This window comes from Diabrotica undecimpunctata, chromosome 1, assembly GCF_040954645.1.
Source record: "Diabrotica undecimpunctata isolate CICGRU chromosome 1, icDiaUnde3, whole genome shotgun sequence".
Taxonomy (NCBI): Eukaryota; Metazoa; Arthropoda; class Insecta; order Coleoptera; family Chrysomelidae; genus Diabrotica; species Diabrotica undecimpunctata.
Genome location: NC_092803.1, coordinates 71,201,992 through 71,274,080, shown reverse-complemented (window position 1 = coordinate 71,274,080; position 72,089 = coordinate 71,201,992). Strand labels below are relative to the sequence as shown.

The following is a 72,089-nucleotide window of genomic DNA, read 5'->3' as shown; positions in this document are numbered from 1 at the left end:
AATTAATAACAATATTGAATCATATGTATAAATTTTTAATACAATTTTTATTTTAAAATAATTTTATATAAATACAATTATTATTTTTATTATTAAGATCTTATTTAGTTTATATAATAATTAAATTAACTATCAAATGAAATTTATTTACATTTTATTATTCATTTTATATTTCGTCTGAATTTGAGAGGTCTGTCAGAAGTACGCAACGTATGCTGTGTTACTACGTTGGCAGGTGGCGTTAGGAACAAACATAATAATTTATTGAATTATTTTATTATATAATAATTTAATCATAAATATTAATATAATAATAAAATTGCTTTATTCAATTTTAAAAATTAAATGCTGTCTGACGCGAATTGTGCCGTCTTTTACTCAGACGACACAATATTAATGAATGGAAATAAAATACCTTGAAATTATATTGTGCAGATATGGAGATTCAAACAAAGAAGTGAGAGATCAAGTACAAAAAGCAAATAAAGCAGGATGCCTTAATAACACTCTATAGTGAACCAGACACATTAACACTGAGATGAAGTAAATAATTTTAAAGTCAGTGTGATATCAATAATGCTTTGGAAACAAGACCCCACAAAGATACAACAAAGGCTACTGAAACGTCAGAGATAAGAGTACTGAGAAGAATTACAGAAAATACGCTAAGATCGAAATCTAAATTAGAAAAAAAGGTACAATGTAAAAACCAATGCACACTAAATAGAAAAAAAGAATGAAATAACCATAAGCAGAATAAAGAGACACGTGTAGTCAAAATAGCAAAAGATAAATCATCAATCGGCAGAAGAAGTATAGGACGACCGCGCAAAATATGGAGTGAAAACCATCCACAGAGGTATTAATCCGCCAATCAACAGGCAGAATTACGTATAAAGAGAAAGAAAAAGAAGAAGAATTTTTAAAATAATATTTAAATTTTAAAAATAGTATGTATCTTCTTCTTCCTCTTTATAAGCAATTCTGCTTGTTCATTGGCGGATTAACACCTCTATGGAAGGTTCTCACTCCACTTCTTCTTTACTTCTTCTGCCAGTTGGTGAATTATCTGTTGCTCTTTTGACGACACGGATCTCCTCCATTCTATTTATGTGATTATTTCATTCTTTTTTTATATTTTGTGTCCATTCATTTATACACTGCACGTTACATTTTCTTCTAATATCTTCATTTTCCTTTCGATTTTACACTGGCTTTATAAATTCTTGACTTCATCTAAGTGTTAAAGTGTCTGTTTCGCCATATAGTTTTATTAAGGCATCCAGCCAGTCTATTTGCTTTTTGTACTACTTTTTGTACTTGATCTCTCACTTCTTTGTCCAGGTCACCATAGCTAGGCAGTGTAATTCTGATGCCATCAATTTCTATTTTACAGCTGGTTAGTTCTATACTGACTACTATTGTTTTAGTTTTCTGAGATGAGATTGTCATATTAAATTATTTTGCTCTTATGTCAAATCTGTGGACCACTCTTTGCAGACTATATTCATCTTAGGCTATTAGTATTGTGTTGTCTGCGTAACAGAGTATTTTTATTTCTTTGTTATTCTCTTCCTTTCTTAACGCTTAACATTTCTTCACGTTTGTATTTATCCTCTTCCTTTCTAAACGCTTTTAATGTTATCATCCATGATCAAATTAAAGAGCATGGAGCTCAATGAACCCCCTTGTCTTATACCGCTGCCTATTTAGATAGGTTCTGTAAGTTGTCCATCTATTCTGACTTCCATTTTGTTATTTTGGTAGATGTTTTTGACAGGTTTTATAATATTTAGGGGATCTTCTCTAATATACAGAAGATGGATTATATCTTTGAGTAATACTCTTTCAAAATCTTTCTTTAGGTAAACTAGACACAGAAATGCTGGTCTATTATACTCTAATGACTTCTCAGTAATTTGCTTTATAACGAATATTGCTTATGTACACGATCTTCCTCTACGAAAACAGTGTTTATCTGCTGAACTTATCCTCTGATGTAAGGATGTTATAAAGATGTAATATCCTCTGATAGTGTAAAATTTTAGTTGTAAGTTTTACCATAGTATTTAACAAGTTTATATCTCTGTGGGATTCATGATACTAAGGCACCTAAGAGAGAAAATTATAAATTTCAAGCCAATATGCGAAAGGATGGCCTATGTTAGAGTCAACAGCAAACCATTTAATATATCAGTCTTGAATTTATACGCCCCCACAGAAACAAGCAATGCAGACGAAAAAGAAATCTTTTATGATAGGGTCGAAGAGGAGATAGAAAAAATACCCAAAGAAGATGTCATATTTGTACTAGGAGACCTCAACGCCCAGATTGGAAAAGAGGACTTTTTACAACAAATTGCAGGAAAGCATACAATACACGAAAACACGAATGACAATGGGCAAAGACTATGTAACCTAGCAACAAGAACAAATTTGTTAATAAGCTCAACAAAATTTAAACACCCTAAAATACATAAGGTAACATGGAGGTCACCAGATCAGAAAACATATAGTCAAATTGATCACATAATGATTAATAAACGAAAGCAATCGTCAATAAAAGATGTAAGAACGTTCAGAGGTGCGTGTGCAGATTCAGACCACTACATGGTCACAGCCACTATGAGACAAAAAGTTAAAATTGAAACAAAACAAAAAAACCAACATAAAAAGTGGAATGTCAATAAAATGAGTAATGAAGAAGTAAGAAAAAAATATGAAGAGGCAGTAACAGTTCAAATAAAAGAGAAATATAAAGCAGAAGATATAAACACAGAATGGGAGACGATCAAAAAATCAATAGAAGAAGGTGCAAATATGCAGATAGGTAAAAGTCAGGCTAAAACAAAAAACGAATGGTATAACCAAGAATGTAGAGAAATAACAGGAAAAAAAGTGCAAGCCAGAAATAAATGGCTAAGAACAGATAAAGAGGAAGACAGAGAAGAATATGAAAAATTAAGAAGGAATGCTAAGAAAGTGATAAGGCAAAATAAAAGAAGATGGGTAGACAAAAAAATGCAGGAAATAGAGCAGGAAAGAACAAACAGAAATACGAAAAGTTTTTACAAAAAATTTAAAGAACAAAACAAAAAATACAAGGGCAAAACAAACAGAATAAAAAATAGAGAGGGAATAGTAATAATAGAGGACCAAGAATACAAACAAGTATGGAGAGATTACTACAGAGAGCTCTTGACGGAGGAAACAACAGAAGAAGAAATGCATAATGAGGAGGAAACGGTGCACGAAGAAGAAGCTGATGAAGTAGATATCGAAATTTCAAAAGAACCAACATTAGAGGAATTGGATGAAGTAATACAGAGAAGCAAAAATGGAAAAGCCCCTGGTAAAGATGGCATTAATATGGAACTAATAAAATACGGGGGAAGGGAACTAAGAGGAAAAATACTGGCACTATTGAAAAATATATGGAAAGATGAGAAAATGCCAGCGGACTGGGAGGTAGGGCAGATCATAACAGTACATAAAAAGGGAGACCAACAAATCTGTGAAAATTATAGAGGAATAACGTTACTAAATACAACATATAAAATATTGACATCAATAATAAAAAAGAGGTTATCAAAGATCACAAAGAAGACAGTAGGACAGTACCAATGTGGATTCACAGAAGGAAGATCTACAATAGATGCAATACACACAATAAAACAAATAATGGAAAAAGCAAACGAGTATAAATTAGAATTGGAAATGTTATTCATAGACTTCAAACAGGCATTTGATTCAATTAAAAGGAACGGATTAATGATAGCACTTAAAAAATTAAAAATCCCACATAAACTCAGAAAATTAATAGAAATGACAATGAGAACTACAAAAATAAGCATAAAGACACAAAGAGGAGAGACAGAGGAATTCATTATAAATAAAGGGATGAAACAAGGAGATGCCTTATCAACAACGCTATTTAATCTAGCATTAGAATATGTACTACGAAATATAAATAAAGGAAATCTCAGAACAAGAGGTGGTCAAATAATTGCATATGCAGACGATATTGCTATTATTGCAAAGAACAGAAAAATAATGAAAGAAATGCTAGAAGAAATAAGAGAGAAAGGGGAGGTAATGGGGCTAAGATTAAATCAAGAAAAGACAAAAATATTAAGATTAGGTAAAAAACCAATGAAAGAAAAAATCAAAATAGGAAGTTCTGAGTTTGAAGAAGTAGAATACTTCAAATACCTAGGAGTTACAATAAGTAAATCCGGAGAAAGGAAATCCGAAATAAAAGAAAAAATATTAGCAGCGAATAAAGCTTATTTTGCAAACAAAACATTACTTAAAAGCAAAACACTGACTAAAAAAAGTAAGATGAGCATTTATAACACCATAATTAGGCCAATATTATTATATGCAGGAGAAACAATGACGATGGTTAAAAAAGATGAAGAAGACTTAAGAATAGCAGAGAGAAAGATTATGAGAACCATACTAGGACCAATCAGAACAGAGCAAAATGAATATAGAAGCAGAACAAATGCAGAAATTAAGGAAGAACTTAAGGAAGACATCGTAACTAAAATAAAGCAATGCAGAGTTAGATGGTTAGGTCACATTTGGCGAGCAGGCGATGAGGCAGTGACATACGCAATGATGGAATGGAATCCAGGAGGAAAAAAGAGAAGGGGAAGACCGAGATCAAAGTGGCTGCAAGAAGTTGAAGAAGACCTCCAAAGGGCAGGAGTCAGAGAATGGAGAGAAAGAACTAGAGACAGGAAAAAATGGAGAGATATTGTCAAGAAGATAAGATAAACAAAAAAGACTGATCCACTTAAGAAATCGGATCTAGAAAGCATTTGCGGTTTAACCCCACACTGGGGTGTATAGCCATTATATATATATATATATATATATATATATATATATATATATATATATATATATATATATATATATATATATATATATATATATATATATCTGTAGTTTTTTGGCTGTTTTTATCTCCTTTTTTGAATAGTAGAATTAATTGGCTCGTTCTTGATTCTTCCGGTATTTTATAGTCTTTTATAATTGTATTAATTAATATTGTTAAATTGTTCTGTCATTACTGCTCCACAATATTTCAGTAATTCGTTTGGTATCCCGTCTTTACCTGCTGCTTTTCTGTTCATCAAGTTTTCGAGTATTTTCAAACTTCCTGTACATTTATACTAAGTTCTTGATTTGTGATAATTTCTGTTGTTTCGAGTTCTAGCATCGTTTGTTCTTCCTCTGCATAGAGCTTTTTTTAGATAGTCAATCCACGTACCCTTTTTTATCTGTTTTGGTTCCATTAATTCCTTTACATCCGTTCTTTAACCTCTTATGAACCGCCATATTTTCTTTTGCAGACCGTAAAAATCATGTTCCATTTTTTTCTAACAGAGTTTCCAGTGATCATTTTTTATTTTTCTTAAGTGCATGTGTTTCGTTTCTAATTATCTTGTAATTATGGTATGTCTTGGTTGACATGTATTTCAGGTAAGCTTTTTTCCTTTCTTTACATTTTTTCTTCACTTTTGTACAAAACCATGGAGTGCTTCGTCTTGGGAAGGATATATTTTGATTTATATTTCTTTCACATAGAACTTCCTTCGCCGAGGCTAAGATATTAGACCTAACTTTTTACCAGCTTTCTTCGACGTCATCACTTTCTGTGATATATTATGTGTTTCTGCTTTTTTCGGTTATTGTTTTTTGGAATAGGTATCTTATGGAGTCATCCTGTAAGCTTTCGACTTTTATCTTTTTGGTGTATCCTGGTTTTTTGTTATCACATATATGTGTTTTCATTCAGATTTTGCACAATACCAATGGCATGTGTAGTATGGTTAATAGAAAGCATAAGTAGTATATGTATAAGTTTCGCGCTAGTCTACTGTACCGCCTACTGTACCATCTTTTTTTTTTTCCTTTTTCTGCCATTTTCATTATATTTTCCCGTTCTACTATCTGTTTTATCGTCTTACCCTTGGTACTCTTCTCTACTTTGTTATTTACCTATGTCATTCCTCTTTTCACCCTCTTTAAGTTTCAAGATAAGCTGAATGATTTTTTTTATTTAATTTAATATTATCTGTTATTTTAAATCTCGTCTAGATATTTTTAGTATTTTAAATCTCTTTCAAATATCTCAAAATCGTTTTGTTTTTTATAAAACCTTGCATCTAATTACAGTGTTTTAATAATGGTTTTATCATTGCTTTATGTTGATGTTTTGTTTTGTCCTGTCTGTATCTCTTAAACCTCGGTTCACAAGAAATAAGTTATTGATATCAACCGACAATAGAAAATATAAATAAATATATAAATGCATTTTCATTTTTCTTGAAATTTATCTGTTAAAATGGATTTATTTTTTAACGTTCTTTTCAGTTGAAGTTTTATGTCATTTTGTTCTTAAGCCTAATAATGTTTACAATACTTTCCACTTAGTTTTTTACGAATTTGTTCTTTATTGTTCCTCTTTTCTTCTTTTGCGACATTTTTATAGGTTCTTCTCAGATGTTCTGATTATGCGCAGGAGAATTTTACATAACAATCTCTTAGCAATAAACGAACATACCTATCAACTGCATCTTCAAATAAACACTCTAGGTGTAAAAAAACACTTCATTTTTTATTCTTTTTAAATTAAGGTCCGCTTGACATTATAATAAGTTCAATACTGGTTTCAGTACTAAAAATATTAGTTAGTTGTGCCAGTCGATTTAGTATGAAAAATGTGTGTTTTTATTTGCAACTATCTTAATTTTAATTAGCTTGTAGGCATGCGCTCTACCGATTTTGTATTGATAACCTAAAAATGAAGTTTGATATATGATTAGAGTAAACAAAACACACAGGTAAATAATAACTGTGAAAAAGAAGCTGCAATGATGTGCAGTATCTTTAATTATGATAATGATGCTAACAATAAAGAAAAAAATCATACGCTTCTTAAAAAAAGGTATATGGAGAAAAAATTGATCGAGAACAGAAGGTTAGGCAAAGGAATATTAAATATGTTGAATGAAAAATTATTAGTAGAAAACTCTAGTAAAATAGCATATAAAAACCTTTTACAAATGAATAATACTATTTTATTTAAAAAATTGTTACGAATAGTTATGAATAGCATCTTCTTCTTCTTAAAGTGCCTATCCGTTCCGGATGTTGGCGATCATCACGGCTATCTTTACTTTATTTATTGCAGCGCGGAACAGTTCAGTGCTAGTCGTGTTATACCACTTTCGTAAATTTTGAAGCCAGGAAATGCGTCTTCTTTCCGGTCCTCTCTTACCATTTACTTTCCCTTGGAGAATCAGCTGGAGAAGGCCGTAACGTTCTGGATTTCTCATTACATGTCCTAGATATTCCAACTTTTTAGTTTTGAGGGTCATGAGAATTTCACATTCCTTCCCCATTCTACGCAGGACCTCCACATTAGTAACTCTGTCAACCCAGGATATACGTAAGATGCGCCTATAACACCACATTTCGAAAGCTTCGAGCCGATTCATAGATGCAACAGTCAGTGTCCATGCTTCCATTCCGTAGAGCAGAACTGTGAATATGTAACAGTTCAATAGACGGCATTTTGTTTTTAATGATATGTCTCGACTGTTGAAAATGGTTCTCATTCTAACGAATGCTGCTTTTGCTTTTATTTCCTGGAGTGGTCCCATTGGCTATTTAAATTGGTGCCTAGATATGTATATTGCTCCACTCTTTCGATATTCTGTTGGTTGATTGTAAGTTGAGCGTTTAGTATTGGTTTTTTACTAATTGTCATAAATTTGGTTTTCTTTATGTTAAGAGCTAGTCCGTATCTGTTGCTGACTTCTGTTATGCGATATCTGTAAGTCATTCAGATTATCGGCAAAAACTATAGTGTCATCTGCATATCTAATGTTATTCAACCATTCACCGTTTATTAGTATTCCTTTCGCACAACCGTCTAAAGCTACCTTAAATACCCATTCAGAATAAATGTTGAACAACAATGGAGACAAAATACAGCCCTGTCGTACTCCACGTTCTATTGCAATTTTATCAGTTAACTGGTCTTTTATTTTGATTTTGGCCGTTTGATTGTAGTAAATGTTTCTGATAATTCTAATCTTTGTTGTCAATTCCAATTTCTTGCATTAGAGTCATTAATTTGTCATGTTTTACTCTGTCAAATGCCTTCTGGTAATCTATAAAGCATACGTATATGTCACAATTCACATCCCTGCATCTCTGAAATAGCACCTGTACAGCAAAAAGGGCCTCCCGTGTTCCCAGAGCATCACGAAATCCGAATTGTGTTCCTGTTAGTTGTTCCTCACATTTTGTATATATTCTTTTGTAAATGACCTTTAGAAATGTTTTAAGTAAATGGCTCATAAGGCTTATAATTCTGTAGTCTTCGCACTGAATAACATAACAATAATAACATCACTTCTAGTTAATATTTCATTATTTTTAGTACAAGAAATTAGAACACGCTCTAATTTGTATCTAATTGATTGTATCTATTGTAATCTAGAGCCTGGCTCCAAAATTTACGAAAGTGGTATAACACGACTACCACTGAACTGTTCCGCGCTGCAATAAATAAAGTAAAGATAGCCGTGATGATCGCCAACATCCGGAACGGATAGGCACTTTAAGAAGAAGATTGTAATCTAATTTGTAGATACCATATTTTTAGTAATAAATTCAGTACTGAATTTAGCATAATGGCAAGCAGACCTATTTTCCTACAGAACAGCTACACACATCGGTATTTAGTTTGCTTATTTTCTCTTTTAATATTATCCAACCTTCCATACGGTAAAGACGTTATTTATTTGTTAATTTTTTTGTGCGCTTTATTTTAATTTAGCATTAATATATAATATTCTTTTTCAATAGGCCGCATCTCAAACTGAACATCAAAAAGTAGGACGAATGATCGAAGCCTGCCAAAAAGAATTGGGTTCAACTGTAAATGAAATCAAAAACATTAACCTTGGGATTATAAATCCTGATACCGGTAAGCAAGTTCTTTGTGTTCATCGTAAACTGGAAACACTGAATCAGAATGGAGACGTTATTCCAGATAAGTTTAAGCAACACATTGAAGCTATTACTGACGACGTAAATCATCGGAAAAAATTTCAAGACAGATGTGGTAAAACTCAAGGAGGCAATCCCGAAGTTAAAGCTATTAATTTTGATAAATGTATACAATCCGTCATAGCAGAAATCCATGTCTGATTTATCTAAAAATGTATAAAAATGTAAGGAATTTATAAATACATAAAATAAATTATAATAATAAAATATAATGTTCTCGTTTAAATATTTATTTGTTATCGAATTTGGCGTCTCATACAAAAACATCATCATCATCATCCAGCCTTCTGGGTCCAAAGTTAAACAAAAGCATAAGCTAATTTATTCCAGTTCTTTGGTCTTAAGATTCCTGCAGTCAATTCCCTGCGATTCTTTTGACGTCGTTCCACGTTACACTTTAGTTATGCTATGTACTCTATGACTTCTGCGACGCCTGCAATTTTCATTTCCATATTCATAACCCTGTCTTTGAGAGCCAAGTAAGGACCGTTCCATTCTTCAATGGGTCACTCTAAGTTTCTAAGAATAATAGAGATAGGCAAAATCATACAAAAAACATAAATCTAAAGATACAACATTCAAAAGCAAAAAAAACATGATTTTTTTTATTCCACGCCGTATATTGTTTTTGAATAATTTGTTTTATTATCTGTTAAAATATAATTGATTGAAATCTCTAAGGCAAACAGTTTTCGGGAAAAACGCATTTTTAATATAATAGTAATAACCCTTGAGAATCTAAGAGGTGATAGAGGTATCAAATACTGATCTTTCTGACCATACGTAGGTAATTATATTTTATATGTATCTGATCCGCTTTTAACTCGTCAGTATTCACATAATTTTGTTGTCGGTTTCTTATTTTGGTATTGGTAACCAGGTATTTTGGTATTATATGAGTATTTGGTGGAAAATAAATGTTACAGATGTTAATGATTTAAAGAGTTTTTATGGTTACCGCTACTGCTTCAAGGTTGGTTTATAAAAGTATTTGTCTAGATTCCAATTAACATAAATAGAAACCCCTCCACTGGCTTTTTGAAAATCACGTCTGTTTTTATGATAACCTGTAAACGCCTTTAATTTTGCTAATTTTTGATCAGTAAAATTCGTTTCTTGAAGACATATTATTGAAGGCGAGTGTTTAGTAATCAATAATTAAAACATTTCTAGTTGTGTATAATAACCGTTTATGTTCCACTGAAGAATTGACATTTTTGTTCTATATGTTAATTTTTATTCTTGTACTTGATCACTGTCTAATTCAGAGGAGGAATTTGTATCCAGCAATTTGGATATTTTGCGCTTAATCTTTGTGCAACGTGTTTTCATTATTTTTTCATTGAACAGAGGGTAGATGTTGTCTAAATATTTTAGTAACCCCTCAATATCTTTTGTAAAAGTTTGAGCAACACTCAATGGGTCGGGTGAACCATACGCGTCTTCAAAAAAGTGTATCGTTTCTTGGTCATTAAGAACACTTTCGTTTGTGTCGTGTTCAAAAAATACTATTGTTGGCTGCATCTATTTCTGTATATCAATAGGATCTATTGTTGGGATAGTTCTCTTCTTTTTTGAACGTGTATCATTAGCAGGTCGTATAAAGCATTCAGGAGTTTTAGGTGCTGTAACTGTTTCGGAGAAAGCTCTTTTACTCTGTGTTTGCAGTGTAAGTTTTGTGCTTATTTGTTGAAGTGATTAATGATTCATTAGTTACTGATCCTGTTTCATTAACGTTTATACCTTCATTTGTAACCGGATTATCGTTTTTTGGTCTTGGTTTATTTACATCTAAATCTTTGCTTTTGTATTGTTTAGATTGAGTGTCTTGTAGCAAATAATTTGGTTTTGAATGGATTTCTGCTGAGTGTTGTGTTACGTCGGGTATAATGTCTGCTGTAGTCACTGTGTTATTTATTATTGAACTGAAGTTATTATTTTTTTTTTTTTTTGAGGACAGTTTGAGGCGATATAGTCAATCTTTTTACAAATATAATAGGAGTGTTGATCTACAGACATAAAAATTCTATAGTTTGTATTGTCATGACAAATTAACAAGGATTCAGGAAGTACTAGGTCCACGTATGGTGAATATTGGATAATATTTGTCGTTCACTAGGAGTACTTAATCTTCTTCCTTGAATTATTTGATTGTTTACTATGATTTTATCTTGATGAACATTGATAAATTTGTCAAATAATTCTTCCTTAGATAAATAAATACAAATCCTGTTGTTAGCTATACGTGAAGAAAACAATATATGTTTTGAAGAAATAACTGATTCTAGTGATACAAGGTAATCTTTTAATTTTATATTTTCTAATGAACTAAATACAATAGCTTGCTGTCTGGATGGAAAAGTAAGAGTACTGGTTACTGATAAGTACGATTTTTTAAGTGTTGGTGGTGAAATACAGCTCATTTTCTGATCTAATTCGGAATTATTATCATCCATTTAAATAAACTTTGAAACTAGTAATTAGATCTGAATTCGGGCCTGTATCAAAACTGTAACAAGGCAATTAAGCCGGTGTAAAAACAAAAGTCTCTAATGTTATTCCTACTCAGGAACTTCACCAACGCACCCTGGCAATTTTTCAACGGGTATATTTAACTTAAAATTCACTTAAGAGCCGATATTTTCCTACTACATATACTAGTTAACTTCCAGGTCAGGATCTATATATTTTTATTGCTAAATATTTCTTTCAGTATTACTAACCAAACCCTGTTACATTATACCTATTGACTTTCTTTTTTTTTTCTGGCTGTTTATTTAATGACTATTTGGACATGTTTGTGAATTAAGGTTTTGTTAAACTCCCTGTTTTTAATGTGTGATTCTTGCTCATTTATTCTAAAACTTCTAAATCATATTTCAGTATGTTAATTGTCTTAAATGTTAGTTTGGTTTATTTAACCTCTAATAATTTAAATTTTTAAAGCCTTTTACGTATGGCACTATTATCATTTTTGGTGTTTTGTTGCTTTCCTTAATAAATTTTGTGGTATTTCTTGTTTAGAAATAACAATGAATAATCATTTTTTGGTAAAATCTTTGTTAGCAGGTTTCTTTCTCCCTTGAATACATTTTCTTCTTATTTATATATTTTTTCTCAATAGATATTAAAAAACGGGTAGCAACGTCAAAGTCTATTGCCTATTATCTATTTTAATCGTATTTTTTAACAAAACTAGTTATGTGTAATATGGCATCCTGCTCGTCATCAAGATTTTTTTTTATCTAGATCTCCCATATTTTGTTTTATTTAAATATCTGTTAATTTGGATTAGTTTCTTGTAGAGTTTTGTTTCATATCCTATTTTGGTTAAGTTGTTGTTTAGCTTTTCCAGGGTGAATTTAATAGATTGTACAGTAAATGTCCATTAAAAATTAATTTAGTGTTTCTGTTTAATTTGGTCAAATAGAGTACATACCAGTTCGGCCCTGATAGCGATCAAATCTACAACGTTATCAGCTGTCCCGAAATATAGTCATTTTAAATGGTAAAAACAAATCATAATTTAATATTTTATACCTCTACGACAAATTTAAGTGCATTAGTTAGTGCTGACAATATTATCTCAAGTGAGTAGCACTTCTTTTCGTATTATTTTTGTAACAATAACAAAATAACCTTTAAATAATACCTACGTAAAGAGATAACAAAAATTCCAGTTGGGTCTTGACCAGTTTTTTGGACCGGCTCAACTTCTGATCAAGAAAATTAATTAAAATGACTTCATACAACAATAATACTACACACAACTCCGTTAAACGCAATTACTCAGATGTCGTAAATTATTTTAAACATCCAACAAAACAACAAGCAATAGTCATTTCCAGCATTGAAGGCACAAAAATCCATGACTACGTCGTAGCTGTTGGATCACTGGTGGGTCCAATTAATGTACTTTTTGCCTCAAGAATTGCTAACAATAGGATATGCATATATCTCTCTTCAAAAAACACTGTTGATGCTCTTCTTCATTCTCATAAATATATCGAAATAAATGGATGTCAAGTCGAAGTAAGAAGATTAATTTCTCCAGCCCAGAGACTTCTAATATCTAATGCATGTCCTACAATCCCGAACGAAATAATTGAAGAAGAATTACAAAAACTTGGTATTCACACTGTATCTAAAATGACTTTTCTTCGAGTAGGTATGTCTGAAAGTGAGTACAGTCATGTTCTGAGCTTTAGAAGGCAATCATTCATTACACCCCTGGAAAATATGTCTATTCCTGACTCTTTTACCATAACTCATGATAATACTTCCTACCGAGTATTTCTCTTCATAGACGGATTCAGTTGCTCCAAATGTAAAACCATTGGTCATCAAGAATCAGAATGCGCTAACATTTCAAACCAAACTAATTCAACTACCCTCTTAGATTCAACTCAAACCACATCAACATTATCTAAACATCATCAACCTAATGATACCCTTTCAACTCCCCTCTCAAATTCAACTCTAATCACATCGTCATTATCTAATCCTAATGAACCTAATGATAAAATATCTCAATCTATGGAAACCGACCTCATCCAAAACATATCTAAAGATAATCCAAACACTTCGTCTTCTTCTTCCAAAACAACATCACCAGCTGTAAATAGCACTGAAAATACTACGGAAACCGACATCATCCAAAACATATCTAAAGATAATTCAAACACGTCGTCTTCTTCTTCCAAAACAACAGCACCAGCTGTAAATAACACTGAAAATACTACGACACCAGAAACATCAATAACCTTAATGCAGTCAATTCTAAACAGCTAAAAAGACATAGCATATCATCTCCTGAAATTAACGATGACAACCCAAAAACCGACTCATCCGTTTTTAATACCCCTAAACAAAATAAACCAAAAAAGAAACCCAAAACTTCTTCCAAAACCCCCCGCGAAGATGTCATTCACTCCTTAGAATCCATCAAAGACAAAATCGAAAATAGATCACCTCCATTTATACTAAATTTTAATGAAATATGTGATTTTATGGAAAATGTTTTAAACTCTCATAACCCTGAATTAACTTCTAAAGATTACTCCAATGAACCAGAGGAACTAATTCAAATCCTTAATTTTGTTTATTGTTACACCCAAAATTCTAGGTTAAGAAATAATATCACCCGACTAAAGAAAAAAATAAACCCTAACCCTTCTTCAGCTGACGAAACTGACGAATCGTCACTAGTTGAAAAATAATTAACGGATGACTAATTCATTTATAGTGCAATGGAACATAAATGGGTTTTATACCCATTATGAACAGTTAAAACTACTAATCGGCGAGCTTTCCCCTTTAATTCTTTGTCTTCAAGAAACCCACTTTAAACAAAATAACATAAATTTAAAAAATTTTCAATGTTTTAAAAAAAATCGAATATCTCAACAAGCTAGTGGTGGAGTAGCTATTTTCACCAGAACTGATTTGGAAGCTAAACCGATCGCGCTAAGTACTAATCTTGAAGCTGTAGCAGTCTCTATTACCTATCATAAAAAGATTAACATATGTAACATTTATTTACCACACCCTAGTAATCTAGATATGCACGAATTAAATAATCTTATAGACCAAATTCCACATCCTAAATTAATTTTAGGCGATATGAACTGCCACCACCCGGCATGGGGAAGTCACAAAACTGATAAATACGGTAACTTATTGAAAAACCTAATTGATTGTTCTGATTTATTGCTACTTAATACAGGGAATCCAACTAGATTTAATTCTTATAACGGTTCATTTTCCGCCATTGATATATCCTTATGCAGTCAATCACTCTCAACTACATTGTCATGGAACACTTTGAACTCATTATATAATAGTGACCACTTTCCAATTTCTATAACATCAGATCACATTCATCCCCTTGATTTCCCAATATATCAATCCTGGAAATTAAAAAATGCAAATTGGGCATCCTATCAATCCTATATCAATAATAAACTTGAAAACTTCCATTTAACCAATGATATAAACTATGATATCACCTCTTTAAATAATATTATTATAGAAGCAGCTTTAGAAAATATAGGAAAGACAAAACCCTGTAAAAGGCAACCCGTACCTTGGTGGAATAGTGAAATTGCAAAAGCACTCTCATCTTGTAAACATGCCTTTAATAAACTTAAAAAACATAATACAGACGAAAACTTACTTAATTTTAAAAAACTCAGAGCTGAATCAAGATATCTTATGAAAAAAAGCAAAAAAGATACTTGGAAAGAATACGTATCGTCCATAAATTCATCAACACCTTCACAGGTTATTTGGTCTAAAATTCGGAAACTTAAAGGTACCAACTCCTTTAGGCATATCAATGCACTAACATATAATAATGAGATCATCACCTGTAAAAAAGCTATTGGTGAAACTTTAGCCGAAGTTTACCAAGAAAATTCTAGCGACCAAAATATAACGCCGGAATTCTTATTACATAAGCAAAATATAAAATCATTCGAAATCGTTGATAAGGAATCTGGTGATCCATTAAATGCTACCATAACTCTTCAAGAACTAGAATACTCTATTGTAAACTCCAAAAACACATCCCCAGGACATGATGATATTCCACCAATATTCATAAAACACCTACCTTTCAGAGCAAAAATAATATTGTTAGATTTATTCAATACCTGTTTTTTAAATCATAAATTTCCAAAACTCTGGTCTCAGTCAATAACTATTCCCATTATTAAACCCAATAAACCCAAAGATATACCCTCATCGTACCGTCCTATTTCTCTCACATGCAGCATGTGCAAAATACTGGAAAAAATTCTAAATCTCCGTCTAACATGGTATTTAGAAACAAAAGATCTCCTTACCCCATTTCAGAGTGGTTTTCGCAAGGGACGGTCTACATTAGATAATCATATTTCACTGCAAACCTCAATTAATGAAGCCTTTGCAAACAATCAGAAGTTGATTGCAATATTTTTTGACATAACCCAGGCTTTTGATAGGACATGGAAACACTCTATATTAGCAACACTTAATAATTATGGAATTCAAGGTAACATGCTTGCTTTTATAAAAAATTTTTTAAGTAATCGTTCTATACAAGTTAGAATAAATGGAATCATAAGTTCTTCAAAAATGCTAGATAATGGAATCCCTCAAGGATCCATTTTAAGTCCAACCCTATTTTTAGTGGCTTTTAATAGCATCATAAATGTAATCAGAGCTCCTATTAAAGCTAGCATTTACGCGGATGATATTGTTATTTACACCAAATCTAATAACCTAGTTTCAGCAACAAATATATTACAACTTATGTTAAATCGACTTCAAAATTGGGCATTACAAACCGGATTCAATTTTTCTGCAGAAAAAACTCAATACGTAATTTTTAGTAAAAATAACACTCACCGTACAATTAATTTAAGATTAAATGATTTACCTATAAAACAGTCAACAGAAGTAAGTTTTTTAGGCCTAACTTTCAATAAAAAATTAAATTGGAATGTGCATATTAATAAATTACAACAAGCATGCCAAAACCGGTTAAACATACTTAAAATGTTATCTAATAAATTTTGGGGTGCCGACTGTAAAACATTAATTAACCTTTACAAATCACTTATTAGAAGTAAATTAGATTACGGTTGCATATCTTACGGTGCTGCAAGCAAAACTGCTTTAAAAAAACTAAATAGCATACAATCTACAGCTTTGAGATTAGCACTGGGTGCCTTCAGAACTAGTCCTATTAGTAGCTTACAAGTTTTAGCGAGAGAACCACCTCTATATATTAGACGCCAACAACTATCCCTAAACTATATAGGGAAAATATCAGCACAGAAACAACATCCAGTATTCTCCCAAATTTGCCATCCGAATAGTGGTTCTACAAAACCAACTAAAAATAGTACTCCCCTTATAGAACGAATAAAATCTTCTAACTTTGATATGGATAAGCTAAATCGATCTCTACAAGTCAGTGTAAATTTTCCTCCATGGATAATCCAACCACTTACCATTGATTTAACCCTCACAAAATATCCCAAATCAACTACAAATCCGATTTTCATTAAACACTTGTACTCCGAAGTGATATCTCATTATCCTAATCATCTCCAAATTTTCAGTGATGCCTCTAAAGCTCATGACGGACATGCTGCTGCATACTACTGTAAATACACTACTCACACTATATCCATACCTACAAATTGCTGCATCCTCACAGGCGAGACCACAGCCATTTTGGAAGCCTTAATTTTCTTCAAAACGCGTAGTGAGAATAAATGTGTCATTATCACTGACTCATTAAATGCTCTATTAGGTGTAAAACAAATATACCCTACAAATCCAATATTTCGGGCTATAAAAAATGAGATCAATGTAATCCAATCAACTCAAAAAGAAGTAGCATTTATCTGGGTACCGTCGCATGTAGGAATAGCTGGAAATGAGAAAGTGGACAACCTAGCAAACACAAGTCGAATAAACTCACAATACACAACCAAATCAAGAAATTACCCATACTCCGATCTTAAAAGCCTAATTAAAGACCACTGTATGAACATATGGCAAGACTACTGGAAAGATTCAGGAACCAAACTATATGAGATTTATCCCCTTGTGAAGACCATCTTGAATAATCCATCCAATAGAAGGGATCAAGTAATAATTAACCGACTAAGAATTGGACACACTGCACTGACCCATAGATTCTTAATCAACAAAGAACCTTCTCCAACCTGCAGAAACTGTTCTCTCCCATTGACGGTGAAGCATATTCTGACTGACTGCCAGTACCACGAAGAAATAAGAAGACAATATGGAATCTCAGATGACATCAAAACCACCTTAACCATAAACACTGACCATGTAATAAATTATTTAAAAGATTTACGTTTATATACATCTATTTAATGTAAATAAAATGAACTTTTGTGTACGTTACTCCACTAATAACCCTTCGTGGTTGATGTGGATTATATGTTTTTTCTAAATAAAAAAAAAAGAGTACATATCATCTACATAATATCTTCACCATTATAGTGAATTTTCGTTTATGCTTTTGCACAGCATATTTCGCACTTTATCTTGGTTTTATGATGTTATTTGGTTATGTTTGCATAAGTTGCCAAATGGGTCCATAAAATAACATTACTTCTACTATTCATCTTCTACTATCATTACTACTCGATTTTATGCGTATCCCTTTGAACTAAGTTTTTCTCGGCAACCGATGGTCCTAGCAAATTTCAAGTTATACTTTTCTTAACTAAAAAAGACGGAAAGATAATTCTTTTTCTAGTCAAAACTAATATACAGGGTGGAACAAATTAAAATAAAATATATAAATACATTAATAAAAACATTAATAATTTTTTTTTATCTATGTTTTAAGTTCTCAGAAGAAAAGTAAAAAATGGCAAAAAAGAAATAATGAAATTTGAGAATGAAGATAAAAATATTATCACCAATCGAGATAAATTACTAAGGGTAGTAGAAGATTTCTATACAGAATTATACAGAAGTTAACAAAAATATGATGAGCTACTAACAAAAATAATAGAAAACTGATGAAAAAAATTAATAAACCAAGGATCGGAATTTATGCCTGATATATCAACAAACGAAATAAGGAACACCCTGAAGAAAATAAAAGCACCGGGAGAAGATAACATCGTTATAAAAGCCGTAAAAATTGGACGAGACAGACTTATACAGAAGAAAAAGAAATTTTTCAACTTGTCTATACCAAAGTGAAACACTGACAAGATGACACAGAGCACCATTTTATTCCACAAAACGAACAGTGTAACAGACCTCCAGAATTACTGACCCATAATCCTGTTAAACCATTTCTACACGTTATTCATAAAAATAATAACAAATATACTGGAAAAAATTAGATTTTTACTATCCTAGGGAAAACGAACGTTTTAAGAAAAACTTTGGCACCAACGACCACCTTCACTGCATAAAAGGGACTATGCGGCAAACCCTTTGGTAACAGTTTTGGATGAGGGCTGGTTTTAAACTAGAGCACAGCGGGTCTACTTGCATCATCCCAACTGTGTAATGACTGAATTAATTTGTAAAGATGGATGATGAGAGTTGACACGCAAGTAACGCATGAGTATGTTTTCGATAAACAAAATGATGAAAACCTTTTGATTGGTTTTTCTTTAACCTCTCGCCGAAAATGCGTCATCCTTCATAAAAAATTCTCTTTATTTTATCGAACTTTTTAAACAATACCCCATCTCACCGTCAGACATTCCGGTAAGTTTCGATATCGTTTTACTCCTTACAAACATTCCTATAGACGAAACTCTAAACATACTGAAAACTAAATACAATATGCAGCAAAACTACTTATCTCTTATTAAACATTGTCTGTTTAACACTTATTTCATCTTCTAAAATTAATTCTGCAGACAAATAAATGGTGCCCCAATGAGCTCTCCACTATCTCTAGTAATTGTCAATATCTTTATGGACTTTATGGATCTTTAAGACTTCGATATCCAAGCACTATCTAAATCAATGCTCAAATACACATTGGCTACGATATGTTGACGATACCACCGTTAATTGGCCCCATAGCAGGAATGCCTTAATATTTTTTTAAACCCATTATATCCTAGTATCCCACAATAGAGGTGGAAACTAAATTATCCCACCTTTTCTCAACGTTTTCATTAAGAAAAACCAATTCCAAGGCTTTCATCGCTCTGTTTAAAAAACCCACCCATACCATTTGTTCCTTTAATGCCAACTCTCATCATCCACCTTCACAAATTAATTCAATTACTAATACCCTTGTCCCCAAACCAATATGTCTTCGGGATGACGCAAGTAGACTCGCTGAGCTATTTAGTTTTAAACAAGCCCTCATCCAAAACGAAATCGTATCAATATGAGCATCCACAGACACTAATCTCCCACTAAACCTCAACCCAAGAACACAGACCGTCATCATATACAAGCTTTTCTATTCCTAGGTCAAAGGTGTCATTGACAAAATCGACAAAATTATTAAATCAAGATTAATAAAGAAAATATTTACTCCTCAACAAAAATGTTCATCTCTTGTCCGATCAATCAAAGAAAACATTCAAAATAAATAACACGAAGTTTATGAAGTTCATTGTGCAGACTGCTCCCGATATTATATAGGCCAAACAAATCGTAGAATTAAAAAAAAAGGATTTATGAACATTTCATTTCTGTTCGCAATTCCAACTCACTTTCGGCTCTAGGTCCAACACCATCTTCATACAGGTCACAAAATTGATTTTGAAAACTCCAGAACCATAGCCCCTATCCGGGAGACATAGAACCATATATATATATATATATATATATATATATATATATATATATATATATATATATATATATATATATATATATATATATACAGTCCTCATTAATTTTATTAGACTCACCATAAAAATGTCAGTTTTTTTTTATTTCAATCGCACTGAAAGTATATTCACTTAGATACTAAGGTACTGAATGGGTTGCATAACTATTGGGTACATAGTTACGTAGTAAATGGTATAAATTTTTCTTACTTTTCTTAGAATTGTCAAAAATTTACAGATGGCAGTAGAATGTGCTCAAAGTGTGGAGTAAGTAGTTGATTAATATTTTTAGTTATTTACTTAAACAACAGATTTATGGCCAGTTTATTTAAAATTTGCACTAGTAAGTATTGAGATTAATACATAATAGTGTTACTTTTGATTTTGGTTAATTCTTCATCATAAAATGAGACGGTTAATCTTGGATTGGAATTTTTAGATGGATAAATCTAAAGATCCTTGTGTTGAGAAAATCTCGTCCATTACTGCACTATTAGAGAATATATCACTTAGTCAGAGAGAGATAGCATGAAAATGTGGTGTATCCCAGTCGTCAGTGAGAAGATTGAGTCAAAAACCCAAAGAGATTTAAAAAATAAATTGTTAGAAGCAGGATGCTTAGTGTCGGTGGCCACCGTACTCCGAGATTTGTATGGCATGGGCTTCAAATGTCGCAGGTCTGTTAAGAAGCCAAAACTATCACCAAAAATGCTCAAAAAACGCTTAACTTGGCCCAAGATCCAGAAAGGTGCATCCATCAATAGATCCACTGGTCTATAGATGATTGGGGTAAGTTAAATTATTACAAAGCATTTTATTTTCGCACTTTATAATTGTTATTCACATTCACGGGTTTGCTTCAGCCAGGAAGCCACATTTCAAATTATGGATAACCATTCCCAGTTTGTCCGAAGACGTCCAGTGGAAAAATATGAAAAGGGGTGTGTAATTAATATAATTAAACATCCCACCTCAGTAATGATATGGTCGGTGATTAGTGGCAAAGGTATGGGACGTTTGTATGTCGTAGAAGGAAAAATGCGAGAAGACCAGTATAAAAGGGTTTTGCAGACAAGATTGGTTCCACAAGTGAACTAATGGTTTGGTAACAGCCATAAGATATTTATGCAGGATGAAGCACCTTGCCATATAGCTAAAAGTATTAAAATTTTTTGGTTAGAACAAGAAATTCCGCTCTTACCATGGCCGGTATCTCATCAGACATAAACTTCATTGAAAATGTTTGGGTGTGCCTAAAAAGAGAGAGAGTTAGCCAAGGAAATAATTACCAATAGGGTTCTTCCCACTTCCTGTGATTCGAGCATAGCGGTGCCACCTTTTCTGATGGCGAAGAACTTAAGAATTAAATAAAAAAAAATATTTTTCTGTCCTCTGGAATTTGTTCTCGTTCTTCATTTACTGTAATTATTCCTCCGTGTTGATTTATAAACTCATCGACTAAATAGTTTTAATAGTACAAAGTATAAATAAATGTGATTATTGGAAATTTTTGTGCAGAATGAGATGTTCGTTGGATTGACAATATTTTCACTAGCTCAAAAATATTCTTTAAGTTTGATACCATTTAAGAAATTAAAAACTATACTTTGCTCCTTTGATAGAAAACGTGTGGACCCTTATTGATTACGTGTAAGGTTTATTGTTAGTATAACTGTTGATTTAAGACCGTATTATTTATACTATTTGTTGATTTGGAACTTTTTAATTTAAAATGTTGTTAAGTCGGACCTGCCTTTTAGAGAGATTCAAGTAATAAGCTACTTCATAACTCCTAAGTATACACTTTATATTGGATTTTTTTTATCAACAAAAATACAAAATAAAATTATATAAAAAACTTTTGTAGCTTTACTTTTCCAGGCATGAATGATTACTTATTGCACTTTTGCTAACCACTGATTTAATAAACATGCTTTTAATTAACAAAATATTAAAACTTTGTTTGGAGCTGAATTATACATTATGCTTATCACAGTGTAAGCAGAATTGTCCTTCCATGTTTAATTTTATAAAGTTGTACGTGTTTTTAGGTTAAAACTTTTCGTTTATTAGGTTTTTTGATGTCGAATGCCTTATTGTAGCCTGCCAAATAGACATCAAGGTTTTGATTATTATCTAGGCTTATTTAATAACACTATTAAAAACAAATAGTGCTCCTCCTACGTCCACATCTTTAGAAGCCCACTGTCGTGTTACTAATGTCTAAAACAGAAATAGTTTATTTAATTTTAAAAATTGTAGGTTGATGTATTCCAATCTGGAGAACGAAACGTCAAATAAATAATTTGTATCAATTTGAGTTTTTATATGTTATATTTAAATATTGCGTAATCTACAAAATCTTGTGAGCATTAGTAGCACAAAGGAACCTAAATATATTTTTGCATGCACTTAACAAAATTAAGCGCAGCCTCTTTGGCACTATTTCCATTTCGTGTTCCACAATCGCTGATTATGTCTTTCGCTTTAGGATTTCCCAGGCGCCTTTCTAACTTAGGCCGTAAGTTATCAGTAAGGATATCACCGTTTTCGTTCATAACACCGGCTTTAAGGTTCATGCAAAGGGCAATCTGGCCAGCTTTTTCCACATCGAGCTTCTCACCACTTCTGATCTTCTTTACTAGGTTTGCTGGCCCGTCAGTACCTTGACATTCTTGGACTATACTATCAGCCTTAAGATGTTGAGCTACATCAGCTAAAACCTGAAAATATATTATGTGTTAAAATAATATTTAAGTGCTTGATTTAAATAACAAATATTGAAATGGTCACTGGAGTCAACAAGAACTAAAAAAGAAGAAACGCGATTAGACACAAGAAACTATCGTAAAGAAATATAATTTAGCGCCTTCAATTTCTTTATAACTTCGTTGGCCTGATCTGTATTTTTAGGTTTATGTTCAATACGTTTTTGTTAATTACCACTAGATGTTTTTAAAATACCTGTATTCTCCATAATGAACTAGACTATCAACTTTATATTTATATTTTATCCTAAAATTAAGTTTAATTTTTATGAAAGAAAATTACTGATAGAAATTCATTGTTGACATGTGTGTTACAATAACAACGCAACTTTAAATTAACTATAATTGTCAATTGCTTCTTTTGTGGTGTCACATTCTACTAGTATGGCAGTGTCATCTGTAAAGTGCATTTACAGCCCTAAAAATATTATGAGAAGGTACAAAGATCAACTTGTAATAAAAGAAATGCATTATATTTGTAAATAGTTCCTTTTTCAATTGAACATGAAATTATCAATGAAACAAAGTAAATTCTAAACAAAAAAAACTTAAAGCTTCTAACAAATATCCAAACGAAACAGAAATACTATATTAACTAAAAACAATAATAAATTAATTAAATGCTCCGAGTGATAATTTAATCCTAGTAGGAAATCACATACATAAATATGTAGATGAATAAATCCATAGAAGGAACACCAAAGAACCTTACAGAAACCGTAAACGTAACGAAGACATTTGCTGAACTTTTATTTTTTTGGTTAGGAACATATTTACTCAACCATAATTAAACCATTATAGAAAATAAAATACCCTCTACAAGTAGCACTACATTATACCCCGAAATAAACAGTACTGAAACTAAAACATAGGTTTTGTTCGGCTCACGATTAGTTTACCGTGAGATATATTTGCTATAAAATACTATTTTATCAAATTAAAATAATATACGACGACAATTTTAATAGAACTTTTATTGACGAAGCTAAATGTGTGTACAGAACTGAGTTTGGAATGATGCTCTTAAAAATACATTACAAAACGTCTAAAAGAAGCCCCTAGTGGAGGGGAGGGCGTTTCTAAAAACTATAAAATTTTATCTTGGAAAAGCACGAAATGTCCTTCTCAGAAATACATAAATACGTAGCGTGCACGAGAACAATGAACCGCTTGATTCGATTAACTGTAAATGTTAAAACTACCTAATTTCTAAAGACGGGGATTATTATCTAGAAATTTTCCTTAGAAATATGTGAAACTGATAAACACTTTACTCTTTGAATAGATTTCTTTAAGCTAATTTACCCAAACTTTAAGAATTACCGATATCAATCTAAAATAATAAAGTAAAATCGAAAAACAACATGAAGTAAATTATAATGGGACGGAACAGGTGTCTCTTTATCCGGGCTGTTATACCCAAATAAACTAGTATATACTTGTCAAGTAATCCTTAAGCAATTAATTAGTATTGCCTAATTGTTAAAAATGGTGTTAAGTACAGAGGAGAAAGTGTTTCTGGTGGAGCATTATTTTCGTTCACAAGGAATCGGCCGACGTAATGGTGCAAGTCTGCGATACGTGTTTAATCAATTCACATAATACGGGTAATGTATTGTACCAACGAATAGGAAACTCGGGGAGTCCCAGGACAGTTAATAACAACAATATCCATGAACAGGTTTTTGAGCGAATCTTGGAAAATCCGAAGGCAGCAATTGGACAGCGTTGCATCTTGGCTTAAAAAGCAGTTCCTTGCAAAGAATACTAACGGAGCTGGATGCATTTTTGTATGTGATTCAGGTAGATGGTACATCAACAATAACATCCTAGAGATTATCGCAGTAGAGTGGAATATTGCGCCAGAATTCTTACGTTACAATAAGAAAATCCTGAATTTTTGAAAAATGTATGGTTTTCAGACGAAGCACATTTTTATTTGTCGGGCCATGTAAATCGTCGCACAAATAGATTTCTGGGCTTTGCCAAACCAGATAAAGTTTAAGAACTTTCGTTACATAGTACAAAAGTGAGGATCTGGTGCAGTTTCGGGACACGGAATCATTGATTTCTACTTTATCGAAGAAAATGGTAGGCAAGTCGCACTTAATCAACAGAGATACATACAAATTTTTACACTCTTTATCCCTAATCTACGTCGATTCCCTCGTGTACGTAATTTGACATTTCGAGACCAATTTTTCCATCAGGACGGGGCAACTTGCCAGACTGCTGTCGCAATTCGTGTCAATTTCTTCAGGGGCAATTGCTACTGACTTCCCTTATTCTTCACATTCTCCAGACCTCACATCTCCAAACGCATATATTTGACCATGGATAAAACTGCCGTTTTTAAACGAGCACCACAAACCATCGATAATATAAATGATCGCGTTATAGCCTTCTTCGCAGACCTGAGACAACCCTTATTCGATAACAACACGATAAACTTGTAACATCAGTATAAAGTTTGTCTTGAGCGAAGAGGAGCACATTTAGAACATGTAATAAAGTGTCAATAATATGTATTTCTTAAAACAATAAAATAATTATACGTTCAGTACTGTTTATTTTGGGCTAGACTGTGCTTTGGTTTATAAGTATCTAGTTAATCTATGACGTTAATATAAAGTTTAGCAATTGCTGACAGACTCGCCTAGATAAATCGCCACCCCTTCACACCGAACAAATTTTATGATACAAACACAAATACGTGAAGTCTTTTTCTAGAAGGATTCATAGAGAAAAAAAGAAAAGATTGAAGACAAATGATATCTTACTTGCTGAAAATGTGGGAAATCTAAAAACAAATGGTAGCTAGAAGAAAACTCAGAAAGGATAGGTCAAAAGATAAATATGAAAAAACTTATAATAATTTTAGATGAAAATAGATGATAATAAATATATAATACATTACATTTATTTAGGCCAAAAGTAAACAATATGGGAAGAAAATACATGTATTGAAATAGACAGGGCAGTAAAACTGGATTAAACAGACTTTGATCAAATAAAATACAACCTAAAAAATGATAAAATTTCCCAACATTTGAGAATAAAATTTTTCAATGCAATTGTCAAAAAACAAGTAGTCAACAAAATAGAGGTTGCCCAAAGATCAGTAATAAGAAAAATGCTAAAAGTTATTCTGAGAAATATAATTAGAAATTATCAATTTAAAGAAATAACAAAAGTTATTTCGCACAAACCTAAAATGGGACTACGCAGGACATATTGCCAGAAAAAAAAAGACATATATATTTTTATAGAGAATTGTCATTATTTTGTATGCAAAATCACTCCCTAAAAGTTGTTGCACTTATTTACTAACACCCTGTGTATGGTAACACTTTTGGTTCACTAATCAGGTACTGTCAGGCCTATCGAAAATGCCTGGAATTTTTTTTAACTTCAAAATAAATTAACACAATCATATAAAATTTCAAGCTTACAGCAACAAGTTTTTTTTTCAAATTGTATCTACACTTTCAAAAATATAGGGGTTAATGACGCGCAGGGCTAATACATACCAGGCGATGGTTACCGTACTTAGCATGTTATGAGTCATCACTATAAAAATTTCTAGCCTTACAAACCTTTCTAGCCCTAGCCTTTCTAGCCTTACAGACATACCGTTACTCGAAAGATGCATTAGCTTTCCTACTACATATACCTATGTTAAAACACTTTTTAACTCTTATTGATTAAACTAGTATGAAATATTAAATATTGTGTATTATTCGGAATCTATATTCAGAAAAGCATTAAACAAGGTTTATTAAACGGAACCAGCATAGAACATCAGGTACGCTGATGATACCGTCCTAATATTAAGCAACACACAAGAACTACAAAATATAATAAATATGGTAGTTCGTCGTAGCGAAATGTTTGGTTTACATCTAAACGTTTCCAAAACTAAAACTTTAGTATTTTCAAAGACACCAATAAACGTACATGTGTATGCCAAGGGTCAAATAATAGAACAGGTAAATTCCATAAAATATTTGGGAGCAAATATCAATAGACAGTGAAACCCAAAAAAAGAAATCCTATCAGAAATCGAACAAGCGAGGAAAACACTCATGAAAGTGAAAACTTCTTTACAAGATCAGACCTTAGTCTAGAGCTCAGAATTCGAACGATCAGATATAACGTTTTCTGTTTTGCTGTATGGCTGTGAAAGTTGGACAATGGACTCTGAAACCGAAAAAAGAATAGATGCCTTTGAAATGTACATATAAAGACAGATGCTGAGAATTCCACGGATACAAAAAGTTACCAATGGTGAGGTACTTCGGCGCATGAGTAAACAAGAAGAATTACTTAGCACAATCAAAGAGAGAAAAATACTAAACTTGGGTCATGTGTTGAGAGGTGAAAGATGTGAATTACTCCAATTCATATTGGAAGGTAAAGTGCAGGGCAAAAGAGCAGTTGGAACTCGTGGCTGAAAGACCTAAGGAAACGGTTTAATAGAAATCTTTCGTGCAGCAGTTTCCAAAGCTACAATTGCCATTTGGCTCGCCAACCTTCAAAAGAAGACGGCGCAATAAGAAGAAAATGTTAAAGAGAATATAGCCGTCAAAGTTGTTAAAGTCTTTTCAAAATTGACCGTTGTCCTACTTGGTTGCGGTGTGGTAGGCAACAGTCGTGCTTTCTGGCTAAAAAGATCTTATTGTAGATTTTGTGCCCTAGAAAACAAAAACTTCTGATTATTTTGTAGGTTTTTGCATTATTTGTATGTGCTTTATGTGTTTGTGTGTGTGTGTGTGTGTGTGTGTGTGTGTGTGTGTGTGTGTGTGTGTGTGTGTGTGTGTGTGTGTGTGTGTGTGTGTGTGTGTGTGTGTGTGTGTGTATTGTATTTGTGTATTTTGTGTTGCATATGTATTGTGTACGATGTGCCTCAGATTTTTTAATCTGGTATTGTTGGTATATTCTTGTTGTTGATTTCGTATAATATTGAAATTAAAAACCTGCTACATTCTGCTGATGCGTTTGATGGCTTCATATTTTTCTTTGTTAAGTAGGATAAGGACTGCTTTTGATTTTTTTTTTTTCATGTCTGTTTCTTTCATGACTATTGATGCATATTTCCTTTATGAAAAAGAGAACAATCAGACAAGCAGCAATTATCCTATTCAATCAATAAAGATATGTACACACACACACACATACACACAAATGCATAAAGCACACATCAACTAGCAGAAACATATAAAATAGTCAAAATTTGAGGTACTCTAGGGCACAAAATCCACCCTCAGATCTTTTCAGCCAAAAAAACATGGCTGTTGTCTGCAAAACCGCGGCCAAGTAGGTCAACCGTCAATTTTGAAAAGACATAACCCCTTCAACAACTTTGGTGGCTATACTCTTTTTAACATTATTCTTGAATAATCTTTTATGAAAACATTTTCGGAGTGGAAATAGTAACGTCAAATTTTTGGTTAAAAAGGTAATTTTCATTACAATCAAATGTGGCTTAGTTCCATATAAACACAATATTTAACTTGGACATGCCACAAGAAAACAATTTAAAGAAGACGAAAAGTTATTAGATATATGCACCAATTATTACACTTCTTCTTATCAACCCCCAAAACAGGAAATTACCAAAACAAAGGACGTTATTCTAATACATATGGAACCAAATTCAAACAAAGAAATGCATCTTTGTATAGACCACTACTACAATAGTGACTTACTAACTAACCAACTTCTACGATTTAAAACTCACCTAACAAATACCTACTCTTAGAAAGGATAGAAAAATAACTCTTGTTGTATTAACAAAATTTATCCAACCTATCTACTTAATCAAACTAAAGAAAAGGAGACAATGTTTTGTGAAGACAAGGTAAATTTTACGTTTATAAAGGGAGGAATAACTATAAAGTTTTAACAATTACTGTTGCTTACTATCCTAAACGAACATAATGTAGAAACAGAAGGAACAAAATAAAAATTAAACCGATATAGTTCGCGGAATAAATTAGGACATATCGTGAATAAATAGAATTTTTTTGGCAGAACGAAGAACATAATTTTCTGATATAAAAAGTTTAGTTTTCTCTACTAGATACAGCTGTCTGGAACGCAAAGTTTATTTGTAATAATAATTTAGTAGTCCTGGTAAATCAGTATTTATTTTATATAGCATGAACCGTTCTCTCAAAAAAAATGCTTGAAGCGACCGTCGATTTTGCATGTCAGTAACACCCGCGAAATCAATGTTCAATAAAGATTTGTATGAGCGGGACGGTAAAAATTCAATATCTTTTGATCCAAATGTTCTATCGACAAAAATCAAGATGCGCCTTAAAGGCAAAGAATGTAGCTTTCGTAGGCAGTTCTTGTATTATGCCTAGAGTAAACTCAGTTTTTATAAAAACCGTTAAATAAATTAACGTGCCGATTTTTGTCATTTTTTACGATTCTCGTGAGATCAATAAAATTGATTACTTTCATTGACCAGTTGTAGTAAAATTTTAATTTTTATAGATCAATCTTTAAAACCTATGCCATGAAATTTCAAGTTTGAGTTGTGATAACACATGAGGCATTTGGAATATGAATAAAAAACACAGAATTTAAAGCTTTACATTACAAACGATCACACGTCACGGGAACTGCTTTTAAAAAGACTGTTTTAGACCTAGTTAATTTCAGATTTTGTTATTTTGAAAAACATATTATTTTAGTTGAGTTTAAAATGTTTTAAATGTTTTAGATCGTTTGTTTCAAATGCCTCACATTTGTTGCCAAAACTCAAAACTAAAATTTCATGCTATAAGTTTTAAAGGTTAGGCTCTACCAATCAAAATTTTATAGTAGCCAGTCAATGAAAGAAAAAGATTGTGTTGATCTCGTAAGAATCATAAAAAATGACAAAAACCGCGCCACGTTTATTTATTTAACACCTGTATAAAATCTGACATTATTTGTTGCAAAATACAAAAACTGCATACGAAATCCGAACTCTTTACCTTTAAAACGCCTAAAAAATTTTGTCAATAGGTTAATTGAATCAAACGATATCGAATTTTTACCGTCGAGCTGATACAAATTTTATTGAACATTGATGTCGCGCGCGTATCTTACATGTAAATTCTACGGTCGCTACAAGCGTTGTTTTTAAAAGAACGGTTCATTCTACACAAAAAATGTTTAAATATATATATATATATATATATATATATATATATATATATATATATAGTTATATAGTATTTTAAACTACTGTGGATCATTATTTTCAAATTGTAAACTCATTTTTATATACGTAATCTCAAACATAAGAAATTCCGAATTTATATCTACATTATATAAACATATAGATACACGTATTATATAATTACATTATAATAATTTAATATTTAGTTAGTTACTAAGCAAAATTTATACTCACAGTTGACAGAATGCAAGCAATAACGACGAAAAAAATTGTTCCCTTCATGATTGCACAAGTCTCGAAACTCTAGTGGTATTGAAAAGAATACAAACACCTTATCATTTGTTTATGCAACGTTACGTTGCGATTAAAAAGGTCAAAATTGTGGATTAGACGGTCAAACATTAGTGACAAAGACGTCTACATTTTATTGTTAAACAATGACTACAACATACACAGTTTAATGAGAGATAATTTCATCTTACATTAAAGAATTTCTCAGAATCATAATAAAAGTATTTTATCGCAAATTGTTTTATCTAATTGAAATGTGTATTAGAAGAACGAAAATAAGTGATTTAATATTAAATTATAGGGGTATAAACTTGCACCCCACTTACACGAAGGTATAAACAAAAATAGTGCAAGTTAAATTATTAGAGATAAATCGCGAAACCTAAGAAAAAATAGTTCTACAACAGAGGCAGTTTGTAATTAGACAACTTTAAAATCTAATAAAACAACATGCTGTTTGCCTGAATTATATACATAACAAAGGCATTTGACAAAGTTCAATTAAAAGAGATTAATATATTATATACTATAATAGAAAAGGGAATATCTACTGCTTAAACTCCCTCCACAATATAACAATAAACATAAACAATCTCTCTACCAGAATTTCCACCACTCACTTTTCTATTTAATTCTAATGTTGATTCAATTTTGTCAATATTATACGAGATATGTCAAATAATATGAATTTTGCTTAAGAGCTGTGCTAAAACATAACTGTCATATCCAAACAACTTTTCTTAATAACCATTTTCGATATCGTGAAATATAAAGGTACTTTACTCTTGAGCAAAATTCATATTTTTTTACATACCTCGTATAATATTGATAAAATTGGGTATCTGATGATTGCATTACGAATTATAGTTCTATTCACAGCTGTCCTATTGAACCAGTTGGACGATCTCGTATTCAGATCTCCAATCATGGTGGTGGGCTCCTCTGTCATTGCCCATGTCCTCATTTAGGATTGGATAATACGGTCTGACGTATGCTGAAACAATTTTCAGCGTATCATCTCCCGTTTTGATCTTTACTATAGTAGCTTCCATAATAACTAGTCCATCCGGTGGAGGAATTGCTTGATGTTCTATTTCTTTTTTTTTTTACCAGTATGGCCGTACCTCTTAATAGTACCCTGTGATTATTTGGAAATTTAGTTTTTGTTTTTCCCATTATTTTTGTATGTTGTAAAGCTATTATATCTAGTTTGAGTTCGTTGGTAAGCTAGTCCAGAGAGTTAATTTCTTTTTTCAGCCCTCCTTAAATTTATGGCCTATTCTAAGATTATCCGCCTGGCCCACCCTGGACATCACTGTTGACTAAAACTTCCCAATGAATTTATGATACCTGTCATTTTTTCGAACCTTTACATAAAGATTTTCGTGCTAGATATTTCTTTTAGATTTGGTGCCTTTTTGGTCATCTGTACGTAGTTTACAAAATTATTTGTTATTGTGCTTTGTACGTTTCTATTTCTGGTTGGTTGTGGAGCAGATGATTTTCTTCTGAGAACTTTGGAGCATCCTTTTTCAAGTAATTTGAAGTGTGGGCCTGGTCACAGATTAAGTACTTCAAATAGGTTCCCATGTCCTTTGTGCATACGTTAATTAGATGCTCTTCGCTGTACTTGACACATTTTGAAGCATAGTGACAAGCTTTGGACCTGTAGAAGAATACTTGGCAGTTATAACACTAAATAACTTCTTTCTTGTTCTTTACTTTCTCCTCAACGTAGGTTTTCATATGACAGAGGTTTGTTGAGCCTCTTAGTTTTTCCGTGTCTTCTTTTACAGTGACTAATAATACTCTGACTAATCATATATATAAAATCATACTGAGAGCCTGGAATAAGGAACAAATCCCAGAAGAGTGGTGTATATACATATACACCATACATCATACAAAATATTTTCGAGTATTTTATATGGTCGCCTGAGTGCATATTCAGAGGAGCTTCTTGGCGAATATCAAAGTGGTTTTAGACCTGGTCGATCAACAACAAACTAGCAACAACAGATCAACAACACGTTTGTGCTAAGGCAAATACTGGAAAAAACCAATGAAGTCAATATCGACACATGCCATCTTTTCATAAATTTTAAATCGGCCTATGATAGTGTCCTAAGAAATAAATTGTATAAAGCCATGGATGAATTGCACATCCCCGATAAACTGATAAGATTTGTTAAGGCTACAATGCGTAAAGTTTTTTGCAAACTCGAAATACAGGGCGAACAATCACAGGCATTTGAAACGCATGTTAAGCTGCGACAGGGAGATGCGCTGGCGTATCTCCTTTTCAACATAGCTCTGGAAAAGGCGGTCAGGGATGCCCAAGTAGACAACAGAGGAAACATTTTTAATAAATCATCCCAAATTTTGGCATATGCAGATGATGTTGACCTAGTTGCCCGCACAACACGCAAGATATAAGAAATATATACCACTTTGTCAAACGCCTCAAAAAATATGGGCCTGCAAGTAAATGAGGAGAAAACTAAGATAATGGCTCAACACCCAACAATAGAGCCAGAAATAATAGAGCCACCAATTCACGGTTGATATCTCTACCTTTGAAGTGGTAAACAAATTCACATACTTAGGTTCCCTGATTACCAAGGAAAACGTCATGACGGAAGAAATCAAGCGAAGAATAATCCTAGCAAACAAAAGCTATTTTGGACTGAGTAGACATATGAGAAGCAGAAACTTAAATCAAAAAACAAAAGTAACCATATACAAAACCCTTATACAACCAGTGTTGACATATGGGTCGGAGACATGGACCATTTCCAATGCAGATGAAAATCTCCTGCTTATATTTGAACGAAGGATCCTGAGAAGAATATTCGGTGGCATCTGTGAAAATGATGTTTGGAGAAGAAGGTACAACTACGAGATATATCACAGATAAAAACATATGTTTGGTGGTAAAGACGTAGTATCCTTTATAAAAATAGGAAGACTAAGATGGGCAGGACATCTGGCAAGATCACAGCAGAACAACCCTCCTAGAATAATCCTTATGTCACAACCTGTGGGAAGTAGAAGTAGGGGTAGGCCAAAACTCAGATGGAGGGATGGTGTAGATGAGGATGGTAGACAAATAGGCGCAGCAAACTGGCAACAGTTGGCAATGGATAGAACTGACTGGCGTAATAGACTTGGGAAGGTCGAGGCTCTTTTATAGGGCTGTAGCACCAATGGTGATGATGAACAATACAGTGGCAGCAATTTTTTGTCTTCCTTTTGAAAGATTATGTTAGCAACTTTGGTCGCCTAAATGCCTCTTTCGTTCAGTTCTTGTTGGATTTTGTTGACTTCTGTAGTCTGGTGTAATCCTCTGATTACCAGCGGTGTGAATCTTTCTTGCTCTATTAGATGTGCTATGTTTTCAATAGGGCATTTTTTGCTGTATTCTTAAAGTACCTTGATCATTGCAAGGTAATCGTCTCTCTTGTTCTTCTGGATGTCGATTGTCGATCCTATTCCTTTTCAGCGGCTTTTTGTAGGATTTCTTGGCTTTGCCTACGGATTTTAGTATTATGGCTTGTAGTTTGGGCAATGTCTTATTTGTAGGTTATTCCGTTTTGTTTTTTACTGTTTTGTTTGTTGCTTCTGCTATCTCTATGTTTACCGTTTTTTTCTTTTGCTTGTTTTCATTTTGTCTTGCAGAAATTTGTGTTTACTTTTGAGAAACACTAATTGTCTTGGGTTTTTCGTTAATTTTTTCAGCTTGTTTTTAAGCAACTTTTTCAGCTTGTTTAGCAGTGAACTTTACTTAATTTTCTATTTTATTTGTCTTTTTTTCTGCTAAATTTTCCAACCGGTATAGTCGTTTTCAGTTTCCATTTTTTCATAAACTTTTTGGCTGCAGCCATGGGTTGGGGGTCACTGTAGTTTGCACTGATCATCTGCTTAGATAGTATTATTACGTAGTTTACTAGTCTTTGATTTTTTATTTCTTTTTATGTTACTATCGGCGTTTGTTTCCTGCCTCCATCCTTCTTATTTGCTCGACCAACGTATCTATTGATCGGACTATTTCCTTACTTCCTTTTCCTTGATTTATTTGAATTATTATCGTTTAGGTCATTACGTTTATCATTTATCTTAATTAAATCATTATTAACATTATCATTATTTATTAAATCATTTTTAATATTAACATATAACTAAGAACCCTTAGTAATAATTGTACTTGATCGTCTGGAGATTCTACGCTGATGTCACTATAGGCCTAAAAGGCCTTCGCTGAGCTGGTATTGTCTGCTATACCCCAATTTTGTTCGTCACGCATAAACAGAAACAGTTCGCCATCGATGAATTAAGCCTCACTACAGGCTGCATTTTACTTCCTTCTACAAGGTCTATACCACACTCCATGACGCTAGTAAATATGAAAGAAGTAGAAATGACACAAAGAGAATTGCAACGTAGTGCTTCGAATATCAATAATAAAACGGAGAAAAAAAATCAGGCACGTCGTAGAGAAGGAAAATGATAAAATATATTGCAGTTGTATATTATCAAAAAAATACAAATTGTAAAGATTTCTTGTTAAGAAATAAAAATAATTTAAATTTGTTACGTTTCTTTGTCTTTCTCCTCATTCATAACTCTTTCATAAACACAAATAACATGTGATTTAAAGTTATATACTTATGGAGGATTAGGAGATCCAACAAAATATTTTTAGTCACAAGGTTATTACCACTTAACAGTTAATTCATAGACGTTTTGTGAAATATTTGACATAGTAAAAATTCAATCTGCCCATAGCACAATCTTCTTCAGCGCGGAGACAGATGTTCTTATCTGGGATAAACTGACGTATCTTGATTGGTTCACTCAATGATTCAAACATTCTTAGAAAAATAAATATTTAAGCATGCCACTTTGCTCCTAAATTTCTGGTTCTGGTTATATTTTGCCAGAATTGCATTTAGTATCAAGGTGGTACGATTATCTAACTTTTTTCCAAGATGCTGCTATATATATATATATATATATATATATATATATATATATATATATATATATATATATATATATACATATATATAATATATATATATATATATATATATATATATATATATATATATATAATATATATATATACATATATATATATATATATATATATATATATATATATATATTAAAAAATGCTCTGGCTTTAATATAAGACTACAAAATTTCAGTTAGTTTATCCTTTTTCATTTCAAAATTTTTTAATTGCTGAACAACTCAGATATAAATTGATTCCTCAGTCTTCCGCTTTAGTTTATTAAAAATATTAATTCTATGTCTTTCATAAATAGATCATAAATATTTATTTACCTTAGAAATTATTATTTAATTTATATACCAGTTTTTTTATTATAAGTCATACTTTGTAAAGATTATAAGAAATACTGGAATTATTTAATAATAGGGAAAAAAACTGTGACTGCAATAAATAAAAATTCAAAAATACAATATTTCTTATTTATATCATTTTGTATCATAAATCTAAATAAAAATCCTTTTTTATTAATAAATCTTGTGTTTCTGAATAAAAAGTGTATCAACTCCATTATTTGACCTTCTCTAGTATCTTAAAGTTATCATAAGGTCAACTAGTAATTCAAAGAATCGAGAAAATGTACAATCAATGTTTGCAGTTGATTATTTAATTTTTAAAAACTTACTCTATGGTAAAAACTTCTTTAGTAGAAAGGTATAAAATGTATTAAAATTTTTAAAAATTATCCAAAATAGATTTATAAAGTTTTAGAATATTTTTAAACATATCGGACAATCCTCAGTAAAAACGTCGATATAGTACTTGAAACAAGCAATTAAAGTAATAAATATTATAATTATTGTGACACTAGGTTGATGATAAAGGATTACATTTTTAAGAGAACATACAAATTCACAGCTCGAAAAATGGACCTATTCCAACGAGTGGTAACAACCAAGTTAGTCATTGTACACTGTATTTTTACTATATTTTTAAACCAGTGCTGCCTGCACCTTTTAAAAACCGTACAGAACTTGTCTATTTGTCAGGGTCTCTAAAAAACAATACCTTAAGACCATTAAATGTTAGAATAAGTGAACATTAATCTTACATTAAAAATAGATAATTGGATAGACCTCAAATATGTAAACATGCATGAGAAAATTAACACAGAATTCAATGGAACGGTTCGTATGGATTCCTGAAAGAAACAGATGGTTAAACAAATCAAAATCAAACAAGCTGCTTTTATAATATTAAATAAAACCAATTGCGATACTAATTCCGCAACAGAAAGCAATAAGATCTGGTCAATAGCAAAAGAAGAAATCAATTAAAAGGAAATATCGCTATGTGTAAGTCAATAACACATCAATGGTACACCATTTATCACATAATACATATCAAATTAGGATTTGATGTGTATTTTTTTTATTGCCGTGACCAGAATTCGAACCTGGGTTACCACGGCCACAAACGTGGGATCCGAACAACTAGTCCACTAGACGATCACGGCTAATTAAGCGATGTGTATTACGATTCTAGTTCGAATATTTTAAAACTCTAACCTAAGATTCCATTAAAACAAATTTAGGTCAGTTGTTTACAAAAGAAACAGTGTACTTTACCATTTTATGTAAATAAGTACGCTAATAATTAAAAATAAAGTAATCAATCAGCGGAAGTAATAACAAATAAATGTTTCTTATTCTAAAAATGCTAAGATATTAAATAAATAATATTCATCAATATTTAAAAATGACAATAGGTATACATAACTTACTTACCCATATGTTTAATTTACCATGATAACAATATTAATAAAAAAAATATTGTTTGGTGATACAACTGTCAAATTATCTGACATTGACAAATACAATATTTAATTATTGTTTGTTGTATATACAAGTACACATTTGAACTTTCTTGAGATATTTACAAGATTTAATTTATAATTTAAAATGCCTAACGAGGCTTGTTACTCCCGGGCAAATTTCCAAAGTCGAACGCGCGTATAGAAGTATAATTTCAAAATTGACAGTTCTCGGTCATACAGTGATTTATTGAGATTATTATTTTGAAATACAAAAGACTAAAATAATTATGAACATTTAATAAATAATACGAAACATATCACATAAATAATAATATTAATAAATATTATATATATATATATATATATATATATATATATATATATATAAATATATATATATATATTATATATATATATATATATATATATATATATATATATATATATATATATATATAATATTAAATATATATACAAAAGGAACATTTTTATTCTCGAGAGAGAAAATATATCTTGTGTCTCTCTCTTAGTCATTATCTTACATATGTAATGATTTCACGGATGAAAAAGTGATATTTTTACAAAAAGAAAAAAAATAATCTTATGTTTTTCTTGTTATTACTGGTATTAAACCAATTAATTAGTTAAATCTAAAATTAGCTTCAAAGTTAGTACTTAAATTTAAAAAAATACAGTGTCGTGTATAGAAAAAAAAATATCTTTCACATCATGTGCCAGTCGACTACTTCGTCTCCCTCCTAATACAAATTTATGTGTTTTTTTAATTTTTTAAGAAACTCTTGGTTTCTGAGGGAGTCAAATTTTCGTTGGAACACACTGTATCTCTTTTTGGTTATTAAAGTTTAATTCCATTTCGTTGTACTTGTTTTTGGGTTTCCATAGTTCAGCAAATCTTCTACTTTGAGCATAATTAATGAACGCACATAATTATACACGAATGAAATAACGAATCTATAGAATTCAGAAATTTTAATATTTGGGTCACATAGTTAAAAGACGAAACATGTATTACTTAGGTTATTCATATAACAGGTTATAAAAGGAAGGAAAGCTTCAGGAAGATGTAGAAGTGCGGCTAATAGAGGTGAAACATCTGTCATGATTTCCATCTATGATTAGAGGTGTAAATCTGAAGAAACTGGAAGGACTACATACCACAATTTTTACCTATATAAATTTAACTCAATAGTTATATTACATAAATAATATTGCTTCTGTACAATATGTAAATATTCTGTTCAATAATAAAGTAATTCTAAACAAAAATTAAAAATTATTTCTGCCTGTTTTGGTATGTACAATATCAAATTACGGTAATTTTTATGTTCCGGTGTTGATATTAAGTAATATCCAATTAATCCAGTTAAAAACTTTTTCTGATTTAAAAGTATTTATATGAAGGCCAGCTAACCAATTTCTATATAATATAAAGGTTAACCAACATTTTTTTTTGCTTTTTATGGTTCAGACATGAAGTGTTTTGTTATCTTAGTTATGATTTGTGCTAAAGCATGGGTAAGTAACAGAAATATCCAAAAATGCAATAATTTATTATTTTAATACCTTTTAATAAAAAATTAATTTGAATTGATTAACTCTTAAAGTAATCACTATTTAAATGGGAATAAGCCACAATGAAAGGTTAAAGTTCGTTTATTGACGTTTCAATTTCCACTTCGCAAATCCGAAGTGGAAATTGAAACGTCAAGAAAATACGCGGATTATACGACAAGAAAGATTATAGCGGTTTACGAGCAGTTGTCACTTTATTATAAGAGGCTGCTAAAAACAGCAGAAATGGGAAAACTAAGAAGAATTACAGGAAACACGCTAAGAGATAAAATAAGGAGTTATGAGATTAAAACAAAATGTAATGAACAGGGTATAAATGATGTATAAATGTACAGGATACTAAGCAGAAAAAAAATAATCACATAAGTAGAATGGCTGATACAAGAGTTTTTAAAATGCAAGGGACAAATAACCAAGTGGTAGAAGAAATTTTGGTAGCACTGGTACTACCACGCAAGTGATGATAATCTTACATAGAGGCAACGTACAAGTAAAATTACCCATATAAAGGAGGAAAAAGAAGAAGGGTACAATCTTATGAAGAAAACACAAATCTGCTTCAAATAATGTAGTAACGAGATATTAGGTATTAAAAGTATATCAACATGTGTGTATTAATTACTGTTGTCTAATGAAACTAATTGTGTAAACGCATATCCTCAAAAATTTATTTTGAACGCTCTCGATACTGTTGATTAACATGTTTACAATTTGTACTAAAAACTGATTACCATTTTTAAGAATAAATTTCAAATATCTTAATGATTTAGTTTAAGCTTTAATAATTAATTAATTATACTTGATAGTTAATTTATAATCAAAATTTATAACCAAATCTTTAATATTCTTACGTTTCTCTAAAGGTACATCGTTTGTATTATAACAATAATTACACTCCCTTAATTTATTTCCCTTGACCTACCAAAAGGAATTTTAAAACAGTTTTTTATATTTAAGTATATCCATTGTTTAAAACGGAATATGGTATAGCATATTTAGCTACCTCACACCAACTGACTAAACATTTAAAATCATTTTGCAACAAGGCGGCTGTTATTAACTACTCGAAATAATTTAAAGTTGTCAGCAAATATTAAAATATTACTACTTTTAATGACAGATAATATATCATTAACAAATATCATTAACAAATAAGAAATAAGTCCAATATGAAACCCCTGAGGATCTTCTAAGGTTACAGATACTCGCTGAGATAAACAATTTCCATATTTTACATACTGGGATTTAAGTAATATTAAACAACACTGTAACGAATAGAAAAATTAAATAATAGAATTATATAAAGATGACCAAAGAATCTACCATAAAATAACATTAAATCAAGATACAGCCCACCGATTCTAATATCAGAAGTTCACATGGCCATGGACCAAGCGAAATGAAGCAAGGCTTCTAGTCCTGACGAAATACCTACAGAACTGTTACAACTATTATATAATGAGAGTTTTTATCTCCTACTTCTTTAACAAGATATACAGCAGCGCAAAATTACCAGAGAACTAGTTAGAATTAATATTTAGAACTATTCTTAAGAAAAGGAATGCCGGACAGTGTAGCGAATATCGACTTATCAGTTTAATGAGTCACGCAAATTTTTTATGAAAATATTGCATTGTCGCATATACAGTGTTTTTCAGATAAAACTATCTACCTTAAATAACTTTTGACTTATAATTTTTAGGAAAAGGGCAAAAATACGTCCATTACTATTTGAAGGGGGAGACATTATGTCATATTTTCCCCAAATCGTCCCCTAGTTTTTTTCTTAAATTACTTTCACCTTTTTTTATTTGATATTCGGATTCTTCTCTTGGTATTGATTTAAAAAATGTATAACACATAAAGTTTAAAGTGATTAGTTTATGACAAAAATAAATATAAAATCAAGAAAACTGGATGGAAAAAAGAATATTTTTTAACAACTTTATTACAAACATTTATAACAAACATTTCTCCACCAAAAATATTTACAATAACTGTTAAATCCGATGACCTAGGTGGCCAATCCATCATTTTTGTCCTCTTCTACCTATCTAATGGGCGGAAAAAGTTTCGTTTAAAAGTTGTCGCACAGGTAGAGCAAAGTGTGGAGGAGCTTCACCACGTTGAAATACAACCAAATCTTCAGAAAAGGTATTATCATTTTCTACTATTTTCAACCACTTGCCTAAGTAACTCAAGAACCGATGCACCTTTTAAATTTCCAATGATAAAAAGGGGTCCGATAATGTGATCCCCTAAGATATCTCACCATAAGCTTAATCTTTGAGGATGCTGTGTAAAATTCACGCACAATATATGAATCACTCTCAGCTCTGTATCGAAAATTATGTCTGTTCTCCAATGCATTTAATGAAAATGAGCATTCATCGGAAAAGCAAATATTGCTTAACGCAATCCTCAAAAACAATTGTTTGGCACAACAATTTTATGGAAGTTTCGGAAGGATGTAGAAGGTGGAACACTTATTGCTCTGCTTATTGTTAACAGTGACTGTGATTGATCAGTCCTTAAAGGCTACTTTAATTGCATCATTATTTACGAATTTACGAAAAAACGTTATGTTTTTATTGTAAACTGGCCCTGTTGCTCTAAATTTCTGCATAAGTTTAATCACTCTGAATTTTTTGTCGATTGTGGAGTTTCATTAAAAATTCTAGCAGCATCTCTTGCACAATTATTATTTTTGTAGTTTTAACCTTCAATTTCGATTCTTCCTTGCGAAGTGTAAACCATAAAAAGTTGTTTATGTCATAAACTAATCACTTTAAGCCGAATGTATTGTACATTTTTAATATCAGTACAAAAATTAGAATCAAAATATAAAATAAAAAAGTGTGATTTTAATAAAAAAAAAATAAAAGGGGTGATACGGGGGTGAGGGGGTGCCTTTCTCAGCCACAATAAATATGACATAATGTCTATTCTTTAAATATTAATTTACATGTTTTTGCGCTTTTCCTGAAGTTCAAAAGTTTTTACTGAAAAGCACATACTTTGTACTGTACTATACTGGTAAAGAGCAGTTTGTGAAGAGACCGAATATATATATATATATATATATATATATATATATATATATATATATATATATAAATATATATATATATATATACATATATATAAATACGTTGGAATTATCGTATAAAGTGGTCTCTAATAAAAATCTTTCATTTTTCTAAGATACATAATATTTCGCTATTTATTTGATAGCTTCATCAGGAGTAAACTGTAAAACAATTTGAACATTACAAAAAAATGGCATACAAATGTATTTAAAAACACTCACAGAAATTAAAAGATTTCACAAATAAAAACTGACATTGAAGTATTTGAAATATTGAATGTCAAGATTAAATTGTCTTAAGCACGTTCGTTATAGCAATACGATAAAAAAATTAAAATTACTTCAAATGTATAAATAAAAATAACAATAAAAGAAACATTAGAAGAAATCCTACTTAAAAGTTTTAAGCCAACATACATACCCCAGTCCCAAAAAAGCAATCGTTTTCTCTTCAAAGGATGGATTACGCCTACAGGACTACCTCATACCACTAGGAGCACTTATACAGCCCAAAAACATCTTATTTCCTTCAAGGCTGTCCAATAATCGAGTATGCATGTATCTAGCGAGCAAAAAAATTGTGGATAACTTTATGCAGGTACATGATAGTGTAATACTATTCAATGATGACCAGTTCAAGCTAGAAAATATATTAATCCAGCGGGTAGGTTAGTTCTATCAAATGTATGCCCCTTAATTCCCCATGATATTCTTATTCACGAATTAGAAAACCTAGGTCTCAAGCTAATGTCATTAATGACCTTTCTTCGTATTAGCTCTACCTTACCGGAATTCAGTCATATTTACAGTTTTAGAAGACAAGTTTTTATCAAATCTGTTATAAATCCTTTACCAGAATCTTTTTTAATTAATTACGATAACAAATCCTATCGAATTTTCTTATTCCAAGATAATCAGTTATGCAAACTGCAAACAGCAAGGACATAATGCTAATAATTGTAAAGTAAAAATCCCACAAACTCTCAACAATCACCCACACCTCCAACTATTTCATCATCGTTAAACACTCCTTCACAAATAGACACCATAGAAAAAATGATACTTCCTTTACAAATACTACAAATCCTGAACATGTCGAACCAAAAGAATCCTCAGTTACCAACACCATTACACCTCCAAAAAATAACAGCGCTATATCACTAGATATTACTCAACAGACAAGCCGTAAACGTGACGTAGATGAAATTCTATCACCTTCACCAACATATACACCAGCTTTGTCAGAAAAAGACAAACAAACGGAAATTAATTTTAGGAAACCTACACAAAAACCCAACAAAAACTCAAGAACAGTTCTGATGCTGACCTAAAAACAATAATAAATGAACATTCACCACCATATATAATTAATCACGACCAATTTATAGATCTGTTAGAAAACGCACCAGGTTCTCCAAATATTATCACCACTATAACTAATTATACACATGATTTTACTAGATTACTAGCAATGATTAGTAACTTAGAAAAAAAATCACAAAACGCCTAAATGACGAACTCTCTTCTACCGAAGACGACACAGACCCAGAGTCTTAATAAAATTAAAACTTTTTTAGAACTAAAAAGTAAAAATAGCGTCGTTTAATTCAATTATTCAGTGGAATATAAACGGATACTATAGTAACTTACCGATGTTAAAAATTCTATAATCAGAGTATCTACCAGATATTATTTGTCTACCTAACAGGTGATTTTAATGCTTACAACAGTATTTAAGGTTCTACATATGATAGATGACAAAGGACTTTGATGAAGAATTCATAGATTAGTATAACTTATCACTGTTGAACGATGGTCGCCCTACAAGATTCAATATACAAACATGCGAATCAACGCCCTTGGACTTAACGATAACGGATAATAACTTCTCTGCATTAATGACATGAGAAAGATTAGACTACACTTATAACAGCGATCATTGCCCAATAATAATCACTAATAACTTGTTCAAGCATAAAAATGGAAAGCACACCTCTAAGTGGAAAACGACGGAAGCAAATTGGACATTATTTGAAGATATCATACAAAAACATGTTACAAACTGTAAAATATCCAACAATATTGACACAGACATTGAAACCTTCTTTAGCATCATCTTAGATGTAGCGGAGGTAACCATTAAAAAAACTGCACTTGTTACAAAACATAAACCAGTTCCTTGGTGGAACGAACAATGAACAAGGCATCTATCGAAGCTTCCAAAACAGCCTTTAACAAATACAAAAGACATAAAACACTTAACAATAAAATAGAATTTTAAAAACTTAAAGCTAAAGCTCAGTTAACAATAAAAACTTCAAAAAAAACTTCGTGGGCTCAATTTGTGTCCAGTATAAACAGTAGGACCCCTATGTCTGAAATGTGAAAGAATGTTAAAAAAATATCTGGAATACCAGCTTATAACAAAATCACTCAACTAAAGAGAGATAATAGAATAATCACAGATGACCTAGAAATAGGAGAAGAATTTGCTAATACGTATAAAAATAGATCTAATACAAGCAATTATAATAATAATTTTATCAACTTTAAACAGAACGAAGAATGCAATGTAATTATACTATTTGAAGATGACACATATGCTTTAAACTCCAAATTTAATATAAATGAATACAAAGATGCATTAAACTCATTTAAAGTTAAAGACTAGTGAGGGTCCAGATAATATCCTAATGGTTTTTCTTAAGCATTTACCTGGGAATGCACACAATCATCTTCTTAACATATTTAATATTATTTGGACAGAACAGAAATTTCCAACAGCGTGGAGATATTCTATTATAATACCAATATTAAAACCAAAATGTCCCAAAAGAGATCCTGAGTCTTATAGACCAACTGCACTAACAGTACTGCATGGAAACTGTTAGAAAAAATGGTCAACCGTCGTCTCCTCTGGACACTTGAAGATAGAAATATTATTATTTCAAAACAAAGTGGTTTCCGACACAATAGATCAACTCTAAACAATATTATAGACCTAGAAAGCAGTGTACATAAAGCCTTCTTCCGTATTGGAATATTGATACATTGAAATCAGTACTTAAAAAGCTCGACACTATTCACAACACAACGCAAATGAATTGTCGTTAAATGATAGAAGAGCTTACCTTAGTCTAACATATGCAACAAAAATTAGGGATAATGTAATTTTCCAATTTGCCAAACTTCAATGCAAATCACCGTTCTGTTAGACCTTTCTATAAAAGAATAAAAGACCGCTTGCATCTGTTTGATATTGTCATACCTGAATGTCTTCCATACACATATGACCATACTCCATCTTGGATTCAAAACATACCATCATATAACTTTAAACTTACGTCATTTCCCATTTAAAAAAAATACTTAGTCGTTACAAAAATCATACCCAGATATACAGTAATGGCTCAAAATCATCTGCAGGTGTGGAAGCGTCTGTAGTAACTCCAGAAAAGGTCCTTAAATTCAAACTATCTAATGTTAGTACTATGTATACAGCTGAACTGTATGCTCTTTATCGCGCCATAGAACTAATCAATCTGACAACAAACTGAAAATATATTATCTTAACAGACTCACTTAGTGCCATACAGAGCATCCGACAACTGTATCCAAAAAACCCGCTTTTAAAAAAAAAATTAAAACGGTCCTTCTTCAGGCTTATATCAATCATAATGAGATAAATTTCATCTGGATCCCATCCCATATAGGAATAAAAGGCAACGAAACTGCTGACCATAGTGCGAAAGACGCGATAGTGAGTGACGTTTCCGAAATCTTAAACACATCGGTATCAACGGATATAAAAGCTTATATAAAAAAATCAATCATAGGTGCGTGGAAAAATAAATGGAATGTGTCGAACTCAAAATTAAAACAAGTGAAACCCAGATTATAGACATGAAATGTGTTACCTACATCACGAAGCCAAGAAATAATAGTAACGCGCCTCAGACTCGGACATACTAGGTTAAAAAAAAACTGTGGAATATTGTTAAAAATTTGACAGGTAAAGAAACCGAAAAAAATATTAAAGAAATAGTTACGCAAGAAGGAACTACTGTAACAGATGGTGAAACTATCTCCAATTCGTTTGCTCGTTATTTTACAGAAATTGGAGAAACTTATGCCAAGAATATAACACCACAATACAACAGCGTGATGCATTCTATGTATTTAAGACCGGTCTCTGAAAGTGAAATTGAGGGAATTATTAAAACACTTAAGAAGAAAAAAATTACCCGGTATTGACAACATTAGAGCAGAAACAATAAAAATTATAGATAAACAAATCATCAAACCGTTGGTGGAACTAATAAATTTATTATTTAAATCTGGTCAATGTCCAGACAAATTTAAGGAAACAGTTGTAATTCCTATATACAAGAAAGGAGATAAACTAAGTTTGTCAAACTACAGACCAATCTCACTATTCACCACTTTAACAAAAATCTTTGAAAAATGTCTTAAAATCATATTAACATCTTTCTTTGATAAACACAGCATATTATCGTCTTCACAGTTTGGATTCCGTGAAGGTTTATCGACAAATGATGCAATAATAAAAATCACCAATGAAATATACAATCGAATCGACAATAGCCAACCTACTGCTTGTGTGTTTCTAGACCTGGCAAAAGCATTTGATACTGTAAGCCATCCAAAACTACTAGAAGCACTAGAAAATAATGGAATACGAGGCACTGCTCATAATTTACTGAAGTCTTACTTGGACAACAGACAACAAGTTGTTAGGATAAATAATATATACAGCAAAAAACTTCACAGTATTAGGACCACTACTATTCAATATCCATGTCAAAGATCTATATAATCTCAATACTGAGGGGAAGATAGTAAGTTTTGCCGATCATACCGCAATTTTATATAGCGCAGACAATTGGGAACATTTAAAGAATAAAATTAAGCTAGATATGCTCAAACTAATAAAATGGTTTAGTTATAAGGGTTTAACCATGAATTATGAAAAAACGTTTTTTGTTCCGTTTTGCTGTTACAAAGTAACACTACCTTCTTATACTTCTATAATAATTAGCAACACGAAGGAAAACGTGATTATAAAATCAAGTAACACTATAAAATATCTTGGAATAAAAATCGACTCTCATTTAAGATGGGATGTCCAGATAGATGAAATAACAAAGTGTTTAAGAGCTTTAGTTCCAAACTTTAAATTTCTCAAATCTAAAATAGATTTCAAATTTAAAAATATTATATTATGCACTAGTTGAGTCTAGAAGTAGATATGGAATTCTTGGGTGGGGCGGTGTACAAAAGACTTAATTAAAGAAAGTCGACATATTACAAAAAAAAAATATTGAAAATAATAATTAATAAAAAAATTACATACTCCTCTCATTTATTATTCTGTGATACTAACGTAATGGATACGAGGCAACTTTATATGTATTCCCTGCTACTGTACACCTACAATCATAAGCATATTCTGCGTACCTTACCCCCTCACTACGAGACACACTAAAACCAATCAACGTGTTCAATTGGGAAATATCAAAAAATCAATAGGACAGAGATCTGCTATGTATCTTGCTCCAAAAATATTTAATCACTTTCCCAACATGTATAAAATATATATTAATACTCTTAATTCAATAAATATGGTAAAATCTATATTTAAAAAGTATGTGTTAAGTCTAGATCGTATGTTTGTGCGTACACTTTTCAATCTGACTAATATCTGAGAATATTTGCAATAGAATGATTTTTTATATTGTTTCGTATAAATATAAAAAAATTAAATACATGTAATATACATACTACACAATGTTTGTAGATTATTATACAAATAAATAAATATAATTAAATGTCGTCACACACTATTCTCGTGTTCGACAAATAGGTTTTAACGGGTAATGAGTAAATGTTTTTTTGATTTTTAAGTGACAAATGTAAATTTAATATGTATGTAAAAAAAACTACTAATTATACTTTTTTTTTGTATATTGAAATCAATAAACATCCAGATTTAGCCATACGGCTCACACTCCCTCTAAGGGGAAAATTCACTCATCCCAGATACCTACAATATCAAAAGGATTGAGCTCTGGTGGGACTCTTTCCGTGTTATCGAGCCCTAGGTGACTTAGTTTGCTGGAATATCTCCCAAAAATTTTCGTACACATTTGGACGTCGCGAGGAGTACAGCTTTCTGCATGGCCTTATAAAGATGTTCATTTAGACCCAGCTGTTTGATGTTCGCTAGGAGATTTTTGGGAATAACACCAGTAGTAGATAGAATAATAGGTACTGTCTGGACACTTTCCATTCTCCATTGTCTCCTGATTTTTACTTCTAAATCTCTATACTTGGCGATCTTTTCGTTGAATTTAACACGCAAATTATTGGTGTTAGGTATCGCCACATCAATAAGTGTTGTTTGCCTGGTAAATTTATTAACTAGTATGAGATCCGGTCTATTATGTGCCACTGGTTGGTCTGTGAGCACAGTGCGGTCCCAGTATAGCTTGTAGTTGTCATTTTTAAGCATTCTGTCAGCTAGTTTTTGGTGGATAATCTTTCCTACTGAGTCATGGCGTTCTTTATAGTTATATCAGTTCCGACAAACGCCTGGCAGCCCCCGGTAAGATGTTGGATGGTTTCTTGGGCTTGGTATCCATATCGGCATTTGTCATTTTGGACTTGAGGATCTTTAACAATATATTTCAGGTAATTTTTAGTTGGAATAACCTAAACCTGAATGGCAAGTAGAAAGCCCTCAGTCTCGGGAAACATCTTTCCTGATGTCAACCAATAGTTCGACGCTGTATTGTCGACATATTCTTGGCTGATCTCATTGAGATGTCACCCATGCAGAGGTTTACTCATCCAGGTGCGCATTTTTTCTTGCTTAGTCAGATGGTTTATGCGCATTTCTTGTTCCCTCAGTTTTAGTGGCGTTGTATCATCTACTGAGCAAATTGCTCGATGTAAGGTAGATGTCTCAGCCTGCACCTGAAAATAAGTTCTTAAATTAGCAACCTGTTTATCCAATTGCTCACCTATGTCCATAAGTCCTCTTCCCCCTTGATATCGCGGTAATGTTGTTCTCTCTACTGCACTGCATGGATGGTGTTTTTGCGCCTTTGTGAGAAGTGTTCTTACTTTCTGCTGAAGACTCTCTATATCCGTTTTTGACCACTTTATAATACCAAATGAGTAGCTCAGCGCGGAATAGGCGTATGTATTTAATGCCTTAAACAAATTTTTACTATTAAGATATGACCGATTTAGTTGTCTTACTCTTCGTACAAACTCGGAAGTTAGTTCGGTTTTCATTAGCTTATGGTCAATTTTTCACGCTTGCTGTACTCCGAGATATTTGTACATATCATTTTTACCCATTGCCTCGATGTTTTGGCCATCTTGCATATCGAAACCTCCGGGATGAACCTTTCCTCTCACTATATTTAGTATACGGCACTTGTCTAGTCCAATGTGCATACTAATATCATTTGAGAAAGTTTCCACAGTTTTTAGCATCTGATCTAGGTGGTTTCGAGTGGAAGCCATTAATTTCAAATCATCCATATACAATAGATGATTAAGCTCCGCCACAACAGTGTTGTTATTTTTGATGCCAAATCCTGCGTCACTGGAGTTCAGCAGCTAAGATAGTGGGTTCATTGCTAGGCAGAACCAAAGTGAACTTAACGAGTCTCCCTGGAAAAGGCTTCGGTTAATAGGGATATCTTCAGTTTCGATATTGGTTTCATCAGGTATTTGAAGGTGAATTTTAGTCTTCCACTCTGCCATTGTATGCTTCAAAAAGGTCACGAGATTATCATCGACTTTATATATTTTCAATATATCTATAAGCCATTCATGCGGTACTGAATCAAAAGCCTTCTTGTAGTCAACAATAAACATTATTATTATTATTATTATCCAGATTTAGCCATACGGCTCACACTCCCTATAAGGGGAACATTCACTCATCCCAGATACCTACGGTATGAAAAGGATTGAGCTCTGGTGAGACTCTTTCCATGTTAGCGAGTCCTAGGTGACTTGGTACGTCGGTTTATCTCCCAAAAATTTTCGCACACATCTGGACGTCGAAAGTAGCACAGCTTTCTGCATGATCTTATATACATGTTCATTTAGACCCAGCTATTTTATGTTTTCTAGGAGGTTCTTCGGGATGACTCCAGTGGTATAAAGAATAATAGATATCGTCTGGGTACTTTCCATTCTCCATTGTCTCCTTATTTGTATTTCCAGATTTCTGTACTTGGCGATAATTTCGTTATACTTAACACGCAGATTATTGTTGTTAGGTATCGCCACATCGATTAGTGTTTTTTGTCTTGTTAGTTTATTAACTAGCACGAGATCTGGTCTATTATGTGCTACAGTTTGGTCTGTGAGCACAGTGCGATCCCAATATAGCTTGTAGTTGTCATTCTCAAGCATACTTTCAGGAACGTATTGATAATGTGGGAGATGGTTTGTTTGTAGAAGTCCCAGTTTAAAAGCTATCTCTTGATGGAGGATCTTCCCTACTGAGTCATGCCGTTCCTTATATTCAGTTGCAGCAAATGTCTAGCAGATCCCGGTAAGATGTTGGATAGTTTCTTGGGCTTGACATCCATATCGGCATTTGTCGTTTTGGACCTGAGGGTGTTTGACGATATATTTCAGGTAATTTTTGGTTGGTATAACCTGATCCTGAATGGCGAGTAATGAACCTTCTGTTTCAGGGAACATCTTTCCTGATGTCAGCCAATAGTTCGACGCTATATTGTCGACATAGTCTTGACTGACTTCATTCGGATGTCGCCCGTGCAGAGGTTTACCCATCCAGATGCGCATTTTTTCGTTCTTAGTAAGATGGTATATGCGCATTTCTTGTTCCCTCAGTTTGATCGGTGTTGTGTCATCTACTGCACAAATCGCGCGATGAAGAGTAGATGTCTCCGCCTGCACCTGAAAATGAGTTCGTAAATTGCAGGAAACCCTTGCCTTTGTCAAGATTCTAAAATGTACAAGATAAGGAACAAACAGTTATTGTAAAATATGTATATATATATATATATTGTTATGGATCAGTTTATCGATCAGAAATAGAATAAAGAGTTTTTTTATTATTTTAATATACCGCGGGCATATAAGTTAAAATACAACCCTGTACTTATTTGTAATAGTTAGAATAAGAGAAAACATTGTTCCGTGACGGGAACCTGACGAGTTTTTCCGTGAAAGACTGAGTGAATAGTGAAAGGACAATAGAACCCGTATAATTATAGATTTAGGAATAAACTTGTAATTGTATTTTGCGGTGGGCATTTTTCGAAAGTAAATAAGAATTAGATTTAGATATGAGATAACAAGATTTTGGAAACTTATTTCTGTTGAAAAAGGCAAAATTGTTGTGGGAATGAGAGAGTTGAGAAGGTTGTCTGGGAGAGATTGAAAGAATTAATATGTTACCGGCAGACCAGAAGAGAAGACGTGTTTTCGTGTAGTCAATCTGAGTACCAGTGTTTTCGTTTGTTAGTGAAAAAGGTGGAAGCTGAGAGCAGATCAAAATCGAGAAGATTAATACCTCTTTTGAGTCTGCATAGTCCTCGAGATATAATTGAGAATGAAAGGAGAATTTGTGAATAAAGAGTACCGGTCAAAAGAGGCTTGGGCTTGTGTTTTCGGAGGAGTAGTTTGCTGGTATGCAGTTTGGATCGATGCTGAGAACGGGAAAGATTTGATGGTAGCCGGACATAATCAATCAAGGAAGGAACTGTGGTTTGATCGAGAGGAGACATCATTGGTGTAAAAAAAAATAAAGGTCAGTCAAATAATTTGAATGAAAGAAAATTTTAAGATATTCTAAAGATAAAATCAAATATAAGCATATGAACTAAGATTCCAAGTTTCAAAGAGTTATTTTTTTTTTTGAATAAATTATATTTTTATGTGGTCATTTTTTTTAGTAGATATTATTATAAAACAGATCAATAGATAGTTTGTAATTAAAATTAAATTTAGAGTATAGGAGTTTTGTTGGGAAAGATAATTGCCCACAAAAGTTATTTATTAATATTCATCGTATTGCTTATTGAAAATAAATAATAATTTGTGTGCATATTTATGTTGTTTTAATGTTAGTTCCGTTTCCTGTTCTATCCCGATTATGAGCAACTAGGAGATACTGAACCCACTAGAAGAGATATATAAAGTAAACTGATTAAAGTAAAATTAAAAAGGCACCCTGAGAATTTTTAATAGTAATTTATTTGTATGACTCTGCATAAATTAGTGAATTAATTAATTAAATAATTGGATTAATTAAATTAGTGTTAATTAATAATAAAACATCATAAAGCAGATCACAACAATGTATATATATATATATATATATATATATATATATATATATATATATATATATATATACTAACAACACAGTTTATTAGGGTTGCAGTCAGAAAATTGTCCGGGATGTTAATGAAACACTCTTATGACTTTTTGTCTAGCTTTCGGAATGGTTTTATTCCTTTTTCAAGACACTGTAATAAGAAAAAGTGTAAATATTTATAAAATATCACAAATCTTCAGTGCAAATTACTAGTCGTTGAGATTATTTATAAAAGCATAGACACTCCATAGACACGCATAAACTTAAGAACAGTCCGGTGTGCACCCTCCAACAAAAAGGCAAACAAGCTGGTGTCAGATTTACCTTCTTCCAAATCCATAACAACAGAAGTTGCAAAATCCTTAAAAATTTACAATGCAGTTGCACCCAGGTTTTATACACTGCCTAAAGTTCACAAACCCACTATTTCAATGAGACCTATTGTCTCTTCCATTGATGCTCCTAATAGTAAACTTGCTAAACACCTCACAGATATCCTCACAATTGCCTATAACGAATCCAATGAATTCTATATTAGAGATTCTTTCACTTTTAGTAATTTCATTAACAATGTTAAAGTTCCGAATAATTATATACTGATTAGTCTAGATGTTGTGTCACTGTTTACAAACTTACCACTAGATGCTATTCTTAACAGCATCAAAAATAACTGGAACAGCATCTCTCCGCCTACCAAGATCAGCTTAGATGATTTCATAAGAGTTTTAACATTTATATTTGACTCTAACATCTTTTTATTCAATGGCAATTTCTTTAAACAAATCTTTGGCACTCCAATGGGCAGCAAAATATCCCCCATACTATGTAACTTTGTTTTGGATGAACTTATAACAACGTGTAAAGAAAAGATACCTCTTCACATACCTTTTATTAAACGATATGTTGATGATTTGATTTTATCGGTCCCTGAAAACAAAGTAACTGATGTGTTAAACACCTTTAACTCCCAATGTGAACACCTAAAGTTTTCGGTTGAGAGAGAGGCTGATAATATGATTCCTTTTTTAGACATGCTAATCCATCGTGGCAATGATGGCATGCTAAGGACGGAGTGGTATCGTAAACCTTGTTTAAGTAACCGTTTTATAAACTTTCATCCTCAACATCCATCCAAGATGAAAACAAGTTTGGTTTTGGCCCTGAAAACTAGGGTTATCAACTTGTCACACATCGAGTTCAGAGACAAGGGACTAAAAAAGCTGCGATCTATATTACAAGAGAACTCCTATCCTATAGGGCTGTTAAATAAACTCATTTTCGGTTCTCCTTTTCCTTCGAATTTTTCTGACAACCAAAATTTTCATAACAATGAGGTCCGACAATTGACATTGACACAGAACACATCAGTGATACCATCTAAAATAACTTATGGTTGCCTACCCTACATTCCAGTTTTGACACCGAAGCTAATGAACATCTTCAAAAATGTTAGTGATTTAAAAATTACAACCAAAAATGTGAAAACGGTATCGAAGTTATACACAAAAACAAAAGATCCTTTCACAATACAGGAGTCATCGAATGTTGTTTATTCTATACCGTGTAATAATTGTAACAAAATATATATAGGAGAATCATCTCGTAATTTTCACAGTAGGGTGACCTCACATCGTAGCGATATAAAAACCAAAAAAATAAATGCATGTGCATTGACAAAACATGCATTAACTTTGAAACATGAATTTAATTTCGAGGATTCCTGTATTTTGGCAAAGGAAAAGAACCATTCAAAACGTGTTTTCTTGGAAATGTGTTCCATAAAATCGAGTACATCTTGCATCAATAAAAAGTCAGACATAGATAAACTGAGCAACATTTATTGTTACTTACTGGAAAAACATCCAAAATAAAATTAATATCTACCTGTACCCGTACCCACAAAAATTACAGTTATATGCATAACATGTTGCATACCATTAAGACAGGTTTAAAAATTAAAATCACCTAAGATGGGCCTCTAGTATTTCTTAAAAAGAAATATGATATTAAGTACACCTAATTACTTTTTAATCATAGGATTTTTTCTTTTTGTTCTCTATGTGCCAGAGTTAAAACACACCAGTAAAAGATGACAACAAAATTTTTACTATTTGTACCTAAATTTTAAAGAATTTTAAAATGTATTTTGTCCACTATTTTATATTTTATCTGTGTGTTATTAATGTTGAGTGTCCATGCTTTTATAAATAATCTCAACGACTAGTAATTTGCACTGAAGATTTGTGATATTTTATAAATATTTACACTTTTTCTTATTACAGTGTCTTGAAAAAGAATAAAACCATTCCGAAAGGTAGACAAAAAGTCATAAGAGTGTTTCATTAACATCCCGGCCAATTTTCTGACTGCAACCCTAATAAACTGTGTTGTTAGTTTATATTGACAGTCACGAATATCCAGTAATTCTTAACACTGATATTAATGAAGTGACAAATAAAAGTTGATATCTGATATCTCATGGTTTACTGTCATTAGTGTATAATTATTTTTATATGGGCGTATCATTGATGTTTTCGAAAAAGGTAAAGTATTATATTCTTTTTTAGGCTGGTGATACATTTACTGACCTACATCAAGCCGTGAAAGATTGTGGTGCTGGACCTGGTGGCCCAAACCAAGTCAAGCAGTCACTGGATCTACAAAGAGATGGAGCGACACTCTTCTGCGTATTGAAAAAAAGTGGAATGGTAAATGAGAATGGAGATATGATCGAAAATAATGTAAGAGATATATTTCAAAACGAGTATGCCACTGAAAAAGAAGTGGATGCAGTAATTGTGAAATGCGGGACTAAAAATGGAAAAACTTCCGAAGAAGCTGCTTTTAATTTGTTTATTTGTTTCCAGAGTCTTCCTTTGAGAACGAAAAAACCTTGATAAAATTATATTATGTTGGTTGTTTAAATAAAATTATATTTTGATGTTGAGATTTTACTATATCATTTTATTAAGAAATAAACCATTTATATTATTTTCTCATCCTTTATATCTACGTAAGGTTAAATTTCCTAATTGTGTATTATATTTCGCCCGATTTAGCCTTGTATTATACCAACATTATTATTTTTCCAAAAGTATTTCTTTTTCTACAACTGAGATAAGCGACTAGTGTGGCAAAACTTTTATTCTCCATTATCTGATACTTCTTATCATGCACAATTTTTTTTTATAACTTCCTTTGTTATAGTTTTCTCTTAAGAACTAATTGCAAGATGCAGTATTTTTCGCTTCCTAGTAAATATTCCAGGTTACTCGTTTTTCTTAATTAGATCACTAATGTTTATTCGTTGTCGAAATTCTTCATTTGACATTCTTGGTGTAAAAGATATTTTTAAGTCTCAACTATAAGGAACTGAGGAAGATATAAATTATATGAATCGAAAATTATTTGAGGAGTATGCCAAATGGGGGCTTACTGTAAACATAAGCAAAACAGAATATTTAAAAATTGGAGGAAATACCACAGATCTGAGGCTTGAAAACGCAGTCATAAAAGGCTGCAACCAGTATAAATATCTAGGAAGCATCATATCAGCAGATGGCAGAGTTAAGATAGATGTACAAAACCGAATAACCCAAGGGAAAAAATGGCATCCGAATACTGAATTCATTACTGTGGTCTAATAAAATAAAGAAACATACCAAACTTCGCGTATACAGAGCAATTGTAGAACCAATTACCACATATGGTGCCGAATGTTGGACGATGACAAAGAATTAACGAGATAAAGTAGACGTTGTGGAAATGGATTATCTTAGAAGGTCATGTCGAGTATCGAGAATGGAAAGAATCAGGAATGAGGAAATACGAAACCGTACAGGAATTAGAGATACTCTTTCAGATAGAATACAAGGAAGGCAATTACAATGGTATGGTCACGTGATGAAAATGGAGGAGGAGCGGTGGCCAAAGAAAGCCTTAATGTATGTTCCGCCAGAAAGAAGGAAAAGGGGAAGATTACCAAATTCCTGGAGAAGAGAAATTGCAAAAACAATGCAATCTAGAGGCTTAGAAGAGGGAGATTGGAGAAATAGGAAAAGATGGAGGCGAAATGCGGGAAGCGGCAATCGTCATAGGACCCCCGTTATATGATGATGATGATGACTATAAACCGATATGCAAAGGCTTTTCGTTCATTTAAGCAAAGTCTTTAGAGTGCATGTCCTGAATTTATAAACTAATATGAGCTATACAAAATTTTAGAAGTTTTAGTCGTAGCTGCAGATTGAGATGTAAATAGAAAAGAAGTTTGGCCATCTAGTGAATCTAACCTAAATTAAGAAATTTAGGATATTTTGGCAAGTATTTCAGATTTAGGTTCAAGTTGGCTTTTAAGACAACAGTATAGGAATTCTTGATTAGTGGTTATTGGTAACTTCAACACTACAAAAATAGGTATCTAACAAGTAGAAGACATAACAGCGGAAGTGGTTGATAAAAAAAAATGTGTACTGAAATTCTAGAACTATAGAACTATAACCCCCGTTCGATGCTATAAATCACCCTATATAATACTGCTGTCTTTGTTGTGTTTTATATTGTAAAAAGTCTTTACATTCCATCTTCACTTCCTCTCTCAACCATGAGATTTTTTTTTGATATGTCGGTGTTTGTTACTTTCCTTTCTCCATATATAGTGATTCTGTTGCTGCATTAATTATGTTATTTTTAAATTTTTTACGGCTTTGCTCGATGTTATCGTTTTCTAATATTTTATTCTCAGCAATCTTCTTTGATATTCTTTTTCTTTATAAGGATTTCGTGGATTACGTATTTAGTCCTTCGACTCTGATTTTTGTTTGTTTTTGTGCTGCATTCTTGAGCGTAAAGTATTTCAGGACGATTCTTATTGTACATAATACTAGGCTATGGTTGCCACATATATCTTCTGAGTTGGGGCATCTTACGTCGAATGTTTTAAATGGATGTATGTCTCTATTGGTTATATTATAACATAATCTATTAAAGATCTTTGTCTGCTAGTGTTATTAAATGTATATTTGTGTTTGTCTTTATGGTTCTTTATTCTAATTCGTTATTCGTGCAGAAGTTTATAATCAGTCCTTCGTTTTCGTTTCTAATACTCTCGTTATGTTTTTACTAAATTCCGGGCATAACTTGTTGCCTATTTTAGCGTTAAAATCTCTCAGTATATTCTTTTTCATTGATATCTTTGCTATTACAATCCTTTCTGATGCATATTAAGACATTAAGACTCTTTGATGTGTTTTTGGTATCTTTCGTGTATTAGTAAGGCTACACCTTCTTTGACGTTATTTGCTTTTGATACTCTCCTATAGATTAGTATATATTTACCTATGTTTACTTGTCAATATCTTTTCTTTTTTGTTTTTTGTAAAACACACACATCTATTAGTTTCTGTTTCAGCACTTTGATTATTTCTTGGTCTCTTGTGTTGAGCGATCTGGTGTTTGTTCCATATTTTCGATATTCTTCGTTTTTTCTTATTTCTTGCCGTATCTTGGTAGTCACAATCCGTTTCCGAGGCTACATATTGTTGCTTAGAGCAGTTTTTGTTTTTAAATTGGTAGGCTACTTTAACTTTACCAATCATCCTCCACATTTTATTCGTGTTCGAGATCGAGTTCGGGAATCCCAGAGCTAGTCGATCCACCTCGCAATTAACCTAGGCAGTGTTAATAATATAATATAATAAATAAATCTAAAGTAAGAATTAAATAATAATTAGATAGTGGTCAGACAAAATATTAATACTTAAAATATTTCTGTAATTTTATAAAAAAATGTTGTAAGAAGATCTTAATTATTGAAAAAAAAAACAAACATTAACAAAAGACCTTGACATACCAACTTTAAAACTATTTATATAATTTAGCAATTTTGTATAATGAAAATAGTGTTTTTTTTTCATTTTCCCCATAAACTCTAAAGGTCAAAAAACTAAACTGATATGGTATCATATTTAAAGGTATAAAAGCAGAAATCATTAAGTAATTAATACATTTTCACAATATCAAATATGAAATATTTAATTGCATTTATGTTTTTGGTCGCTGTTGCGGTGAGTACTTAGTATTGTGAAACTTAAAAATCTTACTAAACTTTTAACTAACAGTGCTCTTTGACATGCTCCTCCCAAATATTTTTCTTATTGTTCAATTTATCGGAATATTATTCACACTAACTAAATTATGTGCAATCTAAATTAAAGATTTATACACACACACGCATATATATATATATATATATATATATATATATATATATATATATATATATATATATATATATATATATATATATATATAATATCTCAGCATATTCTATTAATTATGGTGTAGGCTCCCTTACATATTCATTCTTCATATCTGCCCACGATTGTCTAAAATTCGCTTTTCTGTACCATGTTGTACCGGCTTGTTTCCTTATGACATAGTCCTATCTTAAATTTGGACGTCTTGTTGGTCTCTTGACGCCTCTTGGATACCACAGTATAATTCTAGTGGACCACCTATTGTCAGTCCTTCTCGCTAAATGTCCAGCCCACTGCCATTTTAAGGATTTAATTCTATGGATTACATCAGTAACCTTCGTTTTCTGTCTGATCCAGACTATTCTTTGTTGATATCTCTTTGTTATACCTAGCATGCATCGCTCCATTGACCTTTGACTAAGTTTGAGTTTAGATATTATCTCTTTCTCATGTCTCCAAATTTTGCAGCCGTATGTCATGATTGGTAGTATACACTGATCGACCGCTTTTTTCTTCAGATGGATTGGCATCTTCGATTTAAATATAACTGAATTTCTACCAAAAAAAGTCCAAGCTAGTTTTAATCTTCTGTTGATTTCTGGAAGTAAGGAGCCATATTTATGTATTAACTATCCCAGGTATACATACTCGTCTACTGTCTCAAGTGCAGTGCTGTTTATTAGCACATCTTGGACATCCACTAGCTCGTTGCACGTGGTTTTTGTTTTTGTCAAGTTTATTTTTAGGCCAAATTTATTGCTTGTTGTATTTAGGTCGCTTATAAGTTCTTGTTGTTCTGCAGGATTATTAGCAATCAGAACGAAGTCGTCTGTAAATCTTAGATAGGTGAGGTATTCTTCATCAATGGATATTCCTTTGTTCTGCTAGTTCATTTTTCTGAATATATTTTCTAGAGTTGCAGTGAAGAGCTTTGGTGATATTGCGTCCTCTTGTCAGACGGCTCTGGTAGTGGGACATTCTGGAGTGTTTTCATAAATTTTTACCTTACCTTTTGCTTGTCTGTATATACTTGCTAAAGTTTCTATATACGGTTTGTCAATGCCTCGATTGCTCAAAGCTTCTATTACTGCCTTGGGATATATAGAATTGAAATCCTTCTCGAAATCTATGAAGGTTAATGCTAGCGGTATTTCATATTCTTTAGCTCTACTCATTAGTTCTCGAAGTGTATAAATATGATCTATGGTACTGAATCCACTTCTGAAGCCAGCTTGTTCTCTTGGCTGTGCAGCATCTAATGCGTTTGTTAATCTGTTGTTGATGATCTTTGTGAATATCTTGTATACGATTGGTAGTAGACTTATGGGTCTGTCTTTTTTGATATATATATATATATATATATATATATATATATATATATATATACACTCCTCTCTCTCTATAACGATATGCAAGGGACCAGGAATTTTCATCGTTATAAGGAGAGATCTTTATACAGAGAGTGGCCTAATTCGGTACTGTAATATTAATAATACTGTACTAAATAAAATATTTTAAATTAAAAAAATTATCAAAACGAATATAAATGAATTAACATTGTATTCCACATAGATTTATTAACGAATAATATAAGCAATACAGTATAAAAAATGACTGTACAATTAAAACATGTGTACTGTACAATAAAAAAAATAATATGCTACTGTTAAATATATTTAGCCTACATTACCAAAAAATCTGTCATCTTGGTCTGTCTTCTTTTCCCTTTCCACAGAACTTTCTTCTTCTACACAAACTGCTTGCAGGATGTCCTAGTCAGAAAGTCCAGATGTTGTAGCTACATTTTCATCAACTTCTTTAAAATCTGTTAGCTCTTCTGGTCCGTAGGTGATAGTAAGTTCAAACTGTCTGGCCCAAACATCTAATGGCAGGTCATCTTCATCATCAGTCAATCCTTGATCCAGCCATCCTGTGTGTTTGAAGGAATGTTTTATTGTATTACTCGTCACGTCGTCCCAGGATTTACTAATCATTAGGATGGTGTCAAGAATGTTTAGTTTAAGATCTTCATTATTCTCAACCAATTCCATCAAAAGTCGTCTCTTGTTATGGCTTTTCAAAACTCTTGATGACACTTTGGTCTATAGGCTGAAGGACACTCATTGTGTTTTCTGGCAGAAAACAGAGTTCGATATTTTGAAGGTCGCGCAATACAGGATCATCAGTACAACAGTAAATATTATATTTTAAATCTGTAGATAGATAGACTTTTATCCTCTATTAGTTCAGTTTTTTTGTAGTAGTATCTCCCGAGGCAAAAATATGGACACAAAAAACAAATATTTTCGATTTTTTTTTTCAGATTTTTTTTTAATAAAAGTGAAGTGATTCCAGCAAAAAAATAGACTCCTATGGAAAATGTCCAATTCAAAACAGATCAGGCCTGGACTATTAGTAAAATATCAGTTTCTGTCTATAAACAAAACAATATTTCTTTAATAAATTTTAATTTTAGGCAGGTGATCGCCACGATGATATCAAAGCAGCCGCAAAAGACTGCTCTTTGAATAAGGATCTCTTTCAAAGTGAAGTAGACAAAGAAAAGTTAGGTGCAGCAATTTTATGTGTAAACAAGAAAATTGGTCTTATGAATGAGGACGGTAGCATTAATGAAAATGTCTTTAAGTCTGATACAAAACTATGGAATTTGGATGACGCTTTATCTCAAAAAATCTTCGATAACTGTAAAGACTTAAAAGGTGATAATCTTAAAATTAAGGCGTATAATCTGGCCAAGTGTATTAAAGAAACTAGAGGCTAAGAAATTTAATTCAATTACAGTAAATACAACCTAAAAAGATGTTTGTGATAATATAATTTTAAATCCTTTATTTATAATATAATATTTTTGTAATGTATTAAATTTGTGAAATAAACATTTGTGTCTTTAGTTGTGGTCCTTTTAACCTATACAGGCTTCTCCAATTATATTACTTTATGAATTTCTCTCTTATTATATAAATCCTGCCTAAGCATCTCCCTTCAAATCTTCTTTGGTTTTGCTCTCGTATTGCTTCCAAGAACTTGTAAATTGGCAATTCCTTATATTGGGTATATCACATTAACGCTTAACATGCCCATATTATTTTAACGTACGCTCTATCATTTTAATATTAATTGGTGCCACACCTAGGCTTTCCCTAATCTATTAATCCTTACTCTCCTTTCTTTTGTTACTCCACTCATTCGTTGTTTCTCTTTCTTTTTAACTGCCCACAATTCAGTTCCGTATTTTATGCCTAGTTTTCTGCCAGTTTTATAGAATTTTTCTTTCAGTTTTATTGGAATCTATCTGTTAAATAACACACCAGTCACCACCTTTTATTTCATCCATCTCGCTCTAACTCGCTAATATTCTGTAATACCGATCAGATACTTAAAACCATTACTTAACTTAATCTTAATAGTCCGGTATATGATGGTAAAAATAATAGAAAAGCTCTGAATTTTTTTATATGCATCGATTTGCTTGAAATTTTGACAGTAGGTGGAGAATTGCTCAGAGATCAAAATCTACCCTATGCCAATATGCTTATTTCCTCTGTACGTGGCTAACACCCTAACTCGTGATGTGGAAAATTTTTTTAAAAAAAACTATGGTAGTCGCGAGATGAGTAAATTTTAAGACAAAAATGTTCTGTAGAGCTTTTCGAAACGTCAATATTTTAGAAGTTATTCGTGACTAAATGTTCCCAAATTATACTTTAAAACAGCATATTCTTAAGCGGTTTTTTCCAAAAATTTAAGCTCTATTGGGAAAACTGTTTGGATATAAAATGGAGTTTATAAAACAAAGAGACCCATTTTTCATTGTCACCGTATACTTAGTATTAACAAAGTTATGCCCGTTTCAATGTAGACTTTTATTCATCGAATACAAAATTAAACATATGATGTTGAATAACCGGAAAACGGTAAGTTTTTCGTAAAACACTTATAGAAAACTTTTTTACAGATCTTATAAAAGCGATTGAAATGATAAAGCAAAACCTAGGATATAAGGTTTTAATCAACATAAATTGTACATATAATGTTAACAAAAACAATAGAAATTAATATGGCAGTGACAGTGACTTCTTTCAAACACTGACAGCATAAAGTTAGCCTACAATATTAGAAGTCCACAGCCAAAGCAATACTAAGGAAGTTAATATCACATCATTCTCCCACACTATAATCTTCCAAATACCGTGGTAAATGACGAATTCTTTCAGATCGTCTAGGTAGTGCTGAAGGAGGCGATAAGCTCTGTTCAGAACTCATTGGGGGTTCTTCAAGAAGTAATGAATCCGGTGGAGGGGGAGATGTAGATGTATCTGACAGGGGCTGCATGTTTTGCGTGGTTGTATTGGATGAGGAATCATTAAGACTCGAATGTAACTCATGTGGGTCTTCTACGAACACTGATTCTTGACCTGGTATATCTAGTATTTCCCCTTCACCTCGTCCACACGGAGCCAGATGACGATTATACACTGTGGTCTCCCGTCCGTCTTTCAGTTTAACAAAAGAGTATTCAGGATTTGCCTCTATTACCTCCACTTCCTCTACGATAGGCTGGTACTTGTTCTTCCGATCGAACCTTTTCATCAAGACATGCCCAGATTCTGCTAGCCATGACGGTATTGTATTCCCATTTGGAGATCGACGTGTGTGCACGAACATCCTTTAATGCGGCGTACAGTTAGTTGCGGTACACAAGAGTGAACGAATGGAATGCAGCACGACAGGTAGGTATTGTTCCCAATTCTCAATAGGTGCTTTATGTAATTCACAGGCCAGTTGAATAGCTTTCCAGACAGTAGAATTCAACTTCTCCACTTGACCATTTCCTTGAGGATTATAAGCAGTAGTTCTACTTGTTGCGATTCTTCTGGAGTTGAGAAACTCTTTGACTTCAGCTGACAGAAATTGAGTCCCCCTATCCGAATGAATGTATGCAGGCATTCCAAACATCATGAATAAGTTATTTAAATTCTTGATTACTGTTTTGGCACTAATGTCACCGCATGGGAAAGCAAATGGGAATCTGTAATACTCATCTATTACCGTAAAAATATAACGATTATTGGTATTCGAAGGCACTGGTCCTTTAAAGTCAATACTAAGGCGTTCGAAGGGAGATGTGGCTTTTATAAGCTTTGGAAAAAGCCCCTCATTCTTAAAGTATCTCGGCTTAATTTTAGCACATACCCCACAGTCACGAGTCATAGTCTTGACTTCATTGAGAGAGAAAGGCAAATTATTTGATTTTATCCAATAAAACATACGTGTTACCCCTGGATGACAAAGTGCAGTGTGAAGTGACTTGAGTTTTGATGCACCTGCCGCCGTGGTAGTAGCACAAGAGCAGATGCGCGATAAAGCATCCGCTGCTTGGTTGTCTTTTCCTGATCGATACACAATGTCATATTTATAAGGTGCCAATTCAAGTCGCCATCTTTGTATTTTCTCATTTTTAGTCTTGCTGGAATGCTTCGCGTTAAACATAAATGTTACAGACTTTTGATCAGTAATGATTGTGAAAGGCTTTCCTATAAGAAAATGGCGCCACTTCTTTAGAGATTCAACAATAGCATATGCTTCTTTCTCCACAGCAGAATGGTTCAGCTCACTAGAGTTAAGTGATCTTGAAAAGAAAGTAACGGGTCTGGAATCCTGACTCAAGGTAGCAGCAATTGAGTGTTCTGAAGCATCAGTTTCAACAACAAATGGTATATTTTCGTTGATAGCGTAAACAGATGACTTTGCAACTATAGATTTCAGATTTTCAAAACAAGATAAAGCATCTTCGTTCAATGGAAAATTGTTGACATGAGCTAATGTGTGGACTCTTTCGGAAAATTTGGGGATCCATTTTGAATAATGGGCAAACATACCTAATACCCTTCTGAGAGATGCAGTGTCATTCGGTAGAGGGATTTTTAATACGGGTTGTAGTCTGCTAGCATCGGGCTTTATGACATGGTTTGGTCCTATAGTATAACCAAGTAAGTTTATTACTGTTTGATTGAATTTGCTCTTGGTTTTGTTTAGTGCCAAGCCATATTTGTCTGTGGCCTTCAGAAAGTTCTCAAGATTTTTGTCATGATCTACCTTCGTCTTACCACAAACAGTTATATCATCAAGATAGGCATATATCCCTTCAAGGTTTTCTGTGCATATGAGCCAGTCAATTGTTCTTTGGAAACTGACTACACCATTGGTAACACCAAACGGAATGCGACAAAATTGGTACAGTTTCCCAGCGGCTTCAAAAGCTGTGTACATCTTTTCATGTGGAAGTATTGGAAAGTGATGGTATGCACTTTAAAAATCTATTGCACTAAAGACAGTGAATTGTGATACAGTGATAGAGCATCATGACTAATTATAATATCAGCACAGATATTTTTAACTATAAGTAAATTAATGTTGTCGTAGGAGTGATCACCAATTTTAATATTTTGAGTAGTCACACCTTTAACTTCAGAGGTGGGTGATAATGAGGCCATAGAAACAGTCTGAATACAAGGCTTCCTAGGGACTTTGCACAGGTTAGCAAAGTCTTCATTAATAAAACTGACAGAGCTACCAGTATCTATAAGGGCATCAGCACGAAGACCTTTTATAGATGCAGGCACTATAGCTTTTTTCAATGAAGCAGGAGTAGCAGCAATAATGCAGGCTGTGCAGTTTTCATAGCCTTCAAATACGTTGGCAGATGCACTAGTGCTCTTGGAGCGGCAAACCTTTGCAAAGTGTCCCTTTTTATTACAGGATTTGCAAATGGATTCTCGAGCAGGACAGTTCTTCCTTGAATGTATTGGCCCACCACAGAAAAAACATTTGTGTCCTGACCTAGAAGAGTTAGTAGAGTTGATATCAGCTGTCACAGTGACACATTCAAAATTTGTTGGAGAGCTCTGTGACTCAAATTGATAGTTACCAAGTAGCGCAGTAAGTGTCGAATGTTGATTTGAATAAACCTGAGAGTTGAGTTCTGCTATTTCCATTGAAATAGCTATATTGTAAGTTTCTTCTAAAGTTAGTGTTAAACTCTCTAACAGTCTCGATCGTATCTTTGTGGATGTCATTCCAGCAATAAAAGCTCCACGGATTGTATCATTTTTATTAGTATCAGCATCTACAGCAGTAAAATTGCAGTCTTTTGCTAACTGTTTTAAAGATTGCATCTAAGAATCGATAGACTCATCTGTCTGTTGTCGTATGTGAAGAGCATGAATAGTATTGTTTGGTTTGATGTATATTTTGTCAAGAGTTTGAATGGATTCGTTGTAAGTGTTACAATCACTTATATATGTATATACTCGTGGCGAAATATGATTTATTAACAGTTGTAGCTTAATATCATTAATATCTAGGGGTGGTACAGCAGCACTATCAGCAGAAACAGCGGGAGTGACAATATGGGCAGCTAAAAAGTTCATAAAAGTTCTTTTCCAATGGTCCCATTCCTTTGCTGTTGATTTCACAGATGGATCCCCGTCGAACCTCTCGGGTCTTAGATACTTCTCCATTTATGTTGATTAAATTGAAATGATAAAGCAAAACCTAGAATATAAGGTTTTAATCAACATAAATTGTACATATAATGTTAACATAAACAATAGAAATTAATATGGCAGTGACTTCTTTCAAACACTGACAGCATAAAGCTGCCTACAATATTAGAAATCTACAGCCAAAGCAATACTAAGGAGGTTAATATCACATCAGCGATTTTCATAAAAATTAAGATAAATTATAATTAAAATAAAGTCCACTTATTTTTTTTGTGACGCAGAAAGTAACAAACTCGCCCCTGTCAAAACCATTTCAATCCTGGTTGAAACTATTTATTGTTTACACTTGTAATATTGCAAAATTTAAAAACTCATTTTTTCTTTATATCTCTATATTTCGCTAGTTTTTTGTTAGCTTCACCAGGAGAAACTACAAATAAATAATAAATATTGAACTTAAAGAATTAAGAGTATTTTAATATTATATATATATATATATATATATATATATATATATATATATATATATATATATATATATATATATATATATTTATATATATATACATATATATATATATATATATATATATATATTTATATATATATATATATATTTATATATATATATATATATATATATATATATATATATATATATATATATATATATATATTTATATATATATCCCGTTCATTGCCTAATCCGCCTTTGGGTTCCCGTTCGCCAAGCCTGTCTATTCTGCCAGTCTTACGAGAGACGATTACTGGTTTCAATATGGTATTAGGTATATATTCTTTTTTTCGTTTGCGGTCTTATATTTTTCTGGAATTATAGTACTGAATTCAATGCACCTATAACTTGTTTCCCTTTGGTTATTCTGTCTTTTATGGTTTCATCAGTTCTTCTTGTCTTTGTTAGTTTTACCCCCAAATATATACATTGATCGCATTTCTTAATTTTCCCGTCTTCATTTTAACATTTCTTTGTTCAAAACAGTACTCAAGGACAATATCGCTTGGGTGTATAATTAGTGATTAAAAAACATAAAAAAACAAAAGTACACATAAAACAAATAATAGCAATAGTTTTATACATATTAAAAATACACAGGATGGTTAAAAGGTTTTATTGTTTGAACAGAAAAATTTATTTAATTTATTTAGAATATTACAGTAATTAATTAATACATAATAATATATAATAATAGAATAATACAGGTTTTTTTTTAAATATATTTCTTTATTGATTTCCAAAAACAGTCTTTTTTCTTGTCTTAATATCCTGCCATTTGGTGATCACACCGGTGCCGTTTTTAAATGGTGGTCAACTGCCGCACACGTATTTTTCTGTTTTATACAGTCACTTCTGTGTTGTATTATTCTCTGCTTGAGCCATTGTGAAGTTTGGCCGACATAACAGCTCTGACAATTCGAACAAGGCCACTTGTAGATGACATTACATTTATAAAGAATTGGAGTCTTGTGTTTTATTTTTGAAAACAGTTGTCGATTTTCCAATACATTATATTTAACAATTGTTATATTAGTAAATTGTTTAAATAATCTAGTCACAGAAGGGGTAAAACAAAATGGCAGTTTTTTATATTAGATTGGCTGTACTGCTCCCATATTAGTGAGATTGTCAAAAATTTTCAAGTTAAATATTAGTTTTTTGAGGATATGTTTTGGGTATTCATTATTTTCAAAGATGTTTAATAGCTAGTTTAAGATTCTGTTCTTGAACTTTTCGTCACCAATATGCCTTCCCCTATTTTTCATTGCAATTACTGTATTAAACTTTTGATGAGTCGGATAGTTTAAAAATTAATTTAAATATCTTCCAGACTTTGTTGGATTTTGATACAAATATATCATTATTTCATTTTGTTCAGTTCTTATTAATCTTGTGTCTAGAAATTTTATCGTACATTCACTTTTAATCTCTAAAATAAATTGTATATGTTTATTAGATGTATGAAAATGTTTAAGGTGTTTTAAGTTCGTCTACAAATTTTTTAATAAGGTGCAAAGAGAAACGCAGTTGTAGAAATAGGGTATAAAGTAAAAATGATTCAAAATGTTAATTGCTATTATTGGGCTAAGTATATATATATATATATATATATATATATATATATATACTAAATTTAGTTCATTATGGTATACGGAAATGTGGGACAATAAAGGCTACTGCATCATTTTATTTAAGACGTTTCGTGTATTAATCTATACACATCATCAGCAGTTCATCTACAAATTATTTAAATAACCAACATCTATAAAGACAAAATAATTGTACATGGTTGACCTTACAAAAGATCCGTAGCTTATTAAGTTGGAAGTGAAGACATAGCTTTATCTTCTTCTTCTTCTTCTTTTTATGTAGACAAAACTCTGTTTCAAATGTCTGTTTTTCAATGTGCTTCCAGTGAGTTCCATCGTTTTCGTGGTCTTCCTACTAATCGTCTTCCTATTGGAAAACCATCTCTTGCCGTCTTTACTACTCTATTTGTTTTAATTCGGCTTAGGTACATAGCTTTATGAAAGTAGTAAATCATTTTCTCCACGACTTCAAATTATTTCACATCGTCGATCGAAAAGTTCGGACATAGAGAAAACACCCGTGACAAACCCAGAAAAAGAAGAAATGGTAATAATAAATAAGGACGAAATAATAACTTCGCCGGGAAAGTGACCACTAGCGAAGATAAAACAAACACACCTAGAGCCGAAGGTTTCACACAAGTGGTAACACATCAGAAGGAATAATAACTACTCGTCATATAAAATCAGTCTCAATTGTAAGAGAATCAAACTCACGAAAGATAAGAAGAGCCCGTAATAAGTTAAAAAAATGTACTGTTTGTTTACTATTTCTAAAATTTTTGAAACCGTCAAATGCAGACATGTACAAAATTTATGCTCCATCCCCCGTATTGTATTCAGAGCATCCAAGCGATGTATACATAGACCAAAGGATATTTAGAATAATAATTTATATAGAAAAATAACGAATTTTATACAATGAACGGATGATAGTGCAAGGACTCGCCGCGCAAGCGCGGTCGCTAAGTTGTTACACCGGCTATCGGATGACAACAAAGTCGAAGTGATGATGAGGGGATTCGTTGAGACTTCTCTTTGAAAGTGAATGAATGTTCATTGGGTGGCAGGCAGATTTACTCCACGGCCCACGCCTAATATTTATACTACAATTTCAATCCTACCAAATCGTTGCAGTACTAAATCAATAACATAAATGGAACAAGAGAAATAAAACGTTACCTCAAATTATGTATTATTAAATAAATTTAGCCCGTAAATAAATATTAAACATTGAAATATAACTGAAATAAAATAAACCATACAAATGTAACACTATTTAACAAACAGTAAGAAAACCTACACACCTACAAACCTACCAAATAGTTGCGCCAAAACAAACAGGGCTTCTTGTCCATAAAAAAATTAAAGGTATAAGCGTTGCGTGAGCTCAGACGTAAACGCTGTAGAACATAAAAACAATAAAAAAACGAAGAACCGAAAACGCACTAGGTACTACTTACAATCAATTAACACAAAAATTGGTATAGAGCTAACGAACATAAACTATTGTAGCGAGATTAAATAAAACGAGCGGTTCGAATTTATATAAATATATTTATTTATAGTTTACAGTTCGGTACTCTCTTATCAACTAAAACTCTACTTCTAACATCGCGTCATATATATACCAAAAGTATTAAGTTCCAGAACATTCGGGAGTTGTCCCATCTCTAATTCGCCTACGTGACCTGTTGTTCTGTCTCTCACTCGATGGATCGCGAATGTTCTTGATGCCTTGTTAGAGTTGTAACCGTTATATGAGCCATGCCAAAAGCATGTTCGTAACACTATTAACAAAAAGCTTACAATAAAGCTAGCGGAGGGAAATATGTGCTCCCAAATCCATAAAGTGGAGGAAATCAGTGTCGAAGAAGGTAACCATGAAGAACAACGTAATAAAAAAATGGAATGAAATAAAAGAAAACCCTACAAAGAAAAACATATAAGAATATCTTCCTATATATTACACTAACACAAAAAGGTAAATCTAAAACAAATAAATTAACCTAAACTATTTCAAAATTACGTAAGAGGCATAATTCAATTTCTATAGCAACAAAAATTAAAATTACCTACCAAGGCGCATAATTGAATTTTTATAACATACAAATAAACAAAAATTAAAACTACAATATAACATGTACTACCCTCCGGCCAGAAGGGCTTTAATTGCGGTACAGGTTCCAATAGCCACTCTTCTACAACGTATTTTCACCAATAAATACTGGCTACCCCTATCGATTAGGTGGTGTAAGGCCTAAAAGTTACATTAAAAAATATATAAAACTCCCAACATACATAAAAATTTGCTTGTTTATGAACAATACGATTATTGTAGTACAAAAGAAAATGTATTACACATACCTGATGTTATGTTTCTTCACGGTGGATTCAGGAATAATTACAGTCTGTCTGTGGAATCGTGACATGGAAATATGTCCCTTAAAATACAGCATGAACTTGGCAACCACACAAAATATGCCTACAGCCATGATACTATGATTAAGAAGATAAGATATTGCGCGTAACGTAATTGGAGAGTTGCAAGTTCGTAATGTCAGTTTTTTGTATGTGTCAACAAATAATCTTTAATAAATATTTTGGAGATATCCTTTTGTGTACGATTATTGTAATTATTTAACCTTTATTTAATAGTATTATTTTGCTAATTGAATAATTTCATCACAGAATGCATAAAAATCCCATTTAACTTTAACAAGAATTCAAATTCTACTCTCCAATGACGACATGCGCGAACACGACCGATTTTGTGCTACGGGAAGATCCTATCTTGTAGTCATAGTATCATGCCTACAGCAACACTTCAATCTGCCCAAGTTCTATAACATAAGTTCAGGCCGATAAACGAGGGTGATCTATACAAAATCAATTGCCTAATAACTTATGTTTCACTCTCCATCATACGCCAAAAACGACCGTCAAGATGACGTACCGCAAAACAACCCTTGTCAGATTAAAAAGGCTACTACCCAAATATCACTAATATGGGAGAAATTGGGGCATAATCTGTTTACCAGAATGACTTTTGTATGTTATGCAAAAGTGAAATAATCTGATTGGCAGAATTAATATTTTAATACTTTATTTAGATTGTTGAATTTTTAATACGTAAAAATAGTGTACAAGGTCTGGAAGATATGTGTAAAATTAGCAATAATATAATAAATTGTAAATCACTATCGAGTCAACTTAAAAAGGAACAAAAACGAGCTGAAATGATAAGTAGAACATTAGAACTAGAAGATGACAGAAGACAGACGAAGAAACACATAAAACGTTTAATACAACTTCAGACTAAGTTGATTTTACAAAGGATAGCTTTAATTAATTCTGCGGAAAAAAGAATAAACGGAAATTTGAAGAGGTTCCGAGAAGCATTGATAAAAGGAGTTAAGGAATCGCCTTAAACCCTAAGCAATGTATCGTACAGAATTAACACAGATGAAAAAAAACATATACGACTTAAAGTGTTAGCGGCGTATGACTATGCAAAACAATATATGCTCTAATTTCTAAATTCTGTGGTAATAATTTCATAGTGCGAATATTATAGGTTTTAGATACGGCGGTCCTAAGGTACAAGGCAATGATC

At 32.1% G+C, this 72,089-nt stretch overlaps 5 protein-coding genes across 5 annotated transcripts in view; 3 read left to right on the top strand and 2 right to left on the bottom strand.

The window, feature by feature from the left end:
• Positions 1–9,322, top strand: part of LOC140439187 (B2 protein-like) — a 10,068-nt gene extending 746 nt beyond the window's left edge. Inside the window, exon 2 of the mRNA XM_072528933.1 lies at positions 8,893–9,322. Coding sequence (XP_072385034.1) covers positions 8,893–9,237 — 345 coding nt within the window. The 3' untranslated portion in view covers positions 9,238–9,322. The remainder of the gene's footprint in view (positions 1–8,892) is intronic.
• A 13,434-nt stretch (positions 9,323–22,756) lies between these two features.
• Positions 22,757–30,804, bottom strand: LOC140439178 (uncharacterized). The gene is made up of 2 exons (XM_072528920.1): positions 30,621–30,804; positions 22,757–23,164 (listed from the first exon to the last, which is right to left on the bottom strand). The coding sequence occupies exons 1-2, from the start codon at positions 30,666–30,668 to the stop codon at positions 22,832–22,834; spliced, it is 381 nt and encodes a 126-aa protein (XP_072385021.1). The 5' UTR covers positions 30,669–30,804; the 3' UTR covers positions 22,757–22,831.
• Positions 30,805–38,917: 8,113 nt separating this feature from the next.
• On the top strand, positions 38,918–55,531 carry LOC140439168 (uncharacterized). The gene is made up of 2 exons (XM_072528908.1): positions 38,918–39,043; positions 55,152–55,531. Exons 1-2 carry the CDS (start codon positions 38,999–39,001, stop codon positions 55,479–55,481), a joined length of 375 nt encoding a protein of 124 aa, XP_072385009.1. The 5' UTR covers positions 38,918–38,998; the 3' UTR covers positions 55,482–55,531.
• Positions 55,532–58,578: 3,047 nt separating this feature from the next.
• Positions 58,579–61,752, top strand: LOC140439162 (pheromone-binding protein-like). The gene is made up of 2 exons (XM_072528895.1): positions 58,579–58,649; positions 61,318–61,752. Exons 1-2 carry the CDS (start codon positions 58,608–58,610, stop codon positions 61,621–61,623), a joined length of 348 nt encoding a protein of 115 aa, XP_072384996.1. The 5' UTR covers positions 58,579–58,607; the 3' UTR covers positions 61,624–61,752.
• A 3,427-nt stretch (positions 61,753–65,179) lies between these two features.
• On the bottom strand, positions 65,180–66,037 carry LOC140431193 (uncharacterized). Its single transcript, XM_072519149.1, has one exon. It carries the CDS (start codon positions 66,035–66,037, stop codon positions 65,180–65,182), a length of 858 nt encoding a protein of 285 aa, XP_072375250.1.
• Positions 66,038–72,089: the final 6,052 nt, after the last annotated feature.

Excerpts from the sequence above, each read along its gene's own strand:
- LOC140439178 (XM_072528920.1), bottom strand. The coding sequence starts at position 30,668 with ATGAAGGGAACAATTTTTTTCGTCGTTATTGCTTGCATTCTGTCAACT. Across the intron at positions 23,165-30,620 it reads TTGCTTGCATTCTGTCAACT|GTTTTAGCTGATGTAGCTCA; the intron begins GTGAGTATAAAT and ends ATATATTTTCAG.
- LOC140439168 (XM_072528908.1), top strand. The coding sequence starts at position 38,999 with ATGAAGTGTTTTGTTATCTTAGTTATGATTTGTGCTAAAGCATGG. Across the intron at positions 39,044-55,151 it reads TGATTTGTGCTAAAGCATGG|GCTGGTGATACATTTACTGA; the intron begins GTAAGTAACAGA and ends ATTCTTTTTTAG.
- LOC140439162 (XM_072528895.1), top strand. The coding sequence starts at position 58,608 with ATGAAATATTTAATTGCATTTATGTTTTTGGTCGCTGTTGCG. Across the intron at positions 58,650-61,317 it reads TGTTTTTGGTCGCTGTTGCG|GCAGGTGATCGCCACGATGA; the intron begins GTGAGTACTTAG and ends TTTTAATTTTAG.
- LOC140431193 (XM_072519149.1), bottom strand. The coding sequence starts at position 66,037 with ATGCAATCTTTAAAACAGTTAGCAAAAGACTGCAATTTTACTGCTGTA.